At 42.5% G+C, this 72089-nt stretch overlaps 2 protein-coding genes across 3 annotated transcripts in view; both read left to right on the forward strand.

Annotated features, from left to right (window-relative positions):
* The first annotated feature begins 28353 nt into the window (after positions 1-28353).
* Positions 28354-57928, forward strand: Pi4k2b (phosphatidylinositol 4-kinase type 2 beta). Its single transcript, XM_021210899.2, has 10 exons — positions 28354-28722; positions 36669-36805; positions 39118-39318; positions 39910-40041; positions 40622-40775; positions 42363-42430; positions 44584-44683; positions 48451-48584; positions 49958-50017; positions 56160-57928. The coding sequence occupies exons 1-10, from the start codon at positions 28473-28475 to the stop codon at positions 56331-56333; spliced, it is 1410 nt and encodes a 469-aa protein (XP_021066558.1). The 5' UTR covers positions 28354-28472; the 3' UTR covers positions 56334-57928.
* A 12944-nt stretch (positions 57929-70872) lies between these two features.
* Zcchc4 (zinc finger CCHC-type containing 4) overlaps positions 70873-72089 on the forward strand; it is a 40213-nt gene continuing 38996 nt past the window's right edge. Inside the window, exons 1-2 of one of the 2 annotated variants that reach the window (XM_021211003.1) lie at positions 70873-71018; positions 71769-71887. In XM_021211003.1, the coding sequence (XP_021066662.1) occupies positions 70895-71018; positions 71769-71887 (243 nt within the window). In that variant the 5' untranslated portion in view covers positions 70873-70894. The remainder of the gene's footprint in view (positions 71019-71768; positions 71888-72089) is intronic. The other variant, XM_029545214.1, reaches the window with a different exon arrangement.

Below are 72089 nucleotides of genomic sequence, written 5' to 3' on the forward strand. Positions count from 1 at the left end.
CTTAGTTTTCCTCGTTTCTAATTTTGACAGCATGACTGTGTCTGCCCCTTTACCCTAGAGCTTTATTATATAAATAAATGCATACGGTACATCCTCCATTCCTTTCTAGGCATCTTCTTATTTCAACTGACTTATTCCTTGAGTAGTGTATGGTCTAATTTCTATTTGTTGCTCAAGCTGTTCCTCATCATTGTTACCAAATAATGGAAACCTTCTAAGCGTATTAATCTTGGAAGGTCACTGGGAGAGTTATGGTTGTCTTGCCTGGGCCCTGGGTTAGGACAGCATCTTTAAAAGAATTGCCCCCACCCCACCCCATTTCTTAGTTATATCAGCAGCTGGCCTTTTTTCCCATTAGTCTGTCTTTATGTCCACTAGGGTTCTCATCAGTATTGCAGGAACTTCTTTACTAGCTGGGTGCTCTAGCAGTGGCTCCACTAAAGGTGGATTTGTTAGAGACCCCTCAATCTTCACCTCTTTAAACCTAACTTTCCTTTTGACCTTATTCTTTGTTCCAAGCCATTTCCTCTCTGTGGGATCTGTGACAAGTGTTTTCACTTTTTTTTTTTGGGGGGGGGATATTCTTTATTTACATTTCAAATGTTATCCCCTTTCCTGTTTCCCTTCCTCCCAGAAACATCCAATTACATCCTTTCTCCCCCTGCTTCTATGATGGTGTTCCTCCACCCACCCACCCACTCCCACTTCTTCGCCCTCAATTCCCCTACACTGGGGCATCTATCGAGCCCTCATAGGACCAAGGACCTCTCCTCCCATTGATGCATGACAAGGCCATCCTCTGCTACATCCTTCTGTTCTTCCTATGCAGCAGTTTGCTTCATGGTGATGATAATCAGCCTGTGCCTTTCCCTTAGAGCTCTGGCTAGTTCTGTGCCTGGGCTACAATTAATTTTCTATGACCAGAGGCTTATTGCCAAGTGAAATTTAGAATGGTCAGGACAGCTATAGTCCTTAGAGGGTCCTGTTTCCTTCTCAGGATCCCACCTTGAAGGTGGAACCCTGCTGACTATACCAACTGTCTTAAGTCATGTCTGGCTTAAGGCTGAAAGGAGAGATGGAGTCCAGATACCATTTGATCTCAAGGGTTATTCACTACAATAACAAGCATCAGCCCATAGCACACACATGTGGTACCTGACTCAGAAGCAAGCGGCAGAGAGGCTTGCAGGCAAGGCTCACAATCTGTCTGTTACTTGGAGTGTCTTGGGCGGTGGTGACTTCCGCTACACCTATCTTGATGCAGCCAGGGCAGCATGGTCAGTCGTCCTTTTGTTGGAGAGCAAGACAGCACGACCTTCTTCACTGTCACAACATCAGGACCTCTGCCTGCCTGCCGTGAGCCTCTGCTTTTATTATCTACAAGGGGAAGTCACACTCTAGTCAATCACACTCTAGCGTTGCATTACATCATTACATAGTACTTCCTTCTTTTTTTTTTTTTTTAAAGATTTATTTATTTATTTATTTATTTATTTATGTGAGTATACTGTAGCTGTCTTCAGACACTCCAGAAGGGGACATCAGATCTTGTTACGGGTGGTTGTGAGCCACCATGTGGTTGCTGGGATTTGAACTCAGGACCTTTGGAAGAGCAGTCGGGTGCTCTTACCCGCTGAGCCATCTCACCAGCCCAGTACTTCCTTCTTATCTGCCACACACAATTGACATGAGCTGGCTGCTCATCCATCTCTTATCTACTACACACAGTGGACATGAGCTGGCTGCTCAATGCTGTAACATCCACTCAGTCCTGTTCTTATTTCTTTCTTATTTACATGTTCTCTATGTACCTTTTTACTTACATGCTAATTTACATACCTTTACAAGAAAACCAGATGTGTCCAAAGTATTGACATTGCAATATAACGTCATTTACAAAATTCATGCACAAGAACTGTAAGATAAATACAACAGAAAACTAAAACATAACAAAAAACCAAATCAAATCCAAACAAAACAAAATCTCAATGTTTTTGATAAGTTTACAGTTTTAAGTCGGGTGACATTTACAGTTAACATGGGGCTCTTGCGCAATATATACTATTTTTAGCCCTTTGAGTTGCAAATATTTTAGATGTACAATGTAATGTTTTAACAAAAAAAACAGCAAAAACAATTTCTATAATCAAGCAAATTAACACCACACATGTCCTTATTTTTATAATTACTACAGACATCTTTACCTTTCTACAAACACTTTGAGTTAGTCTCCTTGGTGTTGCTATAACAAACTACTAGAGGCTAGGTACTATGTAAAAGAATGAATCTGGAGGTCCAAAATCATGGACTGACATTTATTTGACTCTGGTGAGGATTGCACGGAGGATAGCATCACACCGCAGAGACATGTTAGAAGAAGTATTGTAGGAAGATACCAGGCTTGCTCATAGCAGTCCATCTTATCACTAACTGAGGAAAGCGTTATTCTTTTCTTGAGGGTAGAAGCCCCTGACTTACCCTCACTCAGACCCTGGCAGCAAAGGTCTCACCGGCTCCTCACTGCTACCCCAGAGGGAAGCTTCCAGCATCACAGACCTTTAGACAACAAGCTACCACATGAACATATCAGTCTGGCCACTTTCTCACTGACCACAATGCTGTGTTTTCCCTGGACTCATTGCAATGTAGAAAGGATCAAAAAGCAACAACATTCAGTCCTAAGAAGGATTAAAAACATCCTTCAGTCCAGATAGTTTCCACACACTGTCTCATTACTTTTTCTCCCAGTGATGTGGGTGTGTTTTCCGTATGGGGAAAACTCCTGATGTTCTACAAGTCTTTAGCAGACCTTGGGGGCTGGCCTTTCCTTTGATATGGGAACCACTTTACTGCTTCCAGGGACTTCCCTCTGGGGTAAAACTGAACTCCATCACCCCTCTGTTACTGTTCTCTTCTCTCACTCACAAAACACAGGGACATCTTTGTTCCCTCAGTTTTCAAAGGGAAACATCCAGGCAACTCAGCATGGCCTCTGACAGAGAACCGACTAGACAGAACCGGCAACATCACACGTTCTCCTCTGTCACTTCAAATACTGGGTTCACCTTCTGTGGCTCTACCAACCTTATTCACCACATCATCTTTCACCCAGACAGAGAGTTTCCAGGGACAAAGAGGGGGAATGAAGGTGAGAAGGAACAAGATGCTACAAAAAGACAATCTGTCATTTGCCACTTCTTCCCTCCAAATAGTTAGCAAGAATGGGACATAGCATTGCCAGTCTGATGCCAGCTGTCAATCACTGTCCTGCGGCATCCAGAACTGGCCAGCTCAGCCTTAGTTCTGTCCTCACTGTTTCCAACTAGAATGGATATCGTTTCTTGGAAATACTGAAAAAGTTCCAATATGGTGTTTGGTTTTTTTGGTGTGTGTTTATGTTTGTTTTACTCCTGCTGAATTTGCTAAGACCAAGTGCTCATAGGTATCCTGTCAGAACTAGGGACTGGCTTATCTGAACGTGGGGCCAAAATAGAGGAAAGCAGTCAATGAAGGATACACTCAAACTAATCCTTCTAGATTAGTGGTTCTCAACCTGTGGGTCACGACCTCTCAGGGGTGAGGAGACAAATGATCCCTTCATAGAAGTCACCTGAGATAATCAGAAAACACAGATACATTATGACTTTAAAAAATGTATTTATTTATTTTATCAATGAGTACTCTATCTGTACATACACTGGCACACCAGAAGAGGGCATTATAACTCATCATAGATGGTTATGAGCCACCATGTGGTTGCTGGGAATTGAACTCAGGCCATCTGGAAGAGCAGCCAGTGCTCTTAGCTGCTGAGGTACCTCTCTAACCATTACATTATGATTGGCTCTTAACAGTAGCTAAATTACAGTTATAAAAGTAGCAAGGAAATAATTTTATGATTGGGGTCGTTATAACACGAGGAATTGTATTAACGGGTTGTAGCATTAAGGAGGTTAAGAACCACTGCTCTAGACCTAGTCATATCTAAAGTTAACATGACCTAGACATTTGGTTATTGAGGCCAATCAATCCTCTTTTTATAGTAAAGAAGTTAAGCTGGGCTTCTAAAGTTGAAACCCCAGAGGCAGTGCTGCCAATGACCTAACTGCCTCCCACCAAGCTTCATTTTTTTAAAGAGCCAGTCACCACCAAGCTTCCAGCCTATGAAACTCCACTCCATAAACCAGATCAATGACTGTAACCTTTCAAATCTGTGTCTTCCTCGAAGATAAAGGACTTAGCTATCAGTGCTAAATATTCACCTGTTCTGTGACCCACATATCATCTGCCCTTTTAATGTACCCAAACCAAAAATAACCACCATGTACCTGACACAGGAGAGGGAAAAGATTTGTAAAGAAGAAATGAGACTCAAAGAAGGTAAATTAAACTCATTAGGGATGCGGCCAATTCCCCAGGCCGTAAACCCTGGACCAATCATCCCTCCACCCACACTCACACACGCATTTTTCCGAAGCAGGAGAAACAGAGACAAACGAGGTATCAGTAAACAGGAGGGGCAGAGAGACCAACTGCACACCGAGTCTCCGATTGCTCCACTAAAGAGATTTCGCACTAAAAAAGCCATCATGAAGCCTCATGTGTCTCCAATTCATTACAGCCATAAAAAGCAGCACCATATTTTCATGAACTATTAAAACAAACAGTTAAAAAACAAAGCCCACTTGATATCCAATATCCTTTGCCCAATTATATATTGTCGTGTATGTGTGGAGCAGCACAATTTGGTGAAGTGCAATCCATCTTCCTATAACCGACTCAAATGTCCACATTCTCTCTGGCATCCTGGACGACAAACTATGATTCCCTCAGCCACATCAACCATTAATTGCACAGATGTGCATCGTAACAGGCATTCTCTGTAAATGCATTCTCTGTCTCTTTTTGCTTTTTTCCACCGGCCTCTCGCCTAAGCGGTTCTTAGTGAAATCTCTTCAGAGATTTCATGGGTGCAGGATGAGTATCAGGAAAAGGTTGGTGTTTACTGAGACCTATTGTGTGCCCCCTCACCCAATATTAGCCATTTCATTTAATAGCGACTCTGGTCTTCAAAGCAAATGGAAACTTGTCTCTGGTTTTCTGCTAGGAAGGCTGTGACAGGAGAAAACTACTTACCCAAGTTTAAAATGCTGTCAACAGCTACAGCAGGCCCTGTAGTTGTGGATTGATAACAATTTTCCTTACTCTCTACAGGCTTCACGTGCTTCTAAATCAGGATGTCCAAAGCACTGGTCTGCTGTCTCAGACATCCTTGCTGCTGGGGCCTGAAGTGATCACTCCACCCAGCCAGTGGGCACAGAGGGTAAGCATGCTGGAAATCTGGGAAATTCTTTCTTCCGTATTAAACAACAAAACAAAGTGCATGCACACTAGGAGAACCTCCCCACTCTCTCTTGTTTTCAAATGCAGTCACGTAATCACATACAGGAGCCATCTTGAGACCACAGGGATGCATGCCTCAAGAGAAAGGTCAATATTGCACTAAAGATCATGAGAAGTGTATGTTTATGGCACCTTTGATCCTCTCAGTTAACTAACCTTGGAACTTAAGGTTATGACCAGTCATTACAGGAGAGTCACTTGACAGGCACTTGAGGCGGTTGACATATCAAGTCTGAAGTCAGAGGGAGGGCCCAATAAATGCTTGCAAACTGTTGCTCAGCTCACTCTCGCCTTTTCAATTGGTCCAGATCCCTTAGCCTATGAGATGGTGCATTTTTCTTCCTTAATTAACCCAACAGGGAAAAGCCCCCACTGGCATGCCTACAGGATAACCCAAGCTAGACAACCCCTCACTGAGATGCCCTTCCCAGGTGATTCTAGATTCATGCTGAAATCTAATCGTCCCATACACTCAGCATTTATTGGATAAGCAAACTACTGTGTTAATCCATTGTCCGTTGCTATTACGAAATGGCAGAGGCTAATGTTTCATGAAGGAAAGAGGTTTTCTCACTTTACTCTTTTGGAGGCAGAGTGCCAAAGGTTGAGTAGCCCAACTGTGTAGCCTTTGACAAAGCCATCTGTAAGCTGTGTTACATCATAGGGAACAACAACATGGAGGGAGCACGTGCATCAGAAAGAGGTCACATGGTGAAAAGGGAAGCCAGACAGATTCAGGACCCAGGCTTTTTTTTTTCTTTTCTTTTTTTTTAATAACACTCGTTCTCTCAGAAACTCATTGGATCCCAAGATGACCACCTTAATCTATGCGATGGTAAGGCTCTCAATCGTCTATCTCCCACTTGCTCCTACTTCTTCTAGGGCCTGCCATCTCCTAATACCCTCACCCTGGGAACAAGCTTCTAGCTCAGGAACCAACCACATCCACACTGTAGCAATGACTTTCAAAATCTGTCTTCCTAGAAGAGAGAAAGGCACGGTACCAACACTGTGTATAGACACTCAAGGGAAACAAATTCTGTGTCCACTAGAGACATGTGAAGTAACTGAAAGCCATCTATGCCCATTGGCTGGGTCGGGTGATTGGTTCAGCCGCAGCAGCAAGCGTGTCTGAGACAGTAGATCAGCGCTTTGGAGACCCTGAGTTAGAAGCACATGAAGCCTGTAGAGAGTAAGGAAAGCCTAGAGAACGCTCACGATTCATGAGCATCCTCTCCTGCAGTGTGCACTTACGCACAGGACTTGAAGAGAGTGGACATGCAAAGGTAGTAATTGCAGGACTCATAACAGTGAGAAGCTCGACCCAGGCGAGCAATGTTTACCTTGAAAGCCCAGGACCCAGAGGCTGAGACAAAGGAATCAGAAATCTGAGGTCATTTTGGATGCAGAGGCAGTTCAAGGCCATGTTGGACTGAGTGAGACCCTGTGCACTGGTGAGTTTTTATTTCAACTTGACATAAACTACTAGTCATCCCAGAGAAAGGAGCCTTACTCAATTGAGAAAATACTTCCACAAGATTTGGCTACAAGCAAGCCTAAAAAGGGCTTGTTTTTGTTTTTGTTTTTTTCTTTTTGGTTTTTTTGAAGAAGAGTTTGTCTGGGTAGCCTTGCCTGTCATGGAACTCACTTTATAGACCAGGCTGGCCTTGAACTCAGTGATCTGCCTGCCTCTGCCTCACAAGTGCTGGGATTAAAGGCGTGTGCCACCACCATCATCTAGATTGGCACTTTCTTAATTATTGATTGATGTGGAAGGGCCTAGTCCATTAAAGGTGCAACCACTTCTGGGCTGCTGGTCTTGAGTACTATAAGAAAGCCAGATGCAGGCCAGGTATGAGGGCAGCCTGGTCTATATAACAAGCCCCAGGACAACCAGGAATAACATAGACAGATCCTGAGGGAGGTAGGGGGGAAGGAAGGAAAATAGAAAGGAGTGAAGGAGCAAAGCAAAGCAAAGCAAAGCAGAATGAGCAATCCATAAGGAACAAGCCAGTAAGCAGCACCCCTCCATGGCCTTTGCATCAGCTGCTACCTCCAGGCTCCTGCCCTGTGTGAGCTCCTGCCCTGACAGCTTCAATAATTCGCTGTGATATGGAAGTGCGAGTGAAATAAACCCTTCCCTCTCCCAGTTGTTTTTGGTCATGGTGTTTCATCAAAGGAAGAGAAACTCTAAGACACCCTCTCTCAAAAAAACAAAACAACAAAACAGAACACAGCCCCGAGAAAACAACACTTGAGCCTTATACATCGATATCTAACGTTGAAAGCAGCCCTAGTGTTCGGACAGAGACACACATATTTATAAGGCAGTTTGACATAATGTCCACTTGGCAAAACAGCAGTGATAAGGTCCCCTCTAGGACCGACCATCTTTTTAACCATGTACCTTTCATAGTACCAAGCAAGAATCCCCTACTGTTTGACAAGCCTCTAATCTAATTAGAAAGTGGTTGGTCACCCTCAAGGCCTTCATGACAATATTGAACCAGTGGGACCAACTTGCCTGACAGGACAGTATTGTGCCACTCAGGATCTGCTGCTGGGTAAGACCATCGATGACTTTTTTCCCCTAGTACTTCACTAGCTGTCAAGCCAGGAGGAAGTTCCCATGGTAGTTCCAGCTTAATTTCTCTATGATCTGCAACCCAAGTATGTTGGTCTTCAGTTGTGTGTATTTGGACTTTGTTTTACAATACATAATGTTTATAAACATAATTTTATGGCAACTTTTAATCGATTATGAACTGGAATTGTATAAAATATTAAGTATGATTGTTCTTTGGGGTAAAAATTTTGAGGTTTTTTTTTTTTTTTTTTTTTTTTTTTTAATTAGTGAGGTTGGGGTGGGGGTTGGGGGCATATTGGGACAGGGTTTCTCTGTGTAGCCCTGGCTGTCCTGAAATTCAATGTGTAGACCAAGCTGGCCTCAAACTCAAGTTAGTGTTGTTTTTAAGAGCCAGAGTTCTTGGTACATCATTTAGGCTGGCTCTGAACTCCTGGGCTTAGCAATTCCTCCTGCTCAACCTCCTGCTGGGATACTGCTGGGCGTTCCTATCCCCTGTGCTTCCCACTCTCCCATGATAAGCATGCTTGTTTTCATCTGCAGTCCCACGTACACACATTTCAAGGAGAGGATGCTCTTGAAGGCACTCTGTACCCTGCGAAGCACTCAAGTGTAAAAGTGATTTTTATTACAACTGTAAAAGGTATTAAATGCTGGCCGTGCCATTTCGCAGTGGCAGAGGGTGGATCCGCTAGCCACGCGCCAGCGCCACGCCACCGCGACACCAGCACCTTCCAGGGTGTGGGAGGGAAGCCACACGGAGCAGCCGTCATGCTCACCTGGCAGAACTCCAGGTGCTGAGCTGGAAAAGCATTTCTTGAGGCTTCACTCTTTGGCCCTGGCTGGACTTCAGAATCCTCGAGGGAGTTTCATCCTTTAAAGCCCCACCCCAGGGATTATGACACAGTTACCTCAGGTGAGACCCATGCGTGGGTGGGTTCGTTTTAAATGCTTCTCAGTGCCAATACTTTAGCCTGGTGGGATGCGAAGACTTAGGTTGATGCTGTGGATAAATGCTCTAGGAAGCAACAAGGAGAGTTACTAAACTTCCCTGGGAAAGTTTAACTCTTGAACCAAAAAAAAAAAAAAAAAAAAAAAAGATTGTTTTTCCGTCTCCTTGAATCAGCCTAAGCTATTTTCTTCACCTCCCCCTCCTCCCTCCCTTCTCCTTTTTCTTTTAAATAGAATTTTGCAGAGCACGGTGGTAAACACCTTTAATCTCAGTACTCGGGAGGCAGAGGCAGGTGAATATCTGTGAGTTCCAGGCCAACCTGATAAAGATAGCCAGAGCTATATAAAGAGATCCTGTCCTTTTTTTTTTTTTTTTTTTTTTTTTTTTTGTCACAACCAGTGGATCCTGAACAGGAATCGATATGAGAAGAAACATGGGGGATTGGAGACCTCAGGCAGCAAGTAAGCTCCCTGAGGACAGACTCTCTGGAAGCAGGCTTCAGCCAGAAGGCTTATTTAATTGGGAGAATAAAGGCTATTTAAGCCCCTGGGGAAGGTTTAACCCTTCTGGAAGAGTGTGCATTACTGGCCAGTTTCCGCCCGAGGATGCCTCGTCTACATAGGGAGGAAGTTCAGATATTGCTGGATACCCTCATTGCCGGGCTACATCTCCTCCAAGGGGCAAAGATGGGAGCTCAGGAATGCATGGGCTGGGGTATGTAGGGCAGGGGCAGGGGGAGATAGAGCATGCCTCTGCTAATCGCAGGACAAGATTTCAGGGTTCGGACGTGCCTCGATCCCACTCTTGCTCCAGAACACCCCCCATGGCCTCCACAGCTCCCCAGCCCCACACAATGATATATTTGCAGTTTACAAAAGGTACTCAGGAGATAATGTCTTTTGATGATTTCATTTCATTGAGATAATGAATATAAACTAAGAACAGGTGTTACTGCCTACGTCAGGGGTTCTCAACCTTCCTAATGCTGCCACCCTTTGACACAGTTCCTCTTCTAGTGGTGACTCCCAACCATACAATTATTTTTGTTGCTAGTTCATAACTGTAATTTTGCTGTTATGAATCATAATGTGAATACCTGTGTTTTCCAATAGTCTTAGGGGATACCCATGAAAAGGTTGTTTGGCCCCCAAAGAGGTCTTGGCCCACAGGTTGAGAACCACTGGCCCAGACAGTTCTGGACAGAAAGCATTTCACTTAGGTACCACATTGTGACATTTATCAAGAGGACACTGGGTACCATGGATGTTCCAGAATATTAAAACAAAGCTGAAAATTCCCTACCCAGTGATGTGGTAGTTATGGTAATGTCCCATGTATCTGTGCTGATGTTAAAGTAAACAAACCTACTGCACTGCCAATCATGTAAAAGTATAGCACATACACTTCTGTATGGTACCTAGCACTGCAAACGGTAATTTACGATGCTACTTGTTTTAATAACATTTTTTTGGTGTTCTCTTACTTATCAAAAAAAAAAAAAAAGTTTCCTATAAAATAGCATGTCATGTATACTGGCAGCAGGGTCTCACCGTGTAGCCATAGACTGAAACCCGTGATGTAGGCCAGGCCTGCTTTTGCTTGCCGAGGGATGGGATTAAAGACATGTGCCACCGCCATGCTCTGCTGTCTCTTAGATCTTTTTACTGCATGATTTTCCCTGTGGTGATCAGTAGCTGTATTCTTGCTAGTATGATAATGTTTCACGGCCACACCTTAGGATAAGAAAGAGTTTGTTTGTGGTTTCACAGGTGGTTGTCCATCACGGAGAAGAGCGAGTGGAAGAGTCAAAGTGTCTGTCTCATGGCAACCAAGAAGCAGAAAGAGAAAGAAGGAAACCCAGAAAGAATCCAGGGTGAGAAACAGGCTCCAGGGACATGCCCTCCATGACATTTCCTCTGACTAGGCCCATTCTTACCCATACTGCCTCCCAGTTACACTATCATGTTATGAATCTATTTATGAATCTATCAACCCTCTATCACCTCAGAACCTTCCAGATCCGATCGTCTCTGGAGATGGCCTCACAGACACACCCAGAGGTCTACATTACTAATACGTCCTCGGCTTCTCTCAATCCAGTCACAGTAACGGTGAAAACTATCACAGAGGCCTAAGAACAGCAAGCTCTAAAGCCTGTGCGCAGTAGTCTTACCATGAAGGCCTATGGTGCTTGTACAATGGTGAAATCACCAATACCACATTCCTCAGAACACAACCCCAACTTTGATGCATGACTGTATCTACATTCTCCTTAAGGGGTAATTGAGAAAGAAGAGTTTAAAGTTTCCCCCAAGCAGATTACCACAGCCTTTAACCCAGGTGGCTTTTTCTCCAACTATACACCATCACTATTAGGAAGCAGCTTGTATCTTTAGGTCTGTCATGTTGTCACAAAGATTCAGCAGAGCCTTGTCTGCTGTCTTTTCCACCACAATCACAGAGCCTCAAAGGCAAGGGAACACTCTGTGCATGGGCCTGTTATCACACAACAGCAAGCGCCATCATTAATAGAGTCTCCGAGGACATCCGTAAGTGGTGAGTGAATGGATGAATGCTGAATGGAACAGTGAGTGACTATGCAGAAGCGCTCCATTCCCATTTTACAAAGCAGTTAGCTGAGGTGTCAGCAGGGAAGGTAATCCATCTGAGTCCCCAGAACTTACAAAGGCAGCCCTGGAAACCAAGGGAAGCCAGGGAGGCTAACTCTATTCCCATTCTGCACCCTGCACTGCCAGCTGTAGTTTTTAAAAGACCAAGACATGCGATCATAGCTGTAATAACGATTTATGTGTCAACTCTTGATATTATATACACAAAATGCTCATAGGAGGCATATTGATAGGACCTGGCGCAAGTGATTTGCTATTATGTAGTTTATTGAAAACATTTTAACAAGATTCACTTGAAAAATGCTTAGTCTAACTAATCACAACTTTCTGAAATGACTTTTTAAAAAGCTATTTTCCTTCCTGAAAACTCCACACAATGTAGCAAATGACAGATCACCATAGTCACATATTTAGACCGACAATTATGAGCTACAAATGCAAAAGAGCTGGGAGAAGATACCATACATGTTTTTAATCAGTAAAGAAAGAGGTGTCAATAGTGCCCTTCTCTAGGCTAAACTGCTACAGTCCTAAACTGTCGCTCACATGATTGGAAAATGACAATGACCACGCATGCCAGAGACTGTTGTTTTTATAAAATAGCTGACAGACACATGAGTGGAAAGGGCCCACAGTGCCATGTGCCAAGTGGCTAAATAAGCCATGAGTGAATGGAAGTCATAACTAAGTTGAGAGAAAAAGTCAGGATTTTTTTCCCTATAATGAAGAGGCCACAGGCTTTCCTCAGAGCCTTGATGCTTAAATCATTACAGTTATGAAAAACAGAACTGACAACAGTTAAAGGCATTACAGCCCCTCCCCCTCCTCTACCTCCCTCCCTCCCATTCCCCCACTAGGTTTAACTTTACAAACTGCACATCATTTGATCATTTTGACCTTCATAAAAGGTAGCTTCCTGTGATCCAATATAAAATATTCAATTAATGATTAATCAAGCTGATATGCTAAACACACCATGTGAGCTTTGGGGACTGAGGGTTGGGTAAAAAAAAGATACTTTCCCTTTCTGCAAACCCTTGCTGGGGAAAACCACATACTGACACTACAAGCATTCAGAATTTTGTACAAAGCACTTTGGGATCATACTGTCATCTATGCATAGAACACAGCGACTTGTCAGCAGGGACGTGGCTGGTGGGAGCTTAGGAGTCTGAATCCTCTGACCTACACATTTTATATAACAATGGCTGGGGAGATACCTTCATAAGCTTGCTATGCAAATGAGAAGACCAGAGTTCAGATCTCCAGCACCCATGTAATTGCCCAGCATGGGAGAGTTAGCAAAAGGGATCCCTATGGGGCAAGCTGGTTAGATAGAGTAGCCAAACTGGTGAGCTCTGGGTTCATCAAGAGATAATTCTGCCTCGATATATAAGGTAGAGAATGGTGGAGGGAAACATGGGCACCAACCCCTGGCCTTCATATGAGTACATGCATACACATACGTACACCCACACATACATGAACATGCATATATGCCTGTACACTACACTAGTACATCCATGTACATAAAATAGAAGTCTTCAAGACAAGCACATCCAGAACCACCTAGGGAAAACAAGTGAGACACTTAACTATGCAATCAGACAATGACCAGACCACAGGAAGCAACAAATTCTGGCCCACAGCCTATAGAAAACGGCCCATTATTCCTAGCAAACAGCCTTCAAACCAAAACAACCATTGCAGATAAACAGCCATGATTTTATTAATAATGGCTATCTACCCTGATCTTTGTCCCCAATCAAGAGAAAACCAGTGATGTATCCTAAACCAATTACATGGGATGTCCTGCTTGGAGTCAGCTACCTCCAGCTTCCACTGGCCAGCACCTTCCAGCCTGAGTTCTGATGTGCCCTTCTGCTACCATGAAGCTTTCCAGTCCCATGGTGCCACCCAGTCTCCGCCAAGCCTAAATGACAGCGTCGCACTCCCTTGCTTAGCAGCAGTTAGTAGGAAGCCCTGTTTTATTTTCATTGGTTGGTCTTGTCTCAGAAGGAGGAGGAAGAGGAGGAGGAGGAGGAGGAGGACGATGACGAAGACAACGATGAGGACAACTAAGGAATGAGATGCACACAAAGGAGTTCAGTGCTAAGGCCATTTCATCTATGAGAACTGCTGATGGAGGCAGCCCTGCAGAGCCCCCCTGTCCACTAACAGCAGGACCGGGTCCTGGATGAGCCACAGGAAGATGAGGTCATTTTGCCACTCATTTCCTTCATCATTACCTCTTCCTGTACACTCTGCTCAACCTTTTATCCTGAAGAGGAGACTCCCATACATACAACTGTTTTGTTTGCCCTTTTAGATCTCAGTATGTATCAGGAACCAGGAGTGGCCAGATTCTCTGGGCCTCAAGCATAAGCTCCAGTAGGTGAGGGTTAGGTTGAGCTGCTCACTATGTGTCCAAAGGAAGGGTTGAAATAACTACCAAGATGCACCTAGCTAGTTCATGAGCACAAGACGCTTGCATCTAGCTAGCTCATTAGCACAAGATGCATGCATGAACACAACTCCGACTGGCTCATAATGAAACCCTCCTTTCTTTCCTCTGAAGTCTATAAACCAAAACAGTCTGAGAAAAACTAGATACAAGTCACCACATAAGGCCCAAGGGGACTCCTAGAGCAGGAGTCAAAGACGGGGTGTCACTCTGATTCGTTCACGGTACTCCGAGCTGACTGAGATGCGGATGCATTTCTAAGTTCCATCTTTCTCTCATGCTCGCTGGGTAGTAAACATGAATCACCATTAATAATAATTTTCCACTGCACGTCCAGAACAATCCATCCAGAGAAAATTGGAACTTCTTCTTTACTGAGGTCCGGTCCCATCAATTTGATGCTCATTTTATAGAAAGGCCATTGAGCAAAATTAATGTACCCAAACAAATAGAGTTTGTCCTTGTAACTGATTCGGAGTATGACAGGAAACAAAGGGGCTGCCTTAATGGCCTCCTTGGGGAAATTTATTTTCAGAACATTGAGTTATTTTCTTCTAGTCTGTGAGATTAGATTAAAATCTTTTTAAGAACAGGAGAGAAAGCAAAGCTTAGTGGTCTGTTTTCATAGACCTTCACTTGAGAGCCAGCCTCTCGTTCGTTTGCTTGTCGTTGTCCACGTCAGATTAGACTGCAATCTTGGTGTTATTTTATTTCATTTTCAGGTCTTTTCTATTTCCTTTATCCCACTCAAGCTTGGTTCACCCCAAGCCCTTTAACATGAAGAGGAAACTAGGGAACTACCACAAGTCAGAATGAGAGACTTCTTTAAAAAACACCACTGTGTCTGTCGAAGATATTGCTTTGGATATCATCACTGTGGTTTCAATGTATCTTCCAAGGTTCCTGTGTTAGAAATTTAATCCCTAACTTCATGTTAATGATATGTGGATTTGGGGTTCTTGGAAGATAGGATTCAGGGAGGTCATGACAATGGGGGTCCTATGGCATATTACTGGCTTGATAAGAGGAGAGAGAGACTGTAACTTGTTCTATCACCGATCATGTCCTCTACCATGCTATGACACAGCAAGAAAGCCACCACCACATGTTCTTTGACTTCCCAATCTCTAGAACCACATATAAGATAAGCCCCTATTCTTTATGCATTAAGCAGTTTATTATTACAGAAATGGAACACAGCCTAAGAATGACTATTCCCAAAAAACTCTGGCAATCTTTTTCTACTGTACTGGATAGGTCAATGACATTATCCAACTTACACTCAGTAACAAAAGAGAAAAAAGAAAGAAAAAAATGCCCCCCTATGGTCTCTATGCAGAAAACACATTCTTTTTTTTTAATTTAATTTTATTTGTAATTCATTTTTTACACTCCATATTTCATTCCTGGCCCCTCCCCATCCACCCTCTGACTGCTCCACATCCCACACATCTTCCCCACCCTACCCTGTCTCCACACGGACTCCCCACCCCACCTGACCTCTAAACTCCCTGGGGCCTCCAGGCTCTTGAAGGTTAGGTGCATCATCTATGAATGAACACAGACCCAGAAGTCCTCTATTGTATGTCTGTTGGGGCCCAATATCAGCTGGTGTATGCTGTCTGTTTGGTGGTCCAGTGTTTGAAAGATCTCGGGGGATCCAGATTAAGACTGCTGGTCCTACAGAATCGTCCTTTTCCTCAGCTTCTTTCAGCCTTCCCTAATTCTACAACAGGGGTCAGCTGCTTCTGTCCATTGGTTGGGTGCAAATAACACATCTGACTCTTTCAGCTGCTTATTGGGTCTTTCAGGAGGCAGTCATGATAGATCCCAATTGAGGAATCTCAAATGGCTGAGAATACCTAAATAAATGTTCAAAGTCCTTAGTGATCAGAGAAATGCAAATCAAAATGACCCTGAGATTCCACCTTACACCAGTCAGAATGGCTAAGAACAGAACTTCAGATGACAACACATGTTGGAGTTAGAAAGAGGAACACTCCTCCATTGCTGATGGGATTGCAAACTGGTACGACCACTCTGGAAATAAATCTGGGGGTTCCTCAGAAAATTGGAAATAGATCTACCTGAAGACCCAGCTATACCACTTTTGGGAATATGGCCAAAAGATGCCCCACCACAGGGACATGTGTTCCACTATGTTCATAGCAGTCTTATGTGTGATAGCAAGAAGCTGCAAACAACCTAGATGTCCCACAACAGAAGAATAGATACAGAAAATGTGGTACATTTACAGAACGGAATACTACTCAGCTATTAAGAACAAGGACATCCTGACTTTTGCAGGCAAATGGATGGAACTAGAAAATATCATCCTGAGTGAGGTAACTCAGACATAAAAGGAAATGCATGGTATGTACTCATTAATAAACGGATATTAGCTAAAAGAAGAAGGAGGAGGAGGAGGAAGAGAAGGAGAAGGAGAAGGAGGAGAGGGAGGGGGAGGAGGAGAGGGGGAGGGGGAAGGCAGAGGGAGACGGAGATGGAGAAGAAAAGAAAAAACCCATACAGAATACCCAAGATACAGTCCACAGAACTCAAAAGGCTCAACAAGCTGAAGTGCCCAAGTGAGGATGCCTCAGTCCCACTTGGTAGAGAGAAGAAAGTAATCACAAATGGGGAGGGAAAGAAGGACTTGGGAGGGAAAGTGGACAGGGTGGGGAGGGAGTGGGGGGTAGAGGGGAACCTGATCTGTTTTTGGGTGAGGGAAAAGGACTGAAGCCCTGAGGGCCAGCAGAAAGAATGCAAACTGGCAACCTCAGGAATTAGGAGGTTGGGGGGACTCTCTAGAATGCACCAGAGACCTGGGAGGTGAGAGTCTCCCAGGACTCATAGGGAGGGACCTTTGATGAAATGCCTGAAAATAGGGAGAGGGAACTTAGAGAGCCCACTTCCAGCAGGAAGACAGGACATCAAGTGAGGGATGGGGTTGTCATCCCACAGTCACAACTCTGACCCATAATTGGTTTCTGTCTGAAAGAATTACAGGGACAGAAATGGAGAGGAGCCTAAGGAAAAGAAGGTCCAGCGACAGGCCCAAAGTGGGATCCAATGCAAGGGGAGGTTCCAAGGCCTGACACTATTGCAGAAAACACATTCTCGTCTGTATGACCTTCCGGCCTCCTGACCTAACCCAATCATTATCAATGAACAGGAAGGGTAGCCTCACTAAAGACTCCTGGAGGACACTGAGACCTGGATGAATAAGGTTGCTCCATCATATTGAGAGTGGGTGTGTTTAGCTGAGGAAGGGAGGAGAAAGGTGGTCCATGTGATGGTTAGTTTATATGCCTCCTTGGCTACAGTGTTCACATTGGAAAAGACAATACAGTTGTTAGTATGAAGCTACTGTGTACCTATGGTTACCATCTGCAGTCAGTTACCTTTAAGTAATGGGAACTGCTCTAAACAAGGTAAATGGGCCTCATTAGTTGAAAAGTCAAAAGAACAATTGAGATTTGGCAAGGAAACAATTCTTCCTCTAGCTGAGGCATGTCCTCCTTGAACGTCTACCCTACAGGACTTTCCAGGCCCCACCACACACAATAGCCAAGTTTTAAAAATTACTCTTATCTTACCTTTCTGTTTCTTTGGAGAATTTGACTGATGCAGTCTAGGTGCAGAAGTGTATCCAAGTCCTAAGATGAAGAAGAGACCAGAGAGGCTGTCTGTACCAGTGAGGGGCAAGGGTCACAGTGCCCTATGTGTCTAAATAAGTGTAGGAAGTTCAGACTCCAAGAATTTGGAGAACAAAGCATGCAGAACGGCACAAAAATGTGTTAACAGGACATATGCATGGGGGCTACTGAAGACACAAAGCTCACATAGAGGAGTCAGATGGATGAGGCTTAAATATTTTCTTCATAATATGAAGGACCTAGGCTTGGTGGCGTATCATATGATCCTAGCACTTGGGAGGTGAAAGCAGAAAGATCAGAAATTCAAGGCCCATTTAGCTATAAGAGTTTCCCTCCCCAACACCTCCCCACACTGTGCGCGTGTGCACACACATGCACACACACACACACACACACACACACACACACACACACACGGAGGGGGAGAGTGAATGGCTGTAAGTGCTTTTATAATGACAATGAATGATTCTTAGGGAACATGGTGGTGTAGATTCTGGTGGGAGTGGCACAAAGGAAGAGAAGTGGATGATTTAAGAGCCACTTCAGAAGTAGGACTAATGAGGTGGAGGATAGAGTAATGGAAGGATGTGTAGACTAAATCATTAGCAAAGTCAAGTACACACTGACAATTACTTAATAGCCTAACATGACATTTGCAATTTTCTTTTCAAGCAGGAAGGGCCGTGGCTGTGCTTCGGATGCTCCTTTGCATCTCATTTATTGCCCAACAACCCCAACTCTGAGATTAGAAGTTAAAAATAGCATCCTCATGGGAGGGCTTTCAAAAGTTGTTATATTAAAATCCCAAAGTCAAACTCGGGGACCAGGAACTCACGCTCCAGGGTCGGAACTGATACCTTCCAGTTAGTAGAACTTCCTGGACAAGGAGGAACCTTTAACTTGAGGCCACCTTGAGGAAGGCCAGCAAAGAAACAACTCCAGGAAGGTATCATGCACGACAAAATTAGAAATGATTTCTGTAGCTGCAGATTTTTAAAAAACCGTTTCTTAAAACTATTGCAAAGAGGCCTTCAAGGTGGCTGAGAGAGGTAGAGGAGCCCACCACTAAGCCTGGAGACCTGAGTTCAATTCCCGAGACTCACGGTGTGAAAGGAGAAAGCCTTCCCACAGACAGTCCTCTTACCTCTCCACAAATGCAGTGGCACCCCACACAGGTGCACATACACACAAATAGTGTAATAATGTAATGTAAGTGGCATAGACTAAAAGTGCCATTACGTTTTAGTTAGGTATGTGTGTATGTGTTATCAGAGCTCTTACCACTGTACATCAGTCAGATAGCAGGGCAAGTAGCCTATCATCTTTACACTTGCCACTCATGAACTTCAAACTATAAACTTTTAACCACCGCCTTGTGTTTCCCAAGCCCAGGACCAAGTCAGATCAGAACTGTGCCTGGCAAAATCCCTCGTACACAGTATTAGTTCAGTGCAGCACAGCTCCTTTTCTTCATGCTGTCACTGATATGGTGAGTTCTGACTCTTAACTTGACACCAACATAGAACCATCTGGGAAGGGCGTCTTAATGAAGATTTGTCTAGCTTAGGTCAGCTTGTGGGCATGCCACTGAGGAATTATCTTTTTTTTTTTTTTTAAACTAGGCTATGAAATTATCATTTTAAAATTTTGCATTAGATCTATTCATTTTATATTAAGTGTGAATGTTTTGACTGCATATGTGTCTGAGCACAGATTGCCCCTGGAACTGATGTGTCTGGGATGGCTGTGAACCACCACGTGGATCCTGTGAATCGAACCCATGGCCTCTGATAGAGCAACCGGTGCTCTTAACTACTGAGCCATGTCTCTAGGTCCTATAAAAGTATTTTTAAATACTTGTATCAGATCTCTGAGAAGTGTATAATGTGTACAACATATTTTGATTATATTTATACTCTTTCTTCACTCCCTAATTATTCCTAGATGCGCTCCTCTTCCTGTCTCAACTTCAAGTGGAGAGAAGTTATCCAAGAAATGCAGCCCCTGTTCTTAACCTTGTGTCCCAGATTGTTTCCTATTGCTGTGATAAACCCTTCGACCAAACCCAGCACAGATGTAAGTGTTTAATTGGCTTACACCGTCTGGTCATGGTTCATCATTGCAAGAAGAGGAACTGAAGTACAAGCCATGGAGGAATGCTCGGCTTGGTTTCTTATACAACCCAGGTTTATCTGTCTGGGCTCTGTAGGCACCTAGAGGAGGGGCTGAGGTGCTACTCACAGTGGGCTGGGCCCTCCCACATCAATCATCAATTCAGACACACCCATAGGCCAATCAGATGAAGGCAAGTAAGGGTCCCTCTTTCCAGATGACTCTAGTTTGTGTCAAGCTGACAATAAAAACTGAACAGTACGCTAATGAAACTTTGCTATCTCAGGTGATAGAAATCAACCGGGTAACATGGGCTCTGGAGGCCAAGAAAACTAGTTTAAATGCCAACTGTTCTCATCAGCTCCAGAAAGATGGGTGAGTTATTTATTCTCTGGAATCTCAGGATCCTCACAGAATCTGTTAGGGCTGGGGTGAAGACAGATGTGGCGTGAACCAAGCACGGGCCAGTTATACAGCAGGTACTCTGTGAATGCCTAGTTATGGACACTGCTCATCTCATCTATTCCTCAGATCTCCTTCCCCATCGGAACACATTCACCTGGTTTTCAGATGTCATCCCCAGAAAATAACAGTGGGAGACTAGAGATGAAGTATCTGGAAGAGCTCAATCCAGGTTCAGTGAGATTTTTGAAGTACATAGAATTACCACTTGTTTTTGTTAAAAACTTCAGGTATAAACTATCTATACATCTGAAATTTGTGCTTCCTGACTAAAATATTGTACATTTTAAATGTCAATCAGTTGCTGAGAAATTCCCTGTTCTCCATATCTGTATCACTAACTTTACTATCCTATTGTCACCGTTTTCTTGTTTCAGCAAACTCTGGTGCATGTAGAAGCGTAACGGATCCTCAGATCCTCAGACCCTTCAACAGAACCCATCTGAAGCTAGCTGGAGCCTTCAAGTCTCTGAATGTTTGTCTCAGAAGCCTTACCCTCTCTTTCTACCGCTCTTACATAGTCCTCAGCTACACACTATATTATTATCTTAAGCCACCTTCCAATCTGAATGAATTCTAGCCTTGCCCTTTCTCCCTATGGACACTACCACGTTTAAGACAACAGTCTTCTGTGCCATGATGCTTTAACCTAAAACAAGCTTACGTTTTAGATACTTGGCTCCCCAGATAGTAGCATTATTTTGGAAAGTTCTAGAGACTTCCAGAGGTGTGGCCTAATTGGAAGAAGTGGGTAAACGGGGGCAGGTCCTTGAGGAGTGTATTACCCCAGCTGTTCCTGTTGCTCACCGTTCCCTATCTGCTGCTTATGTGAACAGCTCTCCTCTGTCATGTAGTCTGGCCATCCTCATGCTCGGCTCGAGCTCATGGGACCAAGCAACCATGAACTGAAATTTTTGTGGTTATGGTTCCTCTGAAACCATGAACCCCCAATTTCTGTTATTGCTGCTTCTTAGGTTGTTTCTGTCTGGTATTTTGGTTATAACCATGCAAAAAAAATAGCTAATATACATTATAGTGCATTGCAAAATGAGGTTTTAGAAGGAGTGGGGGAGCTCATTTAAAGGTTGAGCCCCCCCCCAAAGTGTCTATTATAAAGAGTGCACTCCTTTCTAGGTGGTGTTCCGTGGGACCACGGGCAGTTAAAGTCTCAGTGTGCATTACTGGTACTTTTGGGTTAGAAGCTATAGATATCAAACATGAGATGTTGGCACAGTGGACTAGACTGATGTGTGCATATGTGTGCGCTTCTGTGTGTGCACACAAGGGCATGTGTGCATGTGCAAGTCGGTGTTGGATGTGTGTATGTTACTAGAGATTGAGCTTCGATTCTCATAGAACCTAAACAAGTGCCCTATCATCAGGATATATCCTTAGCCTGATACTGGGATATATTTAACATGTTTATTGAGCAAAAAGCAAGTCTGTCCCGGCTGACTGGTTTGACAGCAGAGACTGGCACTGCTAATTTACTCACAAGGTAGATGCTTTACTTACAGGGAATGAGACAAATCTTCAGTTCCAAAGGCTTTAACAAAATGTGTGTAAAGCTCATTATAATGTAAAAGCACTTTTGCAAAAAGTATATTATTGAATGAGGGGCTGGAGGATGGCTCAGCAGTTAAGAGTACTGGCTGCTTTTCCAGAGAACATGGGCTTGATTTCTAGCACCCACCCACATAGAAGCTCACAACTGAATGGAACTGAATGGGTCACCAGGCACACATGTGTTATACAAACATACAGGCAGGCAGACAAAACACTACATACAAAAATACACATTTAAAAAACATTAAGTGAGCATGATTCTCACAGAAATATTAAAAATCCTATTTTCTCAACTGAGTTAAAAAATAAGGTATCTTGAAATAAGTTATAGTTATTAATAATTTGTTAAGTTTTGTTGTTTGATAAGTAGTTTATAAGTCCCTCGGTATATATCCCACAAGTTAACCAAGTAAATAAATGAAACTGAATGTAAATGAAGTGCGTGGTGATAGATCATAAAACTTTTTTTGATAAACAAATCACCAAAATTTTTAGTAGGTATCTTAGAATTTTTATACAATTTGTTATGATTAATTAACTATTTATTTATTTGGGTTTTGCTTTTTGTTTTCTTTGAGACAGGGTTTCTCTGTATAGCCCTGGCTGTTCTGGAGCTCACTCTGTAGACCAGGCTAGCCTCAAACTCAAGCAATCCTCCTGCCTCTGCTTCCCAAATGCTAGGATTAAAAGAGTGCCCCACCACCACTCAGCTGGTTGCCATGACTTTGCTAGTAAAATGCTTTCCATAATTCATCTATTTACTTAGAAAGACTTTTTCCCTCTAAAAAAAAAAATAAGATGATGAGCAAAATTGATACTGAACCTTGTCTCCTATAAAAGGCAATACTTGTTTTTTTTAACTAACCCATGAACTGAGAAAACTATAGCACTATTCATTTCACTAAAAGATGCATTTGTAGTAAAATAAGTCATAGGAGAGTATATCAGACTAACCCTCTTATGGATCAAAATTATAAACTTTGAATAGAAATCTAAAAGCAGTTATTTGAAGATGCTGGCAGCCAGCCAGAAGCAGGCAGGAAGAGACTGAAGGGATGGCTACTTTTCAAAGGATGTCAACACGAGTGAGATTTAGGTTCAAACATTTTGCTTGAGGGCACTTCCTACTATACACTGTGCAAGGCAGCTGGCACTCAGTCAAAAAGCTACCCTCTTACTGGGTTAAGAAGCGGTCTCAAAGTAACTGGAAATACAGGAGGGGAGTCCTGAAAAGGACTCACAGAGATATAGAACTCCCAAATCTTTGTGTGTACTCTACCTAAATCCTTGCTGCATAGGAGAGACTACGCAAGGAGTCTGAGAAAACAACAATTGCATTGTTCAGAGACATTGTCAGAATTCTGACTCCAGACAAGTCAATTACTTGCAAGTAAAACACTCATTAAGGAAGATGACAGAATTTAGAGGTTCAGTAGCATAATCGCCCACTGGACCATGATATATATGTATATGTATATACACACATATACACATATGTATATACACACATATATATATACATATATTTCTTAGACATAGAACATGAAATATAAAATTTTGGCTTATAGTCAATTAGTAGGAGTAGAAACTGACTTTGATCTGGCCCCGTTTCATTTAGAAAGTCATTATATGTTTTCAAGGACCAAAGAAAATACATGGTTGTGATAAATGAATGATATTTGGGACTCTCGGGAGAGAAATGCATGGAAATGAAGGTTGTGGAAACATTTAATCTCAATTGGGGGCTTTGACCCCACCTTTTATACGCACACAACTTTTATATTTATAACAATCAGCACTAAAGCTGGGAAGACCTACTCTCTACGTTGTGAGGATTTATTTTCCCGTCGATAGCCCCGTTTTATAATTTCCCATGCTCTCTCTTAACTTTAGACGACCATATTTGTAAGACTCATCGCTCACCTACTCCATGGAGATTTCTTCCTCTCGCCTCAGAACCCCCAGCCCAGGAACCCCAAGCCCCGCCTACCTCAATTCTGCCCAGTGATAAGCTGTAGGCATCTTTATTTAACCGATAGTTTTAAATTAAGGAGCAAGGTCACATTATACCTGCAGATTTTCTTGTTGCTGGGAGCAACCAGGCCTTGAGGGGCCCCTCAAGTATTTAGCATTAAAATACATAGCAAAAGACCATACACTTCAACAAACTAAAAAAGTTCAGACTTTTTAAAAAAAATTATCAAGTGAGTTGAAGAGTTATTTTATTAGATAGCTAAAAGGTCAGGGAATGTGAAACAGATTAAGAGAAGTTTCTACATAAAGAAAAGTGACAAAAATCTATTTTAAAAGGAAGCAGGACAAGAGCCTTGGGACAAGAAGAAACAAATGAGATCAACACCCCTCCCCCAATTTTTTTTTAAAACATAAATCTACAGCTTAAGAAAAATCTCACCCCTGGCTGGAGAGGCGGCTCAGTGGTTAAGAGTACCAGCTGCTCTTAGGAAGGACCACCGGGCTTCATTCCCACCACCCACACCGTGGCTCACAAAAGGCCTTAGCAAAATCCAAGCAGGCTATCTCTAAGGAGAAACCACACCATAGTGTAGTTATTTAAAACCAAAGACAGCTCAAGTTCTTACCTCTGTTACTCTCATCTCTCTCTCACCTTTCCCCACCTCCCTTCTCCTCTCTCTCTCCACATGGCCATGGCTGGCCTCTCCCTCCTACCCTCCTCCTCTCTCTCTCTCTCTGTCTCTCTGTCTCTCTCTGCCTTTCTACAATAAAGCTCTAAAACCATGGGAGAAAAACAAACAAACACAAAGACAAAGCTAAAATCTCAATGCCCACAAGAAAAATAGTGTCATAGTACCAATGGGACAGGTAGGTGGACTCAGAGATCGCAAAGGCCACACAAGATCTTTTAGAACTGAGCTTGGATGAGGGCAGTAACAATAGCAGTTGTGGTTGGCATCTGGAATGCCCTCCACAGGCTCATGCTCTGTTCCCAGACTGCTGATTTGAGAGGTGGTATAGTCTTTAGGAGGATGGGCCTGGTGGGCAGAAGTGTGTGACTCTGGAGGTGACAGTGCCTTTGATATGGGACATGGCTTTTACTCCATGTCTTTCCTAATTCGGGGGGGGGGGGGCTTGTCGCTGCCTCATGCACCTCCTGTAAGACCTTTTCCCACTTTGGTGACTTGAAACTTCTGGAATCATAATTGAAAATGATCCTTTCCTCCTGGGCGCTTTCCATCAGACGCTTTGGTCATGGTGATAAGAAAGGCGAGCGCCATGCAATCCACTATCTGTAGGAAATACCATTTGAAAATGCCGGTAAAATAAATCACCCCAAATAAATAAAACCATAGACATTATCCCCAGATTTGCTCTATAACTAATCGTGTTAATTTCTTCATTGGAAAGAAAAATGGTACTAGGTAGAAAATCAGACTCATAAGAAGGAAGAAAACAGGGCTGGAGAGATGGCTCAGTGGTTAAGAGCACCGACTGCTCTTCTGAAGGTCCTGAGTTCAAATCCCAGCAACCACATGATGGCTCACAACCATCCATAATGAGATCTGACGCCCTCTTCTGGTGCATCTGAAGACAGCTACAGTGTACTTAGATATAGTAATAAATAAATCTTTAAAAAAAAAAAAAGGAAGAAATTAGAGCATCACGTAATGTTGACTTGAGCAAGAACCTTCACAGGTAAAAGAAGGAGCACATGACATAAATTCAAGTATGCAATTCAAATTTACAAATTATAAGAATTCTCTACTTTTATAGCCCGTTTCTTTTAAGATTTGCTTAGATTTTTGTACTGATGCCATTTTATGGCATTGATTATGGAAAGAGTGCCATATTGTGAAGGCGTGTTTATTTTAAAAAGTTGACAGTCTTTTTCATATTAAAAAATTCAATATTTTCAATATTGAAAAAAGAAGGAATGAAGAACACTAGAAATAGTAAATATAAAATACCAGAAATTATTTTGTTTAAAATATACGACTTAAAGCGAAAAATTTATGTTGTATTTAATGTATGCAGGTCTATTTTACATGTCAATAAAAACATTAAAAGTGGCAGATAAATGAGCTACAGCTTTGCAGGGTTCTTGTATTTTATGACAATTAGTATAATATAACCTCTTAATACATTAGAATAATTTAAGGTTGTATACCATGAGCCCCAGAGCAACCATTAAAAATTTACATAAAAGAAGTATTAGCAGAAAGCCAATGGTGAGACTAGAATGAACTAACAAAAAAATACTAGATTAACACAAAAGAAACCAAAAACAACAACAATAAAGAAGGATGAAACAAACAAGATAAAAAATTAAAAATGGTAGATCTAAATCCATCCATTTTGTCATTACATTATATGTAAATGGACCAAAAACTCCAGCTGAAATATAGAGACTACCAAACTGGATTTAAAAACTCCACACTGTAAACTATATGTGACACATAGAAAAATTAAATATAAAGACACTAATAGAATGAAGAGCGGAAAAATATATACCTAGAACAAAGAGTAAGCCTAAGAAAGGTAAAGCAGTTATACTAATATCAGACAAAACAGACTTCAAAGCCAGAGAACTAGAGATAAGAAAAATAGTTCATAGTAATTGTTAAGAAGGCCAAAGCAGGGCTGGCGCAAGGCTGGCGCAGGGCTGGCGCAGGGCTGGCGCAGGGCTGGCGCAGGGCTGGCTACTGATCTTGTGTTTGTTTTATTCTGCAGGACCTACAGGCTGGAAAGAGATCACTAACTTTTGCAAGTTATTCTCTGACCTTCACACACACATGTAATTTTTTAATTAAAAAACTAAGATTATTAGGAAGTCATAAAAGTCAACCAAGCAAAAAGTACAAATCCACAAAATAATAAAGATTATAATTAACCTCCTCTCCATATGAGATGAAATAATAAATAATAAAGATTGTAATAACCTCCTCTCCGTACGAGATGAAAAAGTCTGTGGTCAAATGGTAACCTGTACAACACTGTCAATACTTAAATTATTTATAGAATCAACTGGGAGATAAAAACCAATCAACTCCCATGTGGTGGTGGCACACACCTTTAATCTCAGTGTTTGAGAGGCAGAAGCAGGTAGATCTCTGAGTTTAAGGCCAGCCTGGTCTACAGAGTGTGTTCTAGGATGGCCAGGGCAACTCAGAGAAACCACATCTTGGAAAAAACAAAAACAAAGCAAAACCAAACCAAAGAAACAAAAAGCCACTGAACTATAGAATCTATGTTCTTTATAAAACTACTGGGCTATGAAGTGTCATATTTTAGCATCTTCGTTGTACACAGCACACTTGTCCTAGTTTGCTTTTGGCTGAAGTGATAAATACCATACCCCAAAGAAAATTGGGTTTATCTGGCTTACATTTCCACATCAAAATATACCACTGAGAGAAGTCATCGTGGGAACTCAAATTGGAAGCTGAAGGCAGGAATTCAAGACCATGGAGGAACCCTGCTTACTGGCTTGCTCTCCATGGCTTGCTCAACTTTCTTATACAACCCAGGATCGCCTCTGTGGGTGGCATCACTCACAATGGCCGGGGCTCTTTCATATCAATCATTAATCAAGAAATCTCCCAAAGATATGCCTACAAACTACTCAGATGGAGCCAATTCCTCAATTGAGTTCCTTCTCCCCAAGAGAGTCTTGTGTATCAAGTGGACAAAAAACTAGCCAGCACAGTACTTAAAATTTGAAAATTAATACATTTCAAAGTAGTAGCTAAAAGAGGAAAAATCCTAAAAGTAATTATAAGCTATTATCAGCTGAGTCAAAAATGAAGCACACTACATCAAAACCAGCGGAACTACAGCTAAAGCAAAGCTCTGAGGGCAACTCATAGTTCTAAAGGCATTATATTTAAAAGGTAGGAGCCTCCTCGATGTTTTAATCTTTACTAAACAACTAGAAAAAGAAAAGTGAAACAGATGAGTAGTAAGAAGCAAAATAAAAAATAAATAAAGTCAGCGAAGTAGGGAAAAAAAATAGCACTGCCAAAACAGCCTTTGAAAGATTTCTAAATGTTGATACACCTTAGTTTAACTTCAGTCAAAGCAAAACTATAAATTACCACTATCAAGAATGTCTAAACATACACTCCCGTCTCGATTTTTAGTAGCAAATAAATGCATATAATGCACAGATTATGGTTACAAAACTATATATATATATCACATGGACTATAGTAATAGAAGTAGCTCCCAGCCTTCATGAACTTTTAGAGAAAAGTTAGTGAAATAAATGTATATTGTGTGTATGGTAATAAGGGAGGACTATTTAGGTTGGAAGGGATGCACCTCCCATGGAAATGACGCTGGTCCTGGCTTTCTGCTGGATCCACAGCAATGGCTGGCAACAGCTCTAGGAGTTGAGACACAGGTGGCCCGCGCTGCCCTACCGCGCCCCACCCCGCCCCGCCCCGCCCTCGCTTGCCCCACCCCCGATCCTTCTTGCGCAGGCGTAAGGGAGGCGTCCCGGGGCTCGAGGGGCGGGGCGGGGCCGGCGGCTGGGCGTGGCCGGCGCGGGCTGGTGGACTGGTGAGGTGGCGTCGGTGGGAGCGGTCCGCCGCGGTTTGGCGTGATGCTGGAGTCCCAGTCCGGAGCCCGGCGGCTCTGATCGCCCGAGCCGCCCGGGGACATCATGGCGGAGGCCTGCGAGCCCACCCGCCCCTCGGAGGACGAGGACGAGGAGCGGGAGCCGCTGCTGCCTCGCGTCGCCTGGGCCCAGCCGCGGAGGGTCGCCCCGGGGAGCGCCGTAAGGCTGCAGGCGGACGAGGGCGCGGCTGTCCTCCGCGAGCCCGCCACCGACGAGCCGCCGGCGGTGTCCGGAGAAGGGTCGATCTCCGCGAGCTTGTCCACCGAGCTGGACCGGACCCGCACTACGAGCTCAGGTGCGACCCATGCGCGCGCGCAACCCGCCCCTCCCTGCCTCAGTTTCCTCTCACCTTTCCCCCTGTGGCAGGCGAACAGGGACCACTAAAATCTCACTCTGTGGGCTTCCCAAAAGAATCAGTCCAAATGGGAACCCAACACTGAGGGAAAACTTCATCCAGGACTGTGACGTAAGTTGTTTGTTCAAGTTTGGACTTAAGTTCTGAATTAAGAACGCACAACGATCCAGAAAGTTCTCCTCGGAGTCATGAGTTTACAGGACGGATGATAAGCCGAGCGATGTTAGGAAGGAATGGCCATTTGCCGCTGGGACAAGTTTCAAAACTTTCTATTAAATGTTGCTATTGTGACGTTAGCCAGAGGGGGCGGAGGCGGGCGAACTCCTGCCGCCAGCTCTCTGCAAAGTATATTTGTGCGCTTAAAAAGAAAAACACCATTTCATTATCGCCTGGGCTGATTTTAAGTGGACCTTTGAAACAATGTTTAAACTAAAATTAAGGCATGCTATTGCAGGCCTGGGTGTCTGCGTGGTGAGTTTGGACCAGTGGATTGGAGTGTGGCTGAAATGGAGTAGATTTGTGTGAGATCTGGAGTCTAGACTGGCTTCTCTTTCTTTCTTTCTTTCTTTCTTTCTTTCCTTTCTTTCCTTTCTTTCTTTCTTTTCTTTCTTTTTCCTTTTTCCTTTCTTTCCTTTCTTTCCTTTCTTTCCTTTCTTTCTTCTTTCTTCCTTCTTTCTTTCTTTTTCTTTTTTTTTTGTTTTTTTTTTCTTTTTTTTTTTCGTTTTTTTTCTTTTCTTTCCTTTTTTTCTTGTCTTTCTTTCTTTTTCTTAAAAACTCCTACTTGTTGATAGGATGGATCCAAAGAAGTGTCATATGCACTATTCAAGAGCACTATTCCATATGACTCCTTGTGAGAAAGCCACAGGGAGGGTAGTTGTTAATTAATACTGCATCTCCTAGAGGTTAAGTTTTACTTGACCTACCAGTGTGCTAATGTGACTTGAAATGATTTTGGACTGGGCAAGTCAGGAGTTCTAACAACTTTTATTCAAACACAAATCCTCTAAATAAGAGACGTAAAGGAAGTCGTCTCTGAAACGCATTAACTACATACGGTCTGCCCTTACCAGGAAATTAGCTGATGGATGAGTTTGCAATACAACACCAAATAGAGCAAAGGAATGTGAAGTTTTCCACTTTCACAAACCTCTGTTCAGCCAGCTGCAGTGGACACTTATGGCCCTCTCTCTGAGGTAGAATCTAGTCTGTGAGGTAGCTAAGATCCATATGGCTGCTACTTGCCCCAGAGTTAATCTCGTGTGTTAGATTGAAATAGAGCCTAAGGTCTTGAAAAACTTACTGTTTGAGTGGGTTGGATTGGTTTGTGTGTTTTATTTGTTGTCAACACTTATATTAAGGCTAAAACAAAAAGTCAAAAGGATGAGAATGTGGTAGTTAGAATGCAAATGGATTATAAGAATTCTTAGCTCCTTGGTGGTGATATATATCTAGCCCAGAGTTCACAGTTTGTTAAGATGAATTTTCACGTTGGTTCTCACAGCAGCACAATGGGTGAGTTGTCGCTGATCCTCTTTGTGAGAACTGAAACTTAGTAAAACGGTTATAATGGTGGCTCCTATACCAAGATGTTTGCACAGTCACAGATCCAGGAAGTGGTCAAGCTAAGACTGAGCCACTTTTCCCTCCCAGGTCCTGAACTTTGTCCGTTTTACTCTAGGAGTCTGTGTAACAAAACAACTACTGCTTTGGAGTATTATGTAGGTTCTTCATTTTAATAGGATTTTTTTTTCCTGACTTTTATTTTTAATTTTTTAGATAGAATTTAAAAAATAGTTTCAAACTATTAAAAACTACTTAAAGTATTTAAAACTAGCAAAAGGTTTGTGATTGAATAATTTAACTATTTTTAAGTTTAATTGATCAAAAGTGTCCATTAGCTCTTTTGTCCTTTACCTACCATGCAGTTGTCATGAGAACACCTTTAAGTTTAAGATATGCTTTTAGATTAATATTGACATTTCTGGTATTTAACTATTTTATTTCTACAACCATAAACCTTATGTTCTTGAGCCAGTGGAGAATGTCATGCATCTATGATCTTTATATTAACAATGTAGTTGGCAGACTCTCGAAGTCTCATGAACTGTAGTGTTAAGTCAGTATTCAGTCATTGGAATCAGTGAATAAGGTTGTAATAAAGATGATAGCTAATACTGGCATACTAGGTGTACATGCTGGGCAGTGTTCTCTGCACTTCACATGGCATAGATGGTAACTAGCCCTATGAAATAAACACTACTTTGGATTCCCACATACAAAAAAAAGCAAGCTTGACTTGGTGGTACATACCTGTAATCCCACCCCTTAGGTGGGTGAAGCAGAAGGACAGCCTTGAATTTAAGGCTAGCCTGGGCTGTAGTACCAGGCTAGCTAGGGTTGCATAGCAAAACTCTCAAAATAAAACAAAACAAAAAATTCCTAAAAGTAAACAAAGGGTTTTCAAAAGCAGCAGGGGGTAGAGAGGTGACTCAGCATTAGGGAGGCCCCAGCACTCACTTGGCGATTCGAAGCTTTCTATAACTCCAGTTCCTTGGCAGTCTTTTCACCTCTGTGGACACCAGACATGCATGCACATGATGCAAATACATACACACAGGCAAAACATTCACACCATAAAATAAAATAAATAAATCTAAAATGCAAATAGGGAGGCAGGTTGTAACTCCCCGAAGTCTTATTTCAGTAGAAGGAATCTCATAACTAGTGGGAGGTGTTTTGCCTGATCAGGGATCAAGAAGCCAATAATCCTAACCATTTTAGGGCAGGTTTTTAAGAATACAGGTTTCCTTTGTCTTGACAGTCCACCATACCTGAGCTTTAAAAGTAAACAATGATGGAACTAGAAAGTATTGCTCAGCCCGCCAGTGCTCCGAATACAGCTTCGGGTGCTGACTCCATCCTGTAATTCTAGAAGGAATAGAAGGCTGAGGCAGGAGCAAAAAGCTTAGGTTTAAGGCTAGTCTGGGCTAGTGAGGTCAAGGCCAGCCTAGTCCAATTCAATAGGACTCTTATCTACAAAACAAGCAAAATTTTCAGCCATTCTTATCCATTTACTACAGAAATGGACATCAATCATCAAATATTTGATTATCTGCTGGGTGCCAGTAGAAAGTAAGTCTTTAGGAACCGATAGTAAGTAACCTATATCAATTGGTGGCTTGTGGTTAACTGCTATATTTCCACTGAGCTTTGTAGCCCAGTGGAGGTAATGGTCACTTAACACAGTTCTGATGGGCCCTGTATGAGGCCTGACAGGGAAAGCTGAGGGCTCCTGGGAAGTCTGGGAGCCAGGTCTTAGATAAAAGGACCAGGGGAGTGGCATCAACCCTCGAGGCATGTTTAATTGCCAAACTCATTAGTAAGATGCAGGAAAGATGAGTAAAGTGTAGTTCTCATCTTCAAGGGAGGATGTGTTGTTGTTGGTTTATTAAAATGAAAGAATGTTCAGTTACCATGCCTGCTTATATTCATCTAACCCTAAAAGGTGACACAATAGCTTTTTAGAATCTGTATTTTCCAGAGCACCCGTGACTGTCTTTGCTATGATCAAATGGATACTTTTTAGATGGATTTCTTGAGGTCCATTCATGTGCTAAGTACATGTGATACATTAGAAATCAGAACAAAGGTCTGTGCTTTCCCAGATTCTCGGTCATTTTGTTACAGTTTTAAATGTGAACAGCAAATGGGAGTTGTGGGAAGGAAGCTTAGTTTTCTCTGGGACTTGTAAAGGCAGTTCAGAGAGTTAAGCTGGGTGGACATCTGTGAAAATTAGAGACCTGAATAAGGCTGGAACTTGACTACAGAGCCACCACTCTTAGAGGTGACCCAAATGATGGTGCAAGGATAAAATTGGGTTTCTCCTTTGAACATATTTTTTGAGGTCTGGGGTGGTGACTAAGGCAGCCACTGCAAGAGTAGTGGACCCAAGTTCAGTTCCTGGCACTCAGCTAGGGCAGTTCACAACACTAGAGGCCTGATGACCACATGCAAACTCCAGAGGCACCTCCATTCACACACACAACCTTCCACCATGCAATATATACACTTAATTTAAAAAAAAAAAAAATATATATATATATATATATATATATATATTTAGAAAAAGAAAAATTTGAGGATTTTTCTGGCATGTACACAAATCAAAATAACAATTTATTCCTTAAAAGTATTAACATAGTTTTAACTAAAAAAAAAAAAGGAAAAAAAAGGTGACAAGGACCAGGAGTGTAGTGCAGGGTACAGTGGTTCTCAAGGGGCTTTAAGTTCAGTCCCTCTCATACCTCTTCACAAAAAGAAAATACAATTAACTGTGTCTTCTACTACTGAAACTCAAACCAGATGCCAACAAGAAGACTTCAAATTATCCATAGCACAAAGCAATGTGATATCTGTGAGTGTTCAAGTTAAACCCATTACCAGTGTGTATTTAAATCACCTGGATGTGAGGAATTGTTGAATGTAATTGCCAAGGGCACAGTTTAATGAAAAATTAGCTCCTGAAAACTAATTGCTTTGATTTGAAAATATTTAAAACTGCCTTTTCTCTCATGATAATTAGGATCAGTTATCTCATCTATCTATCTATCTATCTATCTATCTATCTATCTATCTATCTATCTATCTATCTATCTATCTATCTATCTTACATCTGAATACCTTTGTAGATTGTGTTGGTAAATCCAGGCCATTTTCAAGTAAGAGGATGGACATTTCCAGTGAGGAAGATGCTGTTTCATTAAGAGGCTAAGAACATTCTGGCTTATTGTACAGAAATACCCTCTTGGTTGATCTGATTTTGGCTGAAGCTGAGTTACTAAATATTTAGAGAGTGGTTGTGGGTTCCATGACAGCAAGGACGAGAGTGTGTGTGATAAACTTTAAAGTGTAACCCACATGTCAGTTCAGTAACATTTAATAGTAACCGTGTGCATGGAGTATCCTAAGGAACTGTTGCAGATGGGAGAGACCACAGTGGTCTTAGAGTTGAGTCATCTTAATATAAACTAGTAGTGTGTGACAGGATCCTCAGTAACGAATGCAGCATTATAAGGCCTCTTCTTTTGAGTTGATATCAAGACTAGAGCGTCTCTGTTCTGCAATGGGTTTCTTGGTTCTGGAAGCCTTATTCTATGGAGAAACTGGAAAACTGAAGCATGGGACTGGAAAGATGACTCCATGGTTTAGAGCATTTACTGCTGTTCTGAAGGACCTGGGCTTGGTTCTCAGTATATGCATGGCAGACTCACCGTCATCTGTGATTCCTGTTCCAGGGCCTCCAGGGTCCTCTTTGGGCTTCCATAGACACCAGGTACTTGGTGCACATACATACATGTAAGCAAGACATATAAAAATAAATACAGCTTTAAAAAAAATTGATCTCAAAGAAAATAAAAGTGGGGGCATGAAGTAGGCGGGGAACAAGGCTATGGAAATCCTGAGCACTTTGATATGAGAGGAGGCAGACAGTGAGAGACTGGAGAACATGAAGTGACCCTCGTCTGTGTGAAGAACTGTCACAGAAAGAAAGGGGTAAAGTAGACTTGGGATTTGCTCCAGGTGGCAGGTCTAGGATAGAGTGTCAAACTGCAAGAGACTCCTTTTCTGGAAAAAGAAGTTTGTGTTTGTTTTCATGCATACAAAAAATATTAGTAAGGAAAAGAAATGATCTCTCTTTGAGATCATTTTGTTACATTCCTCTGAAGATCACTTGCTGGAGATACAGTTTGGAAAGCATCCCAGCATTAGGAACAAGGTTGGAATCGGTAACTTTTTAAGATCATTTTCATTAAGGACCCATCCACTGGGGCTGCAGAGATGGCTCTGCTCTTACAAGAGGACCTGGGTTCAGTTCCTAACACCCACAAAGCTGTTCCCAACCGTCTATACCTCCAGTTCCAAGTCAGGGATCTCCAGCACTGACTTCTACGCTCAGGCACCAGGCATGCACATGTTGCACATACATATGTGCAGTCAAACACTCATGCACAGGAAATATCAATGTTTTTAAAGGGACCTGTAAATCTCTGATGTGTAAGAAATATCATTTGACTAATGATAATGGCTACTGGTGCCTGTATTATTCAAATAAATATAAATGCCCACTATATACTGATCCCTGTCCAGAGTCACCAAGGTTAGAATTCCTCACTTAATTCTTAACTAGTTTCAAGGGACAAACAAGGGTTGTTTGGAATGAGCATCTCAGTTGTATAGACATGATTAAAATGCTTTGCTAATTTTTAGTAAAGTCCAAATAGTTATTTTTGTCAGCAAAGACTTTTTTTAAAGTAAATAACAGTTTTATTTCTGTCTGAATTAAAGTTGATTGTGTTTTGAAGTTTCATAATAATGTACATATAGAGTTGAAGTACCTTTCAAATTAAAATGGCTTTTGGTTTGTCTTTGCATTCTGAATGATTCATTATTAATTTATCATCAGGTGATTATTGAGTGCTTATTATGTTCTGGAAACTGCAAGTTCTGAGGGCACAACAGTACAAATAAAAAGTCCTCTGCTCGGAACTGACAAATCAGGAGATATGCTCAGATAAAGCAGAGATTAGCAGCAGTTGGGTAAGGAGATGTAGAGGCCTTTTGCTTAGAGTGAAATGGGAAACCCTTAGGCTGTTTGATACAAAGGAAGGATATAATGGTGAATTGGCTTAATGTAATTTAGGAAGGAGTTGATAGGGCTGACTTCGTTGTAGGAGCAGAGGTTATAAGAGTTTGTGTTTTGGATACTTAAGGCTGGTTTATACGTCAGATGTGAAGATTGGGAGGGTGAGATCATTGCTGAATCCAAGGTTTTTGAACCAAGCAACTGGAAGATAACAGCATTGGCATCATTGGAATAGGGCAGAGTGGCTGTGCTTGGGAGAGGTGGAAGAGATACAGAATTAAGTTCTGAGGGTAGGAAGTCCTGAGCTGTCTTTTAGCAGCCAAGAAAAGAGGCTGGGTACAGTAGTGGGAGTTGAGGGCGGGAGCTGGGGGTGGTGAGTGCTGAAAGAGAACAGGAGAGCATGAACCAGACCTGGGGGATACGTGGTTAAGTCCTTATACTGGAAGGAGTAAAATCTGCTGAAGGAGTGTGAGCGAAGGGCTATAGAGAACAGAGGGGCAGCTTGATATAAAAATGCACTTGGAATCCCAGTACTGTTGGGGCACTGACAGCAGGTCCCCAGGGCTCACTGGCTAGTCAGCCTAGGCTCATTGGCAGGCCCCAGTTCCCAACAAGAAACCCCTGTCCATTTTCCTAAAAAAGTTGGGGTTGGGGAGGTGGTTCAGATCAGGGAGGTAAAAGGGCTCACTGCCATGCCTGACCACCAGAGTCTGATCCCCAGGACCCACGTGGTGGAAACTGAAAAGATTCCTAAAGTTGTCCTCTGGCTTCCATGCGTGAAAATGGCACACATACAGACAGTAAATAAGTGAACGACTAACTAAATGTTTAAGGGGAGCGAGCTAGAGAGATAGCTCGGCAGTAGGAGCACTGACCTTCCAGAAACCTGAGTTGTGTAGCTCTAGTCCCAGGGCATCTAATGCTCTATTGTAGTGTCCCAGGATACCAGGCACTGGCATATTTGTAAGCAAAATACCTATACACACCAGGGGGGGGGGGTTAAGGATCCCTCCAGAGGAACCCATCCTGAGAAACGCCTCCGTGTTGACCTTTGACCTCTATGTATGTACACACGTACACAGGAACACACACAAGCACTTAAGGTCAACTGAGAGGATCATAGCTGACCATCTGATGTTTGATTTCCTTTTTCTCTACCTTACTGTCCTGAAGCCACTCAACACAGGTCCATAGTAAGAGCATCCACACAGCTGGTCTAATGCAGTGATTGCTGTTATTTCAGAAACAAATACATTCTTGGAAGATCCAGAATTTGCTGATACTGTATTGAAAGCAGAACAAGCAATAGAAATTGGAGTTTTCCCAGAAAGAATTTCTCAAGGGTCAAGTGGAAGTTACTTTGTAAAGGATTCTAAAAGGGTGAGAACTTCACATATCTTACACAAATTTTTGGAAGACACTACTTTGAATGTGAAATGTCTGAGTTTCTGAAGTTACTTTCCTATTATATCTGTTTGTTCCCTCTTTTCCAAAATAAAGGTCAGTAGTTACTTTTGTTAATATAGAAGTGGAGCTGGCAGTATCCAGCTGTAGCTTTTTGCTTCCATATTTAGTGTCAAGCATTTATCTTTTTTCTTTTTTAAGATTTATTTATTTATTATATGTAAGTACACTGTAGCTGTCTTCAGACACTCCAGAAGAGGGCATCAGATCTTGTTACGGATGGTTATGAGCCACCATGTGGTTGCTGGGATTTGAACTCTGGACCTTCAGAAGAGCAGGCGGGTGCTCTTACCCACTGAGCCATCTCACCAGCCCAGCATTTATCTTATAGCCCTATTTACTTGAGGATTTGTTAAATGCATACTCATAGTCCCTCCTTTATAGCCCTGCTACCATATTAACCAAGAACAGTGCAAGTTGGAACTTTCAAAACCCTGTCTAATGTCATTTCCCAATGCTTGATTTAGTTTCTAAGGTGTAGTTCAGTGCCCTAGGAGTATTTTCCTGGCAGTATGCCGAGGAAAAGAGACATGGCGAAGCTTGAGGGCATTGGAGTGCAGCAACTTGAAGTGAACTCTAACTCTGGAGTGGAAAGAGAAGTCGATACGTACTTTTTCCACTGAGTCCAGAGGTTTTCAGAAATGGTGCTGTCCTTTCTAAAAGCTTTCTGTGTAGTACATAACCCACAGTCCTTTCTTCATGAAAGAGAAAGTTTATCATTTCAACCCTCCTCCAAATAATTGAACTTATATTTTCAAAGTGATTTTTTTTTAAAAGCATAATCCTACTTGTTAAATAACAAAAGGAGGTATAACATTTGTGCTATGGTCAGACCCACATTTTTTTTTTTTTCTTTCATAGGGGAGTAGGAATTTTGGAGACAGGATCCTGTATGTCCTGGGCTGATGAACACCTTCTCTGCCTGCCTTACGAGTGCCAGGCTTACAAGTGTCTACGTATTGCCTGGGTTTAAGTGATTCTAGGGATAGAACCCAAGGCGAGGCCAGCCCTTGGCCAGCTGGGTTATACCCAGCCCAGTCCCCCACCCCATTTCTTACTGTAGGAACCAGTCATTATTTCAAGGTTTGTTGTTTTGTTGTTGTTATTGTGATGGTGATCATTGGCTTTGAGACAGTCTTCCTCTGTAGGTCATGCTGACTTAGAGCTCGTTCTATAGCAGCAGAGTGTCTCAGCCTCTCAAGTGCTAGGGCTCCTAGATGTGGAGCCACAAGCCTTACTTCCAGGCTTGACTTCTTCTTCTTCTTTTTTTCTTTTTTTAAGTTAAATTTTTTTTTTTTTTTAGAATTTATAACATTATAAATAAATTGTATTTAAATTATATTTTTATTTCTTGTCTAAGATATTTGAGCCATGAATATAAGGAATATACTTTACTAGATTGGTACTAACAATTGTAGATCTTCTTTATTTTTTTCTCTTATGACAAGAGTTTTGTTACATGTCTCAGGCTAGCCCAGAACTCACTATCCTCTTGCCTTAGCTAACCCACTAAGTTCTTGGATTACAGGTATGTACCACCATCCATGGCCAAAGTTTTTCTTCCTGGGAGAGAGTTAAGATGGGTTCATGAAAAACATATCTGGAGAAACCTTAAGTGAAAGCTGCTGACAGTGTAGATGTTCAGATTATGTTATTTGTTAGCATTTTTGAAGCATTACTTGAGTACATACTGTGTATCAGGACCTGTTCTGAGTCCTGGAGATAAACTCCAATGGATTCCTTCTCTGTTTTAGAATATTTAGCACAGCAGGGAAAGGAGATAGTGAGGGAGTGTGTAATTGGATATTTAGTAGATCATAACACACAGCACTGCTTGCTTTCATAAAGTGCAGTCTGAGACAGGAGAAAGTGAGTTTGAAATTAGCCTGGACAACCTAGCCATAAAGAGAAGGGGGCGGGTGAGGTCGGGAGGGGGCATAACCTAATGTTATTTTGTAAGAGCAGTAACACAGAACACATGAAATTAATGCAGTTAAATGGCATGAAGCCTTGTCTTGCTTTCTAAGGTTTGTCCAAGCAAAATTCGAAAAACGCTGTTACGTGGGATTGTTGATTTTAAATGCAATTAATTCTCAGAATGTGATTGGCATCAGTCATCTTAGTACTTGGGAGTTTTCTGTAAATCTTATTTATTGCCATGCGTTTTGTAGATTGTTATCCATCTGACCTTTAAAGGCTAATAGGATTTCTACTTTTCTCCCCCATAGAATATTATTGGCGTGTTTAAACCCAAATCAGAAGAGCCTTATGGCCAGCTGAACCCCAAGTGGACCAAGTACGTCCATAAGGTTTGCTGTCCCTGCTGCTTTGGCCGAGGCTGCCTGCTTCCTAACCAGGGGTACCTCTCTGAAGCTGGTGCCTACCTGGTAGATGTCAAACTCAATCTGGGCATTGTCCCTAAAACAAAGGTAAAAGAGAGCTTGCTTTATAGTCTGACCGCCTGTACTTACTCACTTACTTGTGGACCCTTGAGTGAGGACCCCAGTGATAGAACCTAGAGTAGAATCCCTTTGTCATAACTCAGGGGTCGGGAGCAACACTTGGGGATAGCTCCATACAGAAGTGAAGGGAATGTCTTTTGTTCCTGGGAGGTCACAAGACGCTAACAGAGAAGACGAGAGGACTAGTATTTAGAAAGCAGAAAAGGATCAGGCGTGGATCTAGAGATCCCTTGATCCTGCTAATGTTAACATGGTCACAATATTGCCCTTGTCTTCTTTGGGGACTTTATATAATTTTATCTGATGCCTTCTCAAAAATGTTTGTTCTTAGTTCTATATATTTCAAGGTTCTTATTTTTTCCCACTGGAAACTTTAGACTGCTTTTTATACCCGTTTTGAAAGAAACACATGCCATTTAAAGTTCTCTCGCCTTTGTGGTTTAGGGTCTCTGGAAGCTTTGTTACAGGATTAGACCTTGCTCACTTACAGCTTTAGTGTGAACTTGATGATCAGTGTGAATGGAAATGCCATGATCCAAACTCTAGCCATTTTTCTAGGTGGTTTGGCTTGTCAGTGAGACATTTAACTACAGTGCAATCGACCGTGCAAAATCAAAAGGCAAGAAGTATGCCTTAGAGAAAGTACCAAAAGTAGGCAGAAAGTTCCATCGGATAGGACTTCCTCCTAAGGTAAGATACTCTAGAATAAGCTTGCTTTCAGAGCAGTTAGACATGTGTCCCTAAGCGCCTGCGATGAGGTGTGTGGCTAGACATCGGGCACCCTGATGTCGGCTGTGGAAATAAGAAAAAAGAAAAGGCCGGGCAGTGGTGGCACATGCCTTTAATCCCAGCACTTGGGAGGCAGAGGCAGGTGGATTTCTGAGTTCAAGGCTAGCTTGGTCTACAGAGTGAGTTCCAGGGCTACACAGAGAAAACCCTGTCTCAAAAAAAAAAAAAAAAAAGGAAAGAAAAGAAAAAAGAAAAGCCTTTCTCCTTTTGATCTCATAGTAGCAAGGAGTTTCGGTGCAGTTGAATAAAGATGTTTGGCAGGAGCTCTGAGGGGATGGAGAGAGGATGCCTAGAGTACAGTCCCAGTTCCCAGTAGAGCACTTGCCTGGCGTGCAACTTGGCTTATCTAGATTAGTGTTAACTGCTATTTTTCTTTTGCTGTGCTTACATAACATTTTGTGAGGCTACTGCTAAGAAACTTAAAAAGTAATGCCTTTATGCTTGTACCTGTCCTTTCTAACTATACTTCTTGAAATTATAGGTTGGTTCCTTTCAGCTGTTTGTGAAGGATTACAAGGAGGCTGAGTATTGGCTTAGGAGGTTTGAAGCGGACCCTCTTCCAGAGAACATTAGAAAACAGTTTCAGTCCCAGTTTGAAAGATTAGTGATCCTGGATTACATCATCAGAAACACAGGTACGGACTTCTCTCCCTTACTCTGTCTCTTCAGCTGTAAACTGAGTTACTAAAATCAGAACCATAAATGTTGGTGTAAGAGAGTCCCAAGGCCCAGTCCTCTGTGGTCTTGGAAACAGAGGAAGCTCTGACCTCCCTGGGCAGATTGTCCTGTGCTGAGGGACATACTGAAGCACAGGGAACACTTCCTGTCCCCTCAGGTGGAGTTGCCTAAAAGCAGGACAAAGCCAGAGACTAGAAATGCCATCTATGTTTAGGAAAAGATTCTTACTTTGATATGCATAACCATTATGTCATGTGGGAAACATGAAACCTTTTGTTTGCGCTGTGCTGTGAGGGAACCATGATGTAGATATGTCAAAGCTCTAGTTCCCAAGACACTCGGGTCAGTAATTCATGAGAACTTACTCAACATACATCTTCTCAGATACCACCCAGATAGCACAGGGTCCAGGCGTGTGCTTCAAAGGCCTCCTGGGAATTCTTACGCATCCTACATCTTGGGAACTACTACTTCAATCAAGTTTGTTTTTCATCTCTTACATTAGCTTCTCAAAAGCATCATATAGTTTTCTCAATTTGACTTTCTTAATTAAATGGTCTTAAGTTAATATTAAAACCAGTCCAGAGTACCCAGATGTTGACACTGGGTGAGGCTGCTTTGAATGTGCCTACCGGCCAGGGCAAATGTGCTTCTTACTCAGGTGAAAAGACATTATCCTTGATTGAATGAAGCTTGATCTAGCCATTGCCTTTTCCTTACAGGGTGGCTCTGAGGGTCAGATCAGTTAATATAGGTAAAACACTTAGAACAATAATCTGGCACAGAGAAAAGTTTAGTAAATGTCAGCTTACATTGACAGTGTTTTTTTTGTTTGTTTGTTTGTTTTGGTTTTTTGTTTGTTTGTTTGTTTGTTTTGGTTTTTCGAGACAGGGTTTCTCTGTGTAGCCCTGGCTGTCCTGGATCTCACTTTGTAGACCAGGCTGGCCTCGAACTCAGAAATCTGCCTGCCTCTGCCTCCCGAGTGCTGGGATTAAAGGTGTGTGCCACCACTCCAGTGTTTTTAAAGTTGTGTTAAATCTTAACTTTTCTGTTCTTAGTTAGGGTTTTTATTGATGCAATGAAACACCATGACCAAAAAACAAGTTGGGGAGGAAAAGATATATTTGGTTTATCATCAAATGAAGCAGGAACCTGGAGGCAGGAACTGCTACAGAGGCAGTGGAGGGGTGCTGCTCACTGGCTTGCTCTCCATGGCTTGCTCAGCCTGCTTTCTTATGACCAACCCAGGACTATCATCAGCCCAGGGAGAAAGCACCCACAGTGGGTTGGGCCCTCCTCCAACAATCACTAAGAAAAATGCCTTCCAGCTGGATCTTATGTAGGCATTTTCTCAACTGAGGTTCCCTCCTTTCAGATGACTCAAGTCTGTGTGTCATATTGACATAGACTAGTCAGCATATCTATGGGGAATCTGCTACAGAAAACCAAGGAAAATCTCAACAACTGGAGGATTAGATTTCTCCCCTTAGTATGAAGCCACACTGTCTCTAAGTGTCAACTAACATTTTTATTTCTTTTTAAAGACAGGGGAAATGATAACTGGCTAGTCAAATATGATGATATGAAGTATGCAAAGAAAATTGAAAGTGAGGTAAGGAAAATTTAGTGTGTAGAAGTATGTGTTCAGTTTATGTAACAGCAGACACCTTGAAGCTATTCTTTACCTTGTTGCTGCTGGTGATGGAGATTTATTTGTGTTGCTTGGTTTTACTTGTTTTTAACTCAGGGTCTCACATAGCCCCATCTGGCCTCAAACTTGCTCTATAGCCATAGTTGACCTTGAACCCTACTTCTGTCTCCCAAGTGATGGATTACAGTGTACACTGCCCACCCAGCTAGATTCTTGCTTTCTGATCCCTTTTCTCTGTTCTCGTCTTTCTTCTATTATTTTGTTCACATTGCATTTCATATGTGTGTTGTAAGGTGAGGACTTGTATTCATATGTGAAGAACAGGGGTGAGCTTGGGTGTCATTCCTCAGGAGCCATCCACCTTGCTTTTGAGACAGGATATCTCATTAGACCTTGCCCCATAAGCTAGGCTGGCTGCTTATTGAGTTCCTGGGGCCTGTCTCAGCCTCCTTAACACTAGGATTGCAGGTGTGCACTGCCATACCTGGCTTTTTCATGGGTTCTGAATGTAAAACTCGGGGTCTCGGGCTTGTGCTGCAAGCATTTTACCAACAGAGCCATACTCCCAGGTCTATACTATATTCTCAGAACAAAGACTGTCCCCCTTCCCTCTTTCCTTTCCCTCCTTCCTATCTCTTTTGTATGTGTATTGGAGACCAAAGTATGATATCCACTCAGTACTTTTGTAAAGCTTTGGACATTTTTAGAAAAACCACCTTTTCCCTCCTTTTATGTAATAAAGGCTTCTGATATCTCGGGACATGTGAGTATTTACTAGTTTTGTTCTAAGTATTTCCATTCAGTGTTAGGTAAATATGCATTTTACTTGTGAATTATGTCCTCTGAACTTTAAAAAAGGAACTTCTATTTATAACAAACTGGTTTAAGCTTACATAATAGGTTGAATAGATGTTCCACACTATCGGAATTACAGATTTCAGATTCATTGTTATCAACCTTGGGTACCTTTCTCAGTTACTTTTCTACTGCTATAAGAGACACCATATCCAAATCAACTTATATAAGAAAGGGTTTATTGGGGACTTCCAGAGGATTAGAGTCCATGACTGTCATGGCAGGTGTGACACTGGAACAGTAGTTAAGAGCTCATATCTTGGTCCACAAGTACGAGGCAGAGAGAGCTAACTGGGAATGGCTTGGACTTTTAAAACCAAGCCCCAGTGACACACGTGCTCCAATAAGGCCTCGCCTCATTTTTTCACCAGCTGGGGACCAGGTATTCAAACTCATGAGCCTGTGGGGGCCATTCTCGTTCATAAGTTTGAATTTTAGATATTTACATAAGATACACTTTTAGGATAGTTCTTAAGTTTAAAAGAATATACAAACTGTAGACTGTTTGCAATAATTTCTTCAATATTTGATCTCTGCTCTCAAGTTACCACTCAAGCTGTTGCGTCACTTCGCAGTGTTTGTACTATTAAGTAGTTATACAGGAAATTTGAAAATTGGTATGCATAGTGCTTAGCAAGATCAAAAGACAAACTTTAGCCATAAAGTAGCTTAAAAGTATGCTTACCAAAAGAAGCCATGATGGGGGCTGGAGAGATGCTCAGTAGTTAAGATCACCAGCCGCTTTCCCAAGTAGCCTGTGTTCAATATCCCTGCACCTACATGGTCCCTTAGGGTCCTCTCTGTAACTCCAGTTCCAGGAAGTATGTCGTCCTCTTCTGGTCCTTTCATGTGCTATACATACATGGAGGCAAAACAGCTAGATACATAGAATCAAATATTTTTTTTTAAGGAAAAGTAAGAGTAGGCAAATAGCCAACATTTAAGCAATGGATTGCATTGTATACTCTCTCTAAATTAGTATTTTCAACCTTTTTTCTCCAGAAAGGAAAAATGTTAAATAATTTACTAAAGAAACATATAATCCTAATTTTTAAAGGTAACAATTATGAAACGTTTATTGTTTATAAAGACTGTCTCTTCTTGTATGATTTTTGTATTCTTTCTGGAAACCTAATTTTAATTTTATAGATTTTCAAGACAGCATGCACTTGACCCTCAATAAGTATTGTGAGTAAATTGATCATTTTGAAATATTTTTATAGAATCTGTTACCAATAGATCATTTTTCTCCCCTTTAGGAATCAAACTGGATTGATAGTAAACAATTGCTTATTAAAATAGCAGCAATTGATAATGGGCTAGCATTTCCCTTTAAACATCCTGACGAATGGAGAGCGTGTAAGTATTTAGAGTTCTTCCAGGTAAGGAGAGTACAGAACTGCCCGAAATGGAAACTGCAAAGGAAAGGAGATAAAGTGTCATTCATTAGGGCTCAATTCTAGCCCCTGGGGCTTTGAAGATAAAAGTAGCTTGGGTCTTGTTATTGTTCGTAGACTTTTTTGGATGATCGTTTTTGGTTTGGATCTTGGAACTAAGTTTGGTAACTCTGATTTCTAAGGTATTAACATGGAAATGGTCTGTCACAATGTCTTGGTAGAGTTGTATGCTAATGTTTTGGCTTCATTGCTTTAGCAAGATTCAGACCTCTGTGCCACTTCCATGATGGTTAGTCCCCTCCTGTCTCTGTGCCACTTCCATGATGGTTAGTCCCCTCCTGTCTCTGTGCCACTTCCATGATGGTTAGTCCCCTCCTGTCTCTCCTGCCGCAGAGAGATTGCTTTTGATACATTTGGAGCCAGTTTGGGAACTTTTTTGTATGTTTTGTTTTGCTTTTCAAGACAGGTTTCTCTGTGTAACCCTGACTATCCTGGAACTCACTCTGTAGGACCCGACTGGCCACAAACTCAGAGATCCACCTGCCTCTGCCCAAGTGCTGGGATTAAAGGCCTGGGTGGCCACTCTGCCTAACTATGGGATATTTTTTGTTGTATTTTAAATTATCCATGTCTTGAATTTCTCCTCTCCCTCCTCCTCCTCCTCCTTTTCTTCCTCCTCTTCTTTCTTAAGGTTTCCCTGTGTAGCCTTGGCTGGCCTGGAACTCACTCTTGCCTCTGCCTGCAGAGTTCTGGGATTAAGATGGGTGCCACCACACCCAGCCAATCTTGGCATTTTCACAACTCCCTTTAGTACTGTTTTCCAGTGTACTGCAATATGAATATGACCTTTGCGAACATTTTTTCACATTGTTGGTAGTTTCTTTATGATTATAAATATAATCAATATAAAGGACTGTATTTGAAATAATTGGGCATAAAGTTTCCTCCTATGTTTGTTCATTAAAACTTGTTAGTTATTAGTCCTAGAATGTCCTCACCTTGTCTTTAACTTAATTTGTTAGTTTTTGAGAGGCCATAACTGATTTTTTTTTAATAATGACTTTCGTCTGTCTTTTGACTTTGTGTTTCATATACAATAGACCCAGTGTTTAATATTCCCAGGATCATTTGTGTAAAATGTAGTATACTTTATTGTTCTTAGTGGTTTTTGCATTTTTTTTCTGCTGTGATGTTGCTACATCATCTTTTATTTTTGTTAGCATTTACTAGTTGTTATTCTATACTTTTGTTTTTTTTTTAATTGGATATTTTATTTATTTACATTTCAAATGTTATCCCCTTTCCTGGTTTCCCCTCTGGAAACCCCCTATCCCATCCTCCCTCCCCATTCTTCTATGAGGGTGCTCCCCCACCCACCCACCCACTCGTACCTCCCTGCCTTGGCATTCCCCTACACTGGGGCATCGAGACTTCACAGGATCAAGGACCTCTCTCCCCATTGATGTCCAACAAGGCCATCTTCTGCTATATATTTGGCTGAAGCCATGGGTCCCTCCATGTGTACTCTTTGGTTGGTGGTTTAGTCCCTGGGAGCTCTGGGGGGTCTGATTGGTTGGTATTATTGTTCTTCATATGGCTTGCAAACCCTTTCAGCTCCTTCAGTCCTTTTTCTAACTCCTCCATTGGGGACCCCATGCTCAGTCCAGTGGTTGGCTGCAAGCATCCGCCTCTGTATTTGTCAGACTCTGAAAGAGCCCCTCAGGAGACAGCTATATCAGGCTCCTATACTTTTGTTTTTAACTTCCACCGTTCTGTTTTAGGTATGACATAAAGCATCAGCTAATTTCTTTTAACCCTGCCTGAGTCTTTTAATCGATGAATTTGGAGTTACCTATTTTTTTAATTTACCATACATTCTGATTTGTTTGCCTTTCTTTTCCTGCATTTTGTGGAACTTACATGAAATGTCTGTGGTTGCATTTTATTTTCCCACTAGTCATTGCAAACCTATATGCAAATTGCTTTTTTTAAAGTGATAGGTTTATAAAGTTCCCATAAAACATCTGGGAAGCTTTGCCAAACATGCGGTTGGGGAACAAGGGTCTGGAGCTTATGGAAGAATTGGTATTAAGGGTGCAGGGATGTCTTAGCTGTCATCTTTATAGTGAAAGCCATGCCTTTATTTACTGTCATCCAGGGAAATCATGGAGAACAAACATCATTGCCTAATACAGTGCCAGGAGCATAAATACTCAATAAAAGATTGATGAATGCCCAGTGAATGAAGGGACAGGGGTATTAATAGAATCTTGGGAACAGTAACATAAAAAGAAGGCAGGGAAAGCCAGCAGAGATGGGGAGTGCCTTCCTTACAAGACAGAAAGACAACCAAGAGAGTGGTAGCCACAAGGCCACAATGGAAGAACTTCATAACGGGGATGAGATGCAGCTACACTTGGGCTGTGAGAGAGAGGCAGGCCCGGAGGTGCTGGAGAGGGTGGGTGGTCATAGCAGAAGCTGAAGGACCAGGATTGGAAGCAGAAAGAGACAAAGAATAAGGGCCTTTTAAATGAAATTGTTAAGAGAATGGAGAGGAAAAATAGCTTAGAGGAACATTGGCCATACACGAAAAACAGAGTTTAAGTCTCACACCAGGAGAAGATGTGGTTAGAAATAAGGGACGACCCTAAGGGCAGTTAGCTTTTCTCATTGCTGTGTCCAGATGTCTGACTGAAGCAATATAAGGGAGAAGGAATTTATTCTGTCTCATGGTTAAGGGAACACAGCCCATCTGTAATAGAGAATGGATAGTGGAGGAGACATTAAAAGCATGAGGCAGGTCTGTGCCTACACTGTGGTGCTCCTGTGATCCAGGATCCAAGAGGCAGAAGTAAGCAGATCTCTGAGTTCAAGGCCAGCCTGGTGTGTATAACATGTCCCAGGATAGGTAGGGCTATAATAAGAAGTTAGTGTGGGGGAGGGGGCAGGAGCATGAAGTAGATACTTTACATTTTAACCAACCATTTAATTTAACTGTAATTCCCTAGCTCTGCTCCTGTAGCCCCACAGCTGCTGTTTAAGCCCCATGTCCAGAAGATTCCACAGCTTCCCAAACGTCATCACATACCAAACACATGATGTTCTGAGGGGCATTTCACATTCATCCGGTTGGTGATTCCGGAATCTTCCTGTGTCTCCTCCTAATTAGTGTCTACTAATTAGTAGATTAGTAGATTCCACTGATCTAGTAATCTTCCTAGTCGAGTGCTAAACTACTTCCTAGCTGTAGGCTCATAAATGAGCTTTTGTAATCCTTTAAAGCCATTTATCTACATCCTAATTTAAGTTTTGGAACTTGCTCTGTGTACAAGTTCCTCAACTCCTGATCATTTGTAGCTGTGGAAGACAGGATCTCATCCATGGGACTTGACTGGGTGTGTGATCGATTTCAGGTTCCCACCACTTTCTTAAACCCAAATGTGATGTGCTTTTTGAGATAGGGCTGTTTGAACTGGACTCATTATCAAATCCCACCTCTTACTGTGTGAAGCTCAGAAACAGAACAGGTCCGGACAAGACCTTCCCGTCCCTTGGCGTCCTGACTGGCCGTCTGAGCCTGGATTCTGAAGAGCTTGCATTTTTGATCGTGTTCCATGAGTTTCTTTTTCCGGTATTTGGAAGAAGCTGGGAACTATAGGAAAGAACTGGATAAACGTGAGTCTCATCCAGCTGCTACTCACTACTCATTACCATGTCTTTTCTCACTAGATCCATTTCACTGGGCTTGGCTTCCTCAAGCAAAAGTTCCTTTCTCTGAAGAAACTCGAAACTTGATTCTACCTTATATTTCTGACATGAACTTTGTACAAGACTTGTGTGAAGATCTTTATGAACTTTTTAAGGTAAACATTTCATTTCTACAGTGTTTCAGCTTCACAGGTATACATTTATTGTTTTTCACATTACAATTTTACTTTTTCTTTTTCTTTCTGGGGTGTTAGGGATTGCACTGAGGGTCAGTGAGGATTTGACCCCTGAGCTCATCCTCAGCTCCCATAGGACTGTAGGGCAGGCTGCCACAGGCTGGGCCCCTCATGCAGTGCCCAAATCTTCCTCAGCTTGGGGGCTAGAAGTCTGAGGTCGGGCTGGGGGCATGGCTGCTTTCTTCCAGTCTGTGCTCCGTTAACTTCTCAGTCACTACATCGCACATGCTGTTGCTTCTAAGGGAATTAGTCCCATTCCTGGGAGGTACACCTTCATGTCTTGATCACCATTCAGAGACCTCATGTCCAAAGGCTGTAATATCACACTGGAGACAAATAGACTTTTCCCATAATAAGCACCATGCTTTCTTATGTTTATATTTAACTCTAAATATATAACATCCTGTAACACTATTTTTATCATCTAACTATTGATGAAATTTATGTTGAGAAAAACCAAGTTCATTGCCCAAATTTGGACTGTAAATAGAGATCTGTCTTATATCAGCATTTAAAAAATATTAATCTTTTTAGTATATGGATATTTAGTCTGCATGGGAATCTGTGTCCTCTGGTAAGGGGTGGCACAGAGACTGGGAGAGGCCAGAAGAAGGTTGTGCACAGCCATATTGGTGCTAGGACTCAAACTGCCAGTGCAGCCAGTGTTCTTATCCGCTGAGTCATCTCTCCAGCCCTAATTTTATTTTCATTTAGTACCAATAGCCCACTCTTGGCTGCAGATGGACACATGTATACATAGTTCTTGAGGAAAAACTAGGCAAAGATTTTTTCATACGTTAATCTTTACAGTATTTAGTTTTGATTGTCAAAGAAAATGCGTTAAACCTCATTTACTTACTTGTGCTAATAGCATAGTCTGGCACAATAGAGAGGGATTAGCAATTTTGTTTTTATTATATATACATTTATAAAGTTATATTTACTGAGTATTAAATCAAGACTTTTTTCAAGTTGGATTTTTTTTTTTTTACAGAATTACTCTTTAAATTGTAATGTATGCTTTGTGACCTGATAGGAATTAAATCTTATAAAAAGCCTAAACTCATTGACTCATATTAAATTCTTTCTGGATATAAGCAAATAAATTTTCTCTTGTTTTGGGCCTTTCCAAAACATCAGATTAAAACAGTCTTTTCTCATGTTATCAATAGGGAAGCTTTCTTATGGCCTTATTTACTATGTACAAGGGTTTTTTTTTTAAAGTTTGGTATTTGTTTTAAAGGTGTTGGTGTTGGGAACTGTATTAACCTCTCCCCCACTTTCTGTAACAGACTGACAAAGGATTTGACAGAGCTGCTTTTGAAAATCAGATGTCTGTGATGAGAGGCCAGGTAGGTCACTGTTTGCTATTGTTTGTTGAGACAGTTACCAGCTTTGCCCTCTGTGACATAGTGTGGCTCCTAGGACGATCTGGGATGCTGCACCTAGATAGTTCAGGCGATGAGGCGAGGTCGGTTTAAGTAGGATTGCATCTCTATTGCCCTATAAATTAGCGATTTCCCCTCGTGTGTTGTTTATTTAGCCAGTTGTTTGCTTGGCGTAACTGCCTTCTGCCCCTTTAAGTACTCCACATGGAATCCAGCTTGCACAGTGCGTGCAGGCAAATATTTTCCCACTGAATGCCATCCTCAGCCCCGCTCATACCCATTTTGCTGTTTTCTGTGTGTTCCTATGTTTTTCTTCCTCAGAGACACTTGCATGAACATTTCTGTTCCACATTCTCTTGCCAGTAGGTAATTTTCCATGTGGAACACACGCAGCTTTTCTAGAGCAATCCATCTGCGAGGTTGCGTGCCCACAGTGAGAACTACGGAATGTCAGCTCAGTCCTTGCATGCTCGCTCCCTCAGCTCATGGGCCTGAGCTAAAGTCCTAGGTCTGCTGCATGGGCCTAAAGCCCATGCTCATGCACAAGCAATGCCACCTGCTTCAGCTCATTTCCAGAAGGAAGATTTCAGATAAAAAACTGGTGTAGTGACTCCAAACTAATGTCCTCATCCTAAAAATATATATTTAACATAACAGCTATTTGATACTGTGTTGTGTCAGAAATGAGTCTAAGTTTTGCACTGACTATTGTATTAGAAATAGTGGTATAATGGTAGCTGTAATTTATCAGATTTTTACAGATGTAGCTAGTAAGAGAGCCAGAGTGCAGAGGCCCTTAGGAGCTAGGGCATGATCCCTGTGGGAGAGATTGCAGCAGTTAGGAACTTAAAGAAGAGTTGTGATAGAATGGACATAATTGAAGGGGAATTCTTTCCCCAGGCTGCTTCTGCGTACTCTCTGAAACTGTGAGGTTTTATGTTTGTGTGTGTGCTGAGTGAGGGACAGGGAGGCCTCGCTCTCAGCAGCAGGACCCCTAATGGTGGTAAAGAGGCTGTGGAGGGGTGAAGCACCACAGTCTTGCCCGTGTCCTTCACCGATGAGCCAGGGCTAGGGAGCCCAGCTAGGAGGCTGCCATGTCAGCAGAAGGGGGAGGGGCCAGGGCTTAGACAGCAGAGGGTTGCCCTCCCAGGTGGATTGGAACCGCACGCTCAGGTAAGAAAGAATTAAGGCCTGATTTGATTTTTTGCTTGAAACAAATTAACTTGGCATATGAGTGAGGTTCATCTTCTCGACTTCTGTCCCTGAGTGTGTAGAACCGTCTGCTCTTATCCTCTGGAGACCTGTCCTAAGTTCTCCAGCAGACACCTGAAACCAGGCACTGGAGACAAATAACCTGTGATGAAATCTGATCAGTAATGACAGGAAGAAAATGGAATAATTATAATAATGAACTGAAACGTACAAATTGCCTGTTTTTTTAAATTTTCCTTTCAATAAATTTAAACTGAGGCTGACTATGATAGGTAACTGAAACCCAATAATAAGAGGGAACTTTTGTGTATTTATTTTAGGAGTGTCATTTTAAATTAAAAATGTTATATACAATCTTGTAAGTTTCATTTATGAATTGGAGTTCACACAAGAGAAATTAAAAAAAAAATAATAGGGCGTTGTGGCGCACGCCTTTAATCCCAGCACTCGGGAGGCAGAGGCAGGCTGATTTCTGAGTTCGAGGCCAGCCTGGTCTACAAAGTGAGTTCCAGGACAACCAGGGCTACATAGAGAAACCCTGTCTTGAAAAAACAATAATAATAATAATAACAGCCCATCCTATCTGCCTGAGGTGATGACATTGAGTTCTGAAGTTAGATAAGACAGTTGGTATCTGCCGTCTTTATTCATAGCCTCTCATTCATAAAGAGTTAACTATTAGAAAAATAGGTGCAGTAGAGCTGTTCCTTACAGTGTGCATTCATAACCCCAGTGCTTCAGAGGCTGACGCAGGAGGGTCCTCAGTTCAAGATCAGTATGGACCACATAGAGGATCTTCTCTCTAAGAGAGAGAGAAAGGGAGAGGGGGGAGGGAGGGAGGGTGAGAGGGAAGGAGGGGGGAAAGGGAGGGAGGGAGGGAGGAAGAGAGAGAGAGAAGGGGGTTACAGGACAGGTCAAGATATGAAGAAAGAAAAGAACAAGATGGTAGTGTTTGATCACATAATTTGATTTGATATCCTGATTTTATTTCTTACATGTATGTCTGTTGATACATGTACACAGGCACATGTGTGTGCATGCATGCAGAAGCCTGAGTTGACATGCGGTATCTTCCTTGATGCTTTCCTCCTTATGTACTGAGACAGGTCCTCTCCTTGCCCCTGAGCCTGTCTGGCCAGCTTGCTTTGGGGGCTCTCTTGCCTGTCTCTGCTTTTCTTGCTCGTGAAGTGGGCTGGGAGCCTACCCTGCTGTATGTGGATTCTGGGACACCAGTCTCTGTCTGGCCCTCAGGCTTGCATGGCAAGTGCATTAGCCAGTGAACCATCTCGCAGACTCAGTTTTCTTGTTTTAATTTGATTTTGAGCTTTCTGATGGCCAAAAAGCATAATGTCTTTTGACCATGGACCTGGTTATGTAGCTCTATGTTGGCTTTTTTTTTTTTTTTTATAAAACTGTCCTAGGAAGGAATTGGTCTTTCTTTTAAACCAAATTTACACTAGAAAATGGTGCTTATCAATACCAACAGAATAGCCTTGGCTTTATGTGTTCCACACAGAGCACCGTCCTTCCCATCACTGCCCCAAGCAAGAGGCCCCTGCTGTTTCTGTCAGCTCCTTCCCATGCTTTTTGTTTTGTTTTGTTTTTGTTTTGTGGTTTTATGTTTGTGTTTGTTTGTTTGTTGAGACAGTCTTTCTATGTAGCTCTGATTGTCTTGTAGCTCATTATTTAGGCCAGACTGGCTTGAACCTACAGGAGATCCACCAGCCTCTGCCTCCAGGAACTATGGCAAAGTACAAATCATGTAACCAGACTAGCAGGAGGGGCTAGGCATGGTGGGAGGAGCTAGGTGTGGTGGCACACTTTTTTATTTCTAGCAGAAACAGGCAGATAGATCTCTGAGTTTGAGGCCAGCCAGGCTGGGCTACATAACAAGTTCCAGGACAGCCAGGGCTACCTAGTGAGACTGTCTCAGAATAAAAAAGGGGGTTCTTGGTGTCAAACCTTATGTCTGGGTTAAATCCTCTGGTCCCCACATGTTGGAAGGAGAGAACTGACTTTTGCAGGTTGTCCTCTGACCTCCAGTACATCCCTGTAGTAGTGCATACTTGGTTTTAAAATCAACATGTTGACTACTGTGAGGTTAAGCAGAAGTGGCATATGTGTGGTTTTATGTAAGGAGAGTAGTGACTTTGTTAGCTGAACTGTGAAGGTCTGTGAGGAAAGCAGTCATTGCAGCTGTCTGCCTTTACCATTCCTGAGACCTCACCAGGCACCATATCAGTGCACAAGTCTAGTTGTTCCTCTTGTCTGTAGCATTTGTTCCATTTTTTTAGAAACATAACTCCCAGGCTGGTGAGATGGCTCGGAGAGTAAGGCTCCTTGCTGCCAAACCTGATGACCTAAGTACAATTCTTGGAACCTATGTGGTGGAGAGAACCAACTCCCTCAAGTTGTCTTCTAGTTTCCACATGCCATACACACACACACACACACACACACACACACACACACACACTCTAAATGAATGTGTTTAAAATACTTCTCTTGGATTTATGCATATAGTATAGGCTTACATACAAGCTGAGCAGTGAGACAAGCAGGTCACCGCCTGGTGAGTCAGGGTGGGATTGGTTGGAGGTAGGGAGGCACCGCTCACAGAGGTGGTGTGCGCCATGATGCTTTGCAGCCATTTGCTCACTGGCCTTCGTTTCAGTCGTGGGTTCTTCTAGGGAACGCATGGCTTTCCCTGCTGTTGAGTTCCTGTCCCAGCACAGGAGGGGCCACTCTGTAAAGGCACCTCTGGTAATAAATGCAAAACTACCCAGTGTCTTCTGAACTCCCAGGGAAAACTAATGGTCGAGACAAATAAGGATTGAATTCTGCTGCTGCTATAGAATGATCTGAAAAATGATATCATGTAATTTTCATTTTCTTGTACCTTTCTGTCTTCCGAATTCTCTGTAACATTCTTCTGTTTTTATAGAGTCCAGCAATATCATGCATTACTTAAAATGGTAACTTGGATTAACAAGCTTGGGACAGATTTTCATTGCTTTTGTTCTTAAGATTAAAAAACAAAACAAAAAAACCAACAAAAACAAAAAAACAAAAAAAATTGTAAGCTGGGCGTGGTGGCCCATGCCTTTAATCCCAGCATTCAGGAGGCAGAGGCAGGTGGATTTCTGAGTTCGAGGCCAGCCTGGTCTACAAAGTGAGTTCCAGGACAGCCAGGGCTATACAGAGAAACCCTTTCTCGAACCCCCCCCCCCCAAAAAAAAAGAGATTAGGTTTATTTGTGTAGCCCTGGCTGTCCTGGAACTCTATAGAGCAGGCTGACCTTGAACTCAGAGTTCCACCTGCCTCTGTCCCCCTCCCCCAGTGCTGGGATTAAAGTGGCAGCGCACACCAATCGGAATAGAATTTTTAAAAACCCAAGTTTATTAGAAGAAACTAGTCAGAACTCTTTTCTATAGTCATGGTGGTCCACATTTTTAGGATCATGATATGGACAGTGCTTACAAACGTAAATTTTGTAAGTTGTTACATGATAACCTAGGAATTTTTAAAGACATTATAAAATATAATCTAACTAAATTGCTAATAATGATTTTTTCCCCAATACATTAAATAGTTGAAATAGTTGAATCTAGAAATACATATGATTTATGCTGTTCAAAGTACTGTCACGTTAGCTCACATGTGAACATGGGCTTGCTTCCTGTTGAAGCTTACTGTTTGTCACTTTTTCATAAGAACCAGAGAAATGCATAACATGTGTATATCAGATGTTTTTTTTTTTTTAAGATACCGGAAGGGGAGGTAATGGCATGCCTAAAATACAAAATAAGAAACATTTTCTTCGATGCAGGGAAAAGGAAGATGCGTTATTACAATTCTATCTGTGGTGTGGGCACAGCACCCAGGAGGTAGTGGCAGGTGGATGTCTGAGATGGAGGCTAGCCTGGTCTACATAGCTAAGGTCCAAGACAGCAAGGGCTGCATAAAGAATGAAAGAAGAGACTAAAAACATGATAGCTGGCACAGTGATAGACAGACACCTTTAATTCTAGGATTCAGAGGCAGAGGAAGGAGGATCTTTCCAAGTTTGAAGCCAGCCACATCTACATAGCAAGTTCTAGGTCAGCCAGACCTACAGAATGAGACACTGACCACTGTCTATCTCCCCAAATATATGAACAAAGGGGTAAATTAGCTATCACCTATGAATTGAGGTTCATAGACATACCTACATGCCCCAAAGTAGAAATTCTAAGATATTTTGACTGAGCACAGAATATATGTATATATTATATGCAGTGTGTATATAACACATACACACACAGACACATACAGTAATAAACCACTAAAAGTATATATATATATATATATAATTATTATGTACATATCATATATATTATATATTACTTTTTTTCTGGTTTTATTTTTCTTATTTGAAAGTAGGGTTTTAAAAACTTTTTTAAAAATGGTTGACTTTCTGACTTGTCTCATTTACTTAGCCTGCTTCCTGTTTTCCCTTTCTAATGCACAGTTTAGTGTTTACTGATCCTTGTCCTCTGCTACAATGAAGGCAGAAAGTATGTGTAGTTACTTCAGTAGTCATATCCCAGCACACAGAAGAGAAAGCCTTGGTGGGAAGGCGACTTATTTGTTGAATACATGAGTCGTATAAGGCAGGCATTTAAAACAGTATTTAAGTTTTCTATCAATTTCTATTCTTTTGATTTCTTTAGTCTTTGACTTCACTGCTGTTGGACATCAGAACATTCTGCAGTAGTTTAAAATTCCAGTTGGTAAAAAAACGATTTTGTTTTATTCTAATCCTGTATATCCATGTGTGTTTACGAGTATATACGTATGGTCCATATTTACAGCACTTACTCCAGATTGATGAGCGTCTCTTGTCTTTCCACAGATCTTAAACCTCACTCAGGCGCTGAGAGATGGGAAGAGTCCTATGCAGCTAGCACAGATGCCATGTGTGATCGTGGAGTGCAGCAAATCTGGTAGCCAGGGCCGTGTGGTACACCAGGGCAGCTCCTTCACCCAGACGGTCCACTGCAGGAAGCCGTTCTTTTCCTCCTGGTAGCAGATGTAAGGGGAACAACTGTGTGGTGTTACTGTGCTGATAAAATATTACAGTGATGTAAATCTGCTGCTGAGAGCCCCAGTCGCCAAAACCTCAAATAATTCAAGTCTTTAAATACATAGAAAATAATACTATATTTTGAATGTAATCAAAAGTTTACGATTTTTTTTTGTCCAAATATTAAATTCTATTTCAGGGAAGAAGTGCTATTATCTCCGATATTGTATTTTTATAGAAAAATTGTATTTTATGTTGTTATTACTTTAAAAAGTAACTTCATGGTTTACACATGCTAGCATGACTGTAGTTCTATAGAATTCCAGCTAGAATTCCTGTATTGACTTTGAATACAGGAATGTTTTGTATACTTTTTAAACACAAGAAGAATCTTCTTACATTCATTCCAAAAGACTTTTGAGGATGGCCAAGCCAGAAACTGCTCTTGTAGACTCCCAAAAGAGGGGCCAGCGGGTAGAGCAGACAGTGAGGTAAAGCAGCTTTACCTTCAGTTTAAAAGCTGCTGTTTTAAAACTGGAATCAAGTGCCCAAAGGTGGTCATTACCGGGATCCTGAAAGTTAAGTTCTGCCCATGTGACAGTAAGTTTTGAATTTTGATATATTTGTTGATGAATTATTCTGTTTTAGTGAAGGGGGAAAAAAATCTGAAGACATCTCCCCTCCTGTTTTAAAAACAAGAAATAACTGAGAATTGAATGGAATAATAATGAAATTAAGGTAGATCTCCAGTATTTTAAAAGTCCCTCATTGCCCCAAAAAATTCTTGTTTTTTTTTTTTTTCTCATATGGGATCAAATAATTTAAAATTAGTACTTCAAAACACTAATCTTAATTAGTTCTGTACTGCAGTCAGTGTGGAACCTCACTTCAAAGTAAGCCGTTCCCTGAAGTGTGTACTGAGGTCGGGAGCATGGTGCTCAGGCACCCCCGGGGCAACTGGAGGCTGATGTCACGGTTACCTTTAGGTTGCTGTCTTAGGATTTTTTTAATGAGCTATTTTTGTATGAAAAGGTGGTTACATCCAGGTGGTTAAATTAAGGTGTGGCAGCCACCGTCTCTCTGGAATCCTTACGGGGCGGAGCCCTTGGTGCAGGTAAGGAATGAGATACCGCTGCCCTGAGGAGTCTGTTGGACACAGTCCTCCTACCTCTTCTGAGATAATGGCAACCAAACTGGAGTAGCAAACTATACCACCACCTGTTGGTAAATCCTAGCCATTGATTTGTGCCTTTCCAAGGTGTCTTCTGCAAGAGAGGGCATACTTGCCTCTGCTGTGGTACAGCTTTCACAAATGATTTTTTCATTGTTTTGAAAATTGCTATATTAATTTTTATAACAGAGAACCTAGTAAATTGCTACTGTTTTATAGTCTAAAATTGAAATAGTTTAAGACTATTTTTAAATGTCTGACCTTGTTAGAATAGTTGGGATATTTAAAAATTACAAGTGAAAGTACTTATGCTGTACTTTGTAAACATTCATAAACTTAATTCTTATTTAAATATTGAGGGTTTTTTAATGAGCATATTTATATTGTCAAATATGATAAACAAAAGGAATAAAAATCATTGTCTTGAGGCTACATTGTTCCTGTGTATTAAATGTTTAGAATGCTTCTAGTTATGTTATAAACAGGAGGTAACTCAGGGTGAGAGGGTTGTTCTGACTTACCTGTTGGACGGTAAACAGTCATCCTTGTGGGAAGGCATGGACACCAGAGATGGAGGCACTTGGTAACACCACACCCACAAGAAGGAGGCAAAGACTGGGCAGAACGGGGGCTGAGTTAGAAAAAAACAAAAACAGAAAGCAAAACCTCAAGGCCTGTCCTTGTGACCCTCCTCAAGACCCACCCCAGTGATGCTTCTCATGACCCACCCCTCTTTGGGGACAAAGTATTGAAACACACAATCCCTGAAGGGAACCTTGCACATTAAGTCATTGGGCCACTGAACTACATCCTGGGGAGCGTGCCTTTGCAGTGCTTAAGGAAGCACTGTGATAAACTGGAGACATGTTAATGAAAATGGTACCATTCTTTGTAAGTAAGAGTCCTGTGCTAGTAAGCAAAACCTTACTAAGAACAAAGTATGCTTTAATGAGGCTCCAACATCGCCTGGGTCTAAATGTGACAGACAAGCACCTCCCAGATTACATACAGCAAGCCGCTTTCCCTACCTAAGTACCATTCAACCTTTACATCTGTGGTAGCTTGAATGCAGTTAGCCCCATAGGCCCTTAGGGAGTGACACTTTTAGGTGTGGCTTATCGGAGGAGGTGTGGCCTTGTTAGAGGAGGTGTGGCCTTATTGGAGGAAGTCTATCACTGTGGGGGTGAGCTTAGAGGTCAGTCATGCTCACGCTATGACCAATGTCTCACAACTGTAAACTAGCCCCAATTAAACGTTTTCCTTTATAAGAATTGCCTTGATCCTGGTATCTCTTCACAGCAATAGAACCCAAAGGACGACATCCTCTTTTTCAATTGGAAGGTGACAGAAACTTGATGGTCCTAAGAACCTCTGATAGTGTCATTGTCTCAGATGGGAAAGGGTCAGTAACCAGTAAGGAAAAGCGTGCCTGGCCTTCAGTTGGTAGCTTGGCCGCTAGCAGAGGGATCTGGAGAAAGGCAAGATGAAGGGTGCCTCGATGTCTGGGTGACTAGGAGGAACCACATTGGACAGAAACCGTCTCAATAAAAAGCAAGGCCTGGCAGGTGAAAAGGTTCCAGTGCTGATAAGACCGCCCGACTCCCCCTGACAAAGGAAGCCTTGTAGTAAATAGAGGAGAGAGCCCCAAACCATGAAGCTAAGAAACAGTCCTGGCCCACAGTCATGCCCTGCACAGGAAGCTTGGAAACAAGATCAATAGGAAACTTTACCTCAGTTAAACATGACTACAGCTTTCCATATGGCCTCAAAAAAACACAAGGTAATAATCTGATGATAACTTCCCCACAGACTGAGCAGTGAAGCAGAACAAACAGTAATCCGGTTTTTTAGGAATGTATTCCCATGCTTCCCAGGTTGGTCTCCACCTTGTGCATTCAGTGATTCGAGTCGTTCAGGCTCCCCAGTAGCTAGGTCCATAGTTGTGCATAGCACCACATCTAGTTCAATCTAATACTTAAAAATGTTGTGCCAGGGAAATGTTAGTGATTTCCCCAAAACACACAGGAGCCAGTCTGATGCAACTCACAGCAGGGTCTTCATTCTATTCAAGCTAGCTTGCCGCCCCCCCCCCTCAGGCACCACTGTCAGGCAAGATGGTTTTGGTGGTGGGGGAGCCCCAATGTCTATTGGGGCAAGGCTTTATAAAGTAAGCCGCAAGCAGGGAGTGCATGTGCAAGCATCTAATTGGAAAGCTCCTGTGCCCTTTAACATCATTGGCTGGTGCTGGGAGACATATCATAAACGTAACTTCTGCTCCCCTCTGCATTGGTGGTCGTTAGGCTAGGGGTGGGCTTGTAACCTGGGGTACAGATTTGTTGGGGGAATAACCAGGAGACACTGGTCTTGTTGGGGGGTGTAACCTGGAAACTCTGCTCTTGTTAGGGATTAGCCTAGAGACTAGAGCTAGGCTCAGGTTCTGTTGGGGTTGGGGGTTGTGATGGTTTGTATATTCTTGGGCCAGGGAGTGGCACCATCTGGAGGTGTGGCCTGGTTGGAATAGGTGTGTCACTGTGCGTGTGGGCTTAAGATCCTCACCCCAGTTGCCTGAAAGTTAGTCTTCCACTAGCAGCCTTTGGATGAAGATGTAGAACTCTCAGCTCTGCTTGTGCCATGCCTGCCTGGATACTGCCATGCTCCCACCTTGATGGTAATGGACTGAACCTCTGAACCTGTAAGCCAGCCCCAATTAAATATTGTTTTTCTAAGACTTACCTTGGTCATGGTATCTGTTCACAGCAGTAAAACCCTAACTAAGACAGGGGGCAACTTGGAAACTAATGCTAGATACCGGCCTGTTAGTCTACCTAAGTTTAAACGTAGGTCGGGTTCTCTAAAATGGAGCCTGAATTTAAAAACTTCGGCATCTCAAAAGCGTAGCTGAAGGAATCATGAGAAGCAAAGACAGAATGTCATCACATTAAAATTAGACCTTAAGGAAGTGGGTAAGCCCCAGAGGCAAGCTTTCAAAGCCTGAGAACTGACAGAGCTCAAAGGAAACACTGGGGATAAAGACCTGTTTCAGAAATAAAACAGAACGTGAGCAAATAGACTTCGCAAGAGACCAGGGCAAAACCATCGCAGTGAGTGTTGAAGTGTCTGGATTTCATCGCTCTATGTCTCCCTCTTGCAAGTCTTGTCAGGTTTCAGTGAAACAAGCACTAGTCCCACATGTTCCTTTGTGGAGGCTCTGAGAATCAGTCTCCTTTTAGCTTAGGCCACTCATTCCTTACCTGTAGTCAGTCACTGTCCTTTACTATTTTTGTGGCATTCAGACTTGAGCCTAGGGTCTTACGCACACTGGGCAGGTTCTTTTCCATGAGCTCTTACCAGCGCTTATTTTATTTTAGGCAGGATTTCACTAAGTGGTGTTGCAGGATGTTTGATCACACTGAGAACCCCGAGATTGTGGTGTTTACTGGAGAAACCTGTTTCTAGTTGAGGTGTGGCTCAGCCTTAGCACACACCTTTAATCTCTCTGGCTGGGAAAACAGGCATACCCTTAGTATATACCTTTAATCCCAAATCATGGAGGTGAAGTCAGTTTGTAGAAGGAAGCACCCATGTTTGAAAGTGATGTCTAATTGAGTGGCAGACAAAGTGACGAATCAGAGAAAGATTTGACAGAATAGGACATCCCAGCTCTCTGGAGACCAGAGAGGAAGGAGAGGCTACGTAAGGGAGAATAGCACAGAGGAAAAAAAGGAAGGGAGGCAGTAAGTAACAGAGACTGAAAACACTCTAGGCCTGGGTAAGATTGTGCCGAGGCTAGAGGCTTCCAGGACTGGGCCTAGGTTAGCAGAGGGAAGCATCGAGCCTCTGAGGGGACAATTGATTCAGGTGAGTTTATGTTACTTGTATAAAGTTGCCCATGTTGTCGTAGCCCAGGCAGGCCTTACACTTACTATCCTTTTTGTTTCAGTCTCTGAGTGTCTGCAAGTGCAAGAGTGTGGCTCTACAGCAGGCACAATCTACACAGGGCCCGTCTACTTAGAATAGTGTCTCGTGTGTGCAGGTCCATGTCCACAGATAGAGGCCAGAGTTTGATACCAGATGCCTTCCTCAGTTGCTCCCTGCCTTTGTCTTGAATCAGAACCTCTCACTGAAACTGAAGCTCACCAATTGGGCAAAACTAGTTGGCCGGCTAACTCCAGGTATTCTCCTGTGTTTGCTTTTGTGTGTTAGGATTATAAGCATATACCACCATGCCCAGCTTTTCACTTTACCCACTGTCTCACCACCAAGGCCTTTTGTACTGCTGACTGAACCCAGGTCCTCATACATGCTAATAGACTCTACTGAGCTACACCTTTCTCCCTCTCCTATTTAAATGTTTTATTTATCTTTTATTTTTATGTGTATGTGTGTGTGTGCTGCATGAGTTTATGTGCCCCGCTTGTGTGCAAGATCCTGTGGAACAGAGGGTGCCATTGGATCCCTTGGAACTAGAGTTACAGACAGTTGTGAACTATCATGTTGATGCTGGCTATCAGACCCAGGTCCTTTGGAAGGGCCCATGCTCTTAGCCACTGCTGAGCCTCCTCTCCTAATTTTAAAATCAGTTGTTAAACGACTCCCATTCCATCTGTAACTTTACTCCCTAGACAGAGGGCACCATTACACTGTTTACACTTTCTTCATGGGAGTCACTAATGAAGGAGGCATACCTGCTCGCTGTTTTTTTGTTTATTTTTTTATTTTTTCTGTGTTCTGGAGACTCTGACGAGCAGAGATGAACGTCAGAGAAGAAATATAGTGATTTGAAGATGATTTAAATTATACATTTAGAAAATTCAAGAATCTACATAGATAACTATTAGGATTAAAAACTTTTTTAAATAAAGTAAGTTTGAAAGGCATATATATATATATATATATATATATATATATATATATATATATATATATATATGTATATATATATATACTGTTACAGTTATATATGGATTAGAAAAATAAAAGTTCAAAAACCACTATTGGTCAGTAGTATCAGAATACATTAGACCTTAGGAATAAGTCCAGCTGAAGATACACTGGAGTTCCACACCAGGCTATGAAACAGCACTGAAAATAAGGATTTAGGAGTTGATGGTAGCTCAGTGCTAGAGCTATGCCTTGCATACTCAAGTCTCTACATTCAGTTCTCACTCTCACACAAATGAGATATCCTCACATGAACAGAGAGCTTAAAAACTACTTCTCTAATTTATCAATTGAACACAAACTACTGTGACTTTGTGGTTAAGATTGAAAAGGCAGTTTTCGAAGTGCATATGAAAATGTGTTGGCCAAAATAACTGGAAAGGAGTGGCTATTGGAAGTATTTTACTGGGTCTCAAGCTTTGAAAGCTGTTGCTAGGCAGTGTGGTACTGATAGAACCATATTCTCAGTAGAGAATCCAGAGGGAAATCCTAGCCATCTGGCAAACTGATTTTCTAATAAAGATACCCAGGTAATTCAGCAGGGAAGGAGTCTTTTCAACAAAGATACACACAGTAGTAACCAGGTAAGAGACGGTGCCCTTCACCTCGGGTACAGACCTACAAGAGTTTGTAAATACCAGGCCCAGCAGAACATTCCGGCAATCCCAACAGGGATTACACTTGTGATCCAGAGGCAGGGGGAATCACAAGTTCAGAGGCTTGCTTGCACTGTGTCCTGGGACTCCCTCACCACCAATAAAAGAGAACTGAAAGTTCTAGAAGCAAATAGAGGATCTTGTTGACCATCTTAGTTAGGGTTTCTATTGCAGTGATAAAACATTACCCAACACAGCTCAGGAAAGAAAGGGCCTACTTCATCTTACACATTCACATCACCGTCTGTCACTGAAGGATGTCAGGGCAGGAATGCGTCCGTGTTATTGCATAAAAGGAGTTTGTGCAAAAATAGATTCCTGGGAGTAAGTAGATTTCTTGGCGTACGGTGACCAAAAATAACAAAGCTGTTGTAAACTTACTCTCTTACCTGACAACAAAGAGTTAACGTGGGATTTTGAAGAAAAGGCCTTCGTGGTCTCTGGGAAGAGATTTAAGCAGGCATGACCCCATCAGGAAAGCTGTGACATTTCAAAAGGTGCTGGTTCAGGTTCCTCGTGCCTGGGTCTGGTCTTTGAAAAACTAGGCTGGCAGTTGCAGTGACCGCGGCTCCTGGGAGTCTTCGTGCTGCTCTTTTAGATCTGAACACTGAGCGGCAGCTAAACTCTAAAAAGGAAGAGACTGTCTTTTTCCTTTGACATCTGCAGATGTCTTACCTGAAGGCTTTAGAAACTCCAGGCGGTAGCAGCAAAGAGCAGGTGGGGTTTCCCAGCCTGGGGGCAAGAGAGTTAATATAAACACCCAGGGAAGGGCCTAGGAAACTGGTCTAACAAGATGTAGGTGCCTGGTGCCACTAGGGTGGATGACACTGCCTTTTATCTTCCCGTGGTTTAGGGAACATCTTCTAGGACTTAGAGTAATGGGGGAGCGCCCGGAAACCACATACTGGTTCAGGCCAGAGTGGCAGCTGCCTAGCTTGGTTACTAAACAGCTTAGCATCTGGCCATCCCTTGCTCTCTGCCTTCCAGGAGATGGGAGTGCGTGCTGTCTGAGCTCTCTAGCTAAAATGCTGTCATCTTCCTGGGACCGGTTTCTGCTTCGCTTGTCTGCACAGCAGGTATGATGACCTCCTTGTCAAATCTCCAAAGCCTATGGTGTAGGCCGAGTTGTTAGCATTGATGCAGGAATCTGGTGTAAGGCCTGGAAGACTGCCAAGGAGAAGGCCTGAGAGTCTGAGCAAAGCTAAGGAGACTACAGTGGAGACCATGCACGGTGGAGCCAGGAGCTCCCAAATGCTACGCTAGAGTTTTCCAGGCCCGTGATGGGGCACTGTCCTTTCTTGTAGAGCCCTTCTTCCTTGCTCTGTGCTGATTGGTTGAACATTAAGGCAGTGTTGAAAGTCCAGTTAGGCCTCATTGCTTTGTGCCAACAGCAGTCACAGCAGGAGAAAGATGTGAGGGCCTCCAGGTTCAGTAGTCAACTTTGGAGAGCACACACATTTTAACAGTACTCACCCAGGTACCTGTGTGCCCCTATTTTGAATTCATTTTTACCCAAAAATGTGATTTCCTGAGCCCCGTTGAAGACCTCGTGTCTTGCAGGATTGCCCTTGTCTTAAATGTTTCCCTTTGGTTTTGTTATAGGGAACCCACCAAAGAAGACCACTCAGACACAGTTTATAGCCTACTGAAAGTCTTTACTCCAGCGAGATGGGACTTCACTCTGATATTTGGGATCCAAGTGTGTTGCTCAGTTAAGGGGCTTTTAAAGGCAACAATCTCATCTTGTTATCTCATTTAGGAGCTACAGGGAGGAGTTTTGCCCAAGCAAGCAATTTAACAGAAGATAAGTTACTGGCGTATCTTGACCTGGAGTTCCTAGACTAGAGCTGGGTAGTTCTCCAAGGGGCTTTCCACCAAGGAGATCCAACGCTAGTTGAGCCTAAATGGCCTCACCAAGAGTACAAGCTGGAGGAGTCCCTGCACTGTCTTCCCCTGTCACTGCTTCCAGAAGCTACTCTCTCTCTCTCCTTGGTTCTGGGTGATGGCTAGTTTGTGTTTTACATTTAAGTCCCTGTGTTTAAGAGATCTTGTTAAATGCCTCTAATTTGTACGCCCCACTTGCCCAAGGACTGATAACTTCCTGGAATGCTGGGGGGCCTGTTCATAGAAGATAACAAGCCACATGTTTTTACTTCTGCAAACAAGCATGGCTGTACTAATTGCACAGGATGTGTGCTTGATCACACATAGGCAGGAAGTGCATCAGGGGGTTTGCTTGGCCCTGGTTGGATGAAGGTAGGAAGTCCTTAGCCTTGTGGGTTTCCTCTTTATAAGTCTCTGTCTAATGAGATTCAGTGCCATATTCTGGGAATCCTTGGTATAGACCTGGCCAGTATTTAATAAAGCTTGCTTCAAATTTGGCTGAAAACTGTGAAAGGTCTTATTCTCATCTGGGGGGCGGGGGTTAACATCTGTAGAACAGGGAGGAAATAGCACTCACTGTCACCAGTCCCAAAGTCAGTCAGTCTCCTTGGTGCTTTCGCTTACCTTACAATGTAGAAAACAGCCTTTCTAGGAAACCTCCCTCAACACCCCACTTGATTGTGTCTTCTGATTCCAGGAGAGACCCTGCAGCCCTCGCAGGCGATGTTTGATTCTTTTCTCACAGGAGCTCTGTGTTATCCTGTATACACTCAGAAAAGCTTTATTAATGCATGGGGAAACAGGCCAGAAAGCTTTGTTTATGGAAGAGTAGGATATGGGTCGAGGTCCCTCTGGCTCCGTCCTACTGTTTTCTCCTGCCTGGATTACACTGCATTGGCTCTGGGGTTTCCATTTCTGGGGATATCTCTTCCTAAAGCAAAGCTTTGCAAGTCTTCTTGATTCCCTTGGAGTGAACTCCATAGTTACTGTGGAACAGTAAAATTGAAACAAAAATTCTTTTCTCCTTCCTCTTCCTCCTCCTCCTAAGCAAGGCGGTTGCTTTGAAGTCAGTGTGTAGCAGAGGATGACCTTGGACTCCGAGTCCCTTCCTCTTCTTCTCACGTGCTGGGATCATGGGCTTGGATTGCCACATGCAGTTATTGAGGGATTGGGTTTAGGACTTTGTGCGTGCTAGGCAAGCATGTTACCAACTGAGCCGCATCCCTAACCCCTAAACATCTAAGTTCAAATAAAATAAGTGAATGAAATATAAGCTCAAGACTCTCTATCATCCTTATACAGGGGTCTGAGGGGGTGTGTGGGCTCAGACCCTTTGAAACACTGAGTCTAGTTCATGTCTGCAAATATCAACCATTGTATTCCTCAGGGACCATCTGGGCTGGGAGGGGTTAATTCAGAACAAACATTAACTGGGAGCTGTTATGCTAGTATTAAATAATATGCTTTACTGTTTCCATTTTACAATACATAGTACAAGTGTATCTCTATACTATATAATATAAAGGATTCTTAGCTGTCCCTCCTGTCCCCTGTCAGTTCTCCGACTCAAGGCAGAGGGCTCCAAGTTTAGTCTACCTCTCCCTCTCCAAGACCTTTGTCTCTATAATCTCTATTTGCCCTCCAATTTCCTCTTCTAAGGGTACCGCTGTCTTAGGTACTTTTCTATTGCTGTAACAAAGCACAATGACCAAGACAACTTATAAAAGAAAGCATTTGAGGCTCACAATTCCAGAAGGTAGTATTGTCTGTGACCATCATGGCAGGGAGCAGGGATTGTGTGGAACAGTAGTACGGAGTTTACATCTGATCTACAAGCACAAGACAGACACTGAGAACCATGTGGGGGGTTTCTTTTGGTGTTGGTTAGTTTGAGACAGGGTACCTCCACCTGGAACTTGCTGTCCCTTGAATTCACCAAAAAGACCAGACTGGCCTCAAATGGTTAGCGATCTACTTGCCTCTGCTTCTCATGTGCTGGATTAAATGTGTGTACCACTATGTCCAGCTTTGGTGTGGGGTTTTCAAACCACAAAGCTCATCCCTAGTAATATATCTTCTCCAAGGCTATACCTACTAATCCTTCCTTATCAGCTCCACCAACAGAGGACCAAGTATTCAAATATATGGACCTATGAGAGCCATTCTCATTCAAACCACCACAGATAACCTTAGAATCATTGGCTATCTACCTACCTCTAATCTACCACCATATTCTTAGCTTGATGAACCACCTGGTATTTCGGAAGGCTAACTCAAAGGAAGGTAGTATGAGTTGCAGATGGGCAGGAGTGTTGGAGAACACCTTCAGTCCACCATCTGTACAGCTCTCCATCTTGTCCAAGGCTATACCTACAAGTCACCATCTTGTAGCAGATCTCTTTATCTTGAGGTTCCATTGTCCATGTCTACAGGGGACAACCACTTTCACAAATGAGTCCTATTTCCTCCTACCCTTCTGCCCAGGTCTCTTGCTAGAAAGGTTTTGCAGGCAGGAAGAAGAGTCTGGGCTGCTCTTCCAGATTTGATGAAAGGCCTCTTGAATTCTATATTTGCAGAGCTGTTTTTTGTTTTGCTTTGTGGGAGCCAGGGTCTCCTGCACACCAGGCGATCACTCTGCCATGGATCCATATCCACCTGTTTAAGGCGGTTCTGGCTTTCTACAGGCCCAGCACATCAGACATGCTAAGGTGAAGGCCACACGTGATGGCACATGCCTGTAATCCCAGTACTTTAGAAGCTGAAGCAAGACGATGGTCACACCGGGCATGGTGGCACATGCCTTTAATCCCAGCACTTGGGAGGCGGAGGCAGGCAGATTTCTGAGTTCAAGGCCAGCCTGGTTTACAAAGTGAGTTCCAGGACAGCCAGGATTATACAGAGAAACCCTGTCTCAAAAAACCAAAAAAAAAAAAAAAAAAGATGATGGCCACAAGTTTGAGACCAGGCTGGGTAACAGTAGTGAATTCTAGGCCAGCCAGTGATACTTGGTGAACCATTGTCTCTAAAAATACAAAAACAATCAAAACACAACAAAAGAAGAGCTCAGGGAGTCTCAAGGGCTCAGAAGTAGCAGTTCTGGGGTCCTTTGGGTCTCATGCCTTCCCAGCAAAGCTTCACAGTTTGGGGCTTTTCACTGCTGGGGAGGAAAGCAGAGAGAGGACATCTAGGGGGCTTCCTGACCAGCTCAGCAGGGCATCAGGGTCCAGATGTGAGCGTTGCAGGGGATTTGAACAGGATGTTTGAGAGGGAGAGTAAAAGCACAGAAAGAGAGGAAGGCGGCAGTTTCACTGGGGTAGTTGTGCAGAGAGAACAAGCCAGACACAGATGAAGACAGAACGAGCCAGGGGATGAGAAGGAGACAGATTAGAACAGATTGCCAAAGTTATTATGAGGTCAAGCAGAGACATTCAGGAGAGGAACCAGAAAGAGAAACCAGATTGAATCAGTCAGCTTGGAAAGCAGTTTGAGCCAGAACTGCTGAGTTGAACGGGCAGTTAGAGTTCAGAAAGAACAAGAAAGGGTGAGCTTATTCACCAAGACGTCTCAGAGGGTGAAAACATTCAAAGCCCAGATATATGGAGGCCAGAAGCTTCCAGGACCAGATTAGCAGATTGAGACCATAATCCTTCTGGACAATTGGATGGGCAAATAAAAAGTACTTTTACATCTGTGACTGGAGTAGTAAGGCAAAAGACCATATTCTGTCAAGAATCTGGAAGTTTGCGGGGAGGCTAACAGGCAGAGCCACCTGTCGCAGAAAAACGCCATCCTTGTGGAAAAGGATGTCCCAGTAGTGACTACACATCTCCCTCATGATGACTGTAGTAGCTGTCATCTCTGTTGCTTGTGTTTGATAGGACCAAAGTTTTTCAACCAGAAGATAGAGACAATGCTAAGACATTTTCTACAAAAGATCTGGCCTCATTCATTGTGTTTGAAGGAGATGTGGGGATTGGAGTTCTCTGAGGATAATGGGGTAGACTTCCTGGTGCTTATAGGATTTTACTGATTGGTCCAGAGACTCTGTGGGAAGAGTTTCCGAATTCGTTGGGTTTTAGGATCAAACTCTGAGTGACAGAACATGCAGCCAGAGTCCACCCCTGCGCTCAGGTCTATTTTCAGTTTCCAGCAGAATCCTCCCAAGGATTTCAGAGTACCTCTGCCCCCCAGGATTTCCCAGTATGAAGTAAAGACACTATTAGGCAATAAAAACACTCATAACTTACTGATGATTATCATAACTCTGCTAGCAAATAAATACACAGATGTCTATTAACCATAGTTAACACCTCATAACATTCCTGTTACTGATGGGATATGTACGTAAGTGTTCCCCCCCCCCAAAAAAAAAAAACCCAAAACTAGGATCTTGGTGATGTTGTAGCCTTCCCAGTTGTTTGAATTTTACTCTAATGTTTATGCAATAAAATCCCCTAGTGGCAGAGTTTCTAGAACTTGTGCCTGTTGTAAACTGGTGAATAACTGTGTATCAAATCTAAGGTGTGGGGTTTGCTCATCAAAGTTTCTCCTCAGAAAAGAGGAGACTGTATCATTTTTGAAGGCTGCTTTATTATCATAATTATGCAGAGGCTCCTCGGGTACCTTATTTAGATCAGAGTGTGTTCAAGTGCGTGTGCGCGCGCGCGCACGCGCATGTGTGTGTGTGTGTGTGTGTGTGTGTGTGTGTGCTGTTAGGAGTGTTACAATGCCATGTTTTGCAATTTCATTGACAGACGTGTGTATGAACGAGCCTTAACTACTACTACCACTGTTTGGAATTTGATAGACTGATCTTTCCCACTCGGTTACTTTCTTTTAAAATTATTTTAGCCATTTTTTTTGCCTTCTATAAAATTCAGAATAATACTTTGTATATCAGGCTGAGGTTTTGCTAGAAATTGCACTCAATCTGTCTGCACTTAACCTGGAAGGAGCTGGCATCTTTACTGTGTTCCATTTCCCATATAATGAACAGACTACGCTACCACGTTTATTTAGATCTTTCTTGATTTTTTTCAACAACATTTTCTAGTTTTCTGCTCATGAAACCTGTGTACGTTAAACAAATACATGCTTCTTTTATTTGGACATTCTAAGTGGTATTCTAAATTTTATGTTTAGATGATCACTGCCAGTATACAGTCATATGACTAATTTTGTATGTTAGTCTCATATCCTGAAACTTACCAAACTCAAGTTAACCTAGAAGTTATAAAAAAAAAAAGTGTACATTCTTCAATATTTTTTACATAGACAACTGCCACTGGCAAATGGAGACATTCTTTTACTGGGGTACAAATGATAACGAGAATTCAGTAATCACGAGTAAGAGCACGTGAGCTCCAGGCATGATGATGCATGTACGTGTTAGGTGAGCTCCAGGCATGGTGATGCATGTTTGTAATCGTAGCATTTGTGAGGTAGAGGCAAAAGACCAGGAGTTCCAGGCTATACTCTGCTACTGGGGAGTTAGAGGCCAGCCTGGACTACATGAAACCCTGTCACAGAACAGAACAGAGCAGAGTAGAACAGAACCGAACCAAACTAAACCAAAGCAAGAGACTAGACAGTTCTATGGCATTGTAAAAGCCAACAGAGCTGCTGAGCCGTTAGCTGGTTCAGCCATTGTTTTAGCTCTTTGTTGCTCTTTTGGAATCTATAATCAGATCTTTGTTCTAAGGATTCATCCCCTCATCCTGGTTATAGGTGCTCTCTTGGCATAGGTCCAGAACCCACGGCGGTGGGGGCGTGTCCTGCTCAGTCTCTCTCGCTCTGGGTCTGACGGCCCCGCGGCTCCTCCAGGACGCGTGGGGCGCTGTGGTTCCCGCGTGCCGCGGCGGCGCTCTTTCTCTGCCTCCTTAGCCAGGGGCTTTCGGGACTTCGGCGGAAAGATGGCGGCGCCCATGGACTGTCTTGAGTCCCTGGAGGGTGAAGGCGACGCGGGGCGTAGGGCGTCCGGGGTGGAGGTGGCGCTTCCCTCGGACCCCGCGGCTCCCGCCCCGCTGTGCCCACACGGTGCGTCGGTGTCTGCGCCCAGCCTTGCCGGCGGCGCCAATGGGGAGGCTCGGGCTGGATGCTCGGCGGGCTCTTCCCACCCCCTCTTCCTTACCTTGTGTGATGCGTGAATAACACCCGGTTTCAGAAAGCGATTGTCACTCTATTTAGTAAAGCCCTAGAGAGGTCCTGGCTGCTGGAGCTTTGTCTCCAGAGCTGTCAGCCTCTCGGCTTTGGGGGACAGGTTAGGGAGTAAGCAGAACGTAGAATGCACGGGGCTGATGGCTTCTTCCCGCTGACAAGTTCTTAGCAGAGTTTAATTGGTTGAATTAATGGATTTTTATTGTTTTGAAGTTAGAATGAACAACACAAAACCCGGGAAGCCTAATTCAATTTACCTCTTGCCGCTTTCCAACTGTAAAGCTCAGGGTTTCACTGCAAATGGTAAAGGCAAACCTTGCAGTTCTCCGGGCTTCCCCCTTTGTTTTAGTCAAGTTTGTTCTTTTAAGCCTACTTTCATCATGGACCCGAGCTGCTGACTTTTGTCATGTAGACAGAAAGTATTTTCTTCCCCGTAGAGAGCAGTTTTAAAAAGTATTTCTAATATTCAAATGCATCAGTGTTGCAACTGAAGAAAATAAGATTTATCAAAGAGGATAGTACATTGAATTATAAATTATGTGTAATGCCTAAGTAAATTTTCTTTAAGGCAGAGACACTTGGTGTAGACGACTGCTTGATACTTACTTTCTCTTCCTGTTCTGGAACTAGGGCCCACTCTTCTCTTTGTAAAAGTGAACCAAGGGAAGGAAGAAACACGAAAGTTTTATGCCTGCTCAGCCTGTAGAGATAGAAAAGACTGTAACTTTTTTCAATGGGAAGATGAAAAGGTACGGTAACATATTGGCTAGTTTTACTGAGAATGAACCAGGAAACATGATGTTTAAGCATTATATAAAATGATTTCTTTATTTTAATGCATTGGTATTTTTATTTTTATTTTTATTTTTTTTTGAGACATTGTTTCTCAGGGTAGCCCTGGCTGCCCTGGAACTGACTCTGTAGACCAGGCTGGCCTGCTTTTGCCCCCTG

Source organism: Mus pahari, chromosome 13 (genome assembly GCF_900095145.1).
Source record: "Mus pahari chromosome 13, PAHARI_EIJ_v1.1, whole genome shotgun sequence".
Classification (NCBI taxonomy): domain Eukaryota; kingdom Metazoa; phylum Chordata; class Mammalia; order Rodentia; family Muridae; genus Mus; species Mus pahari.

What these genes read in the sequence shown, in the direction of transcription:
- Pi4k2b (XM_021210899.2), top strand. Translation starts at nt 28,473, where the DNA reads ATGGCGGAGGCCTGCGAGCCCACCCGCCCCTCGGAGGACGAGGACGAG. An exon ending in GCATTGTCCCTAAAACAAAG is followed by an intron (nt 39,319 to 39,909) that starts GTAAAAGAGAGC and finishes CCATTTTTCTAG; the next exon opens with GTGGTTTGGCTTGTCAGTGA. An exon ending in TCCTGACGAATGGAGAGCGT is followed by an intron (nt 44,684 to 48,450) that starts GTAAGTATTTAG and finishes TTTTCTCACTAG; the next exon opens with ATCCATTTCACTGGGCTTGG.